The sequence below is a fragment of the Schistocerca piceifrons genome, chromosome 7 (assembly GCF_021461385.2).
Source record: "Schistocerca piceifrons isolate TAMUIC-IGC-003096 chromosome 7, iqSchPice1.1, whole genome shotgun sequence".
Taxonomy (NCBI): Eukaryota; Metazoa; Arthropoda; class Insecta; order Orthoptera; family Acrididae; genus Schistocerca; species Schistocerca piceifrons.
In genome coordinates, this window is record NC_060144.1 from 19,332,992 (window position 1) to 19,405,080 (window position 72,089).

A 72,089-nucleotide genomic window follows, 5' to 3' on the forward strand; every position below is an offset into this window, starting at 1 on the left:
GTGTATCAGACATCCGACAGTTTGTTGGTTTTGTGGAGTGATGTGGCACTAGATGTCTACGCATAGGTCATATAAATCGCGTAAATAACGGGTCACTGATTTGCGTACGCAGTGATGGTGGCCTAAAGCGACCCAGATGGGTTCTGTAAAATTTACATCATTAGGCTAATTTGATCGCCGAGACATCAACGTGAGTTCACTATAACGCTCTTCAAACCACAGCAAGGTTCTGGCTCCGAGACACGGACAATTATACCTGCTGAAAGATGACACGTGTAAGCGTGTCTTCGGTTACTACCACAGATCCCCTGCAATCGTAGGAGACTGTCTTCCACAGCATAATACTGCTGCCACCAGCCCGTGGTGTGCTGCACGCATCGATCCCCCGTTCACTTCGATGACGGCGTTTGTGGAGTGGACCAGCAACCTAGTGTAGCAAAAATGTGATTTTACTCAAAGAGGTGAATCCCGATGGCTCCGCGCCCACTGCAGTTGTAATTGACGAAGACGTTGGGTCAACATTTCAACACTTAAGGATAATCTGCTGCGGAGCTCCATGTTCAACAATGAAGGATGAAGGGTGCGCTCCGAAACATTTGTGAGTGCACCAGCCATGTGCTTTTTCGACAGAGATGCCACAGATCACCACCTATCCTACTTTACAGAGCAGACAAGCCTCCGAATCCCACGTTCTATGAAGAGTACAAGACGTCCAACAATTTAGCGCCCCTACTTCTACGTCTTTCCGTAGATGCTCACAACAGCAGAACATGAATATTCGACCAGCCTCGCCGTTTTAGATCGAGCGAAGTAGCGCAGTGGTTAGCACACTGGACTCCTGATTTAGGTTTTACGTGATTTTCCTAAATTGCGTCAGGCAAATGCCGGGATGGTTCCTTTGAAAAAGGGCATGGCCGCTTTCCTTCCCCATCCTTTCCTAATCCGAGCTTGTGCTCCGTCTCTAATGAAACACCAATCTCCTCGTCCTCGCCGTTTTCGGGACACTCCGTCACAGGCTCGGTGTAATGATAATCTACCCTTTGTCAAAGTCACTCCCCATTTGCAGCTCATATCTTCGGTGATTCCCCGTCCGTATCTGCTCTGTTTACACACTTTTGTTACCGCAACGCCACCCGGCCTCATCCTACGTCTTGGTCGGTAGCGGTCATAATGTTTTGGTTTATCAATGTATATTCCATGTACATGTACTTTAGCTATTATCCTTTGCACTATCAGGCCAATTTTATAGTACTGCAACTACTTTTAACATAAACTTTTTATTGTTTACATGTGATTAATTCACCCTCTTTTATGTTTAGAAGTAAACCATTGCACTGCATTTTTATGTGCGTTTAAAAATGATTATTATATTTAACTTAAAACACATGAACCTCAGTTTCCACTACGCTTCAGGATACTTAGATACTAAATATAGTAAATACTTGCTTTCCAAGATTCACCACAGTCTCTTCCTCCACTGTCAAGATTTTTAACTGTTATGCACAATTTCAGTATGAGGCACATTCTTAGTTGACATCTTGGGTTGTCGGGCGTTCTGCCGGATATCAGCGTCGTACTTGCACGATATTTCGGTCATGTAGCTCGTAACCTTCATCAGGTGCGACCTGAGACTGCTCCTCGAGTGGACCTGGTCCAGTATTTATGCCTATGGCCTTCCCCCTCCACCAACGGCTGCAGGCGCGGACCGCAGAGGGAACACCTAGAACCGCAGCGGACGGAAAACGGAGCAGCAACGCTCCAGCAGGTCGCAGGGAATGGGCGCGGACCACAGAGGAAGCGGCTGCAGCCGTTGGGGGAGGGGGAAGGCGATAGGCATAAATACTGGACCACGTCCACTCGAGGAGCAGTCTCAGGTCGCACCTGATGAAGGTTACGAGCTACGTGACCGAAATATCGTGCAAGTACGACGCTGATATCCGGCAGAACACCCGACAACCCAAGATGTCATTAGATCGCTGGGGAAGCCTGAAGAGTTACATCACATTCTTAGTTGATTCAGACAAACACTATGTGTCTCCTATGTCGCTGCCTTATAAACAGGGACCGAAAAATTTCGCGTAAGTGATAAAGCGAAAAGTAAAGCGAAATCAGAGATTTTTAGTAACATAACGCGAAATCGCGGTTTTCACTATTCGTGGCAAAAATTTGGAAGTTTTTCGTCTCCGAGTAAATAATACTGTAAATCTGAGGGCAGGGAACTAATAATTACTCAATGTTGAAATTCGATTTTGACTTTTTTCTCAACTTTGAGAAATATCGATAATCTCAAAATACTTATTGATACCTGGCATGAAGAAATAAAGCACTCGACATCCCGTCAAACGAAGGGGTTTGCAGCAACAGTTTCAGAAGATGACGTGAATTTTCCCGACAATTTTGGACTACCTGTTGTACAAAAAAGAAAGTCACATATTTTTGAGAAATCTTTAACGCGATGCGTCAATAAAACTATATATTTTCGTAATACACAAGTGTATGATACGGTGCTTGTGTTTTGCAAACAATCTAGTCTCGCCGCAAGCTTCATTCACAAAATACTGAAAATAATATTGAAAAAGTATTCTCAATGTTATTTTTTACCGTTTGCGTGACGTCACGTGCCCCTTGCTGTTATTGACTGATGGAGGGAAACCGAGTGGATGCGATGTTGATTTGCGTATCTGTGACTTGCAACTTGATGGTAAGTTTTTGTAGGACCAAACTGTTGAGGTCATCGGTCCCTATGCTTACACTCTACTTAATCTGACTTAAACTAACTTACGCCAAGGACAAACACACACACACACACCCATGCCCGAGGGAGAACTTGAACCTCCGACGGGGGGAGCCACGCGAACCGAGCCAAGTCGCGTTCAGACCGCGCGGCTACCCCCCGCTGCTGCGTGTCTGTGCAGCTGAATTGTCGCATTTGGTGATTTTCGTGTTTATATTTGATCACTGCAAAATATACAATTCAACCGATGCATCATGTCGAATAGGTCTCCAAACCGCGTCGTTTTTAGTACGATTTCTTACGCAAAATATCGGAAAATCCGATTTGCCGGATAAAACGTTACCTGAATTCGAAGTTAAAAGTGAATATTTCTTCATTACAAGATTTTTTGTGATCGGACTAGTAATGGCAAAAGAAAACTTACTGAAAACTTGAAACAGTACGTGGCTGCAAAGCTATTTTTTCTTTAGTTGATTGGATCTAATGGGTTGTATTAACAACTTATCTACAGTGGTACCTACTATCGATATTTCGGTTTTGTAAAATCGATGTGGTGAGATTCTTAGGATGTGGTTATTTTGTGCTTAACCGTTTGTTTCATTATAGCTGTGTGATATATATATTTTCAAATCATAATTTTCAAATCGTAATTTTGGCTTAAATAATTTGTCTACTTTAAGCTATAAATGGTTGCAGATGACAAACTGTGAAGCAAAACAGTCACTGTAGAAACATAATACATCAGGAACACCACACGACGTGTTAAAAATGTATGAATACATAATGTTATGTGTTTCTTTTTAATATCTGTAATTACGATTTAAAAACTAATATTTGCATGTATACAGACAGTATAGAACATTCTTTATCTTTAACAGCAATAAAATAAAAGCCCACTGAAGATGCTGCAACTGCAGTGAAACATGTTTGGGTTAAAAAAAAAATTGTGTTTTGCTAAAGGCGGACTCTATCCTAAAACATATGTATTGTTGAAGCAAACACGGGAAAAAAGAACTTCAACCCCAAGATAATTATCCTTGACAAATCTTTCTGCTAATTTCCTCTATAGAAGACACTCACACAATGCACCAAGCAGGCGCTCCGTGGCGCAATGGATAGCGCATGAATGTGGACAAAGAAGTCACATCTTCGAATCCTGAAAGAGTTGTATATTTTTAAAAGTTTTCACGAAGTATGAAAACAGAGTTAGCAAAAACTAATTGTAGCAGTTGTTTCGATGGTGGAATGTATTATACTGGGTGGCCCAAAAAGGATGGTCGGATCTGAACTGCGTAGTACCATTGAAAGGTGAGGAGGGGGGACCACTGCCGGCCGTCTGCAAGTCGGCCATTACACCCAGTTTGCCACGAGATGGCGCAGTGGACGGTCGAGCATCGTGTTTTTGCTGTGGAACAGTTTTTCAGAAATGATGAATCGTTTATTACTGTGCAACGATTGTTTCGGCAACGTTTTGGTGTAGTGCGTGATGGACCCATTCCAGATCGCAGATCCATATCACGTTGGGTGACTGCATTCCGGACAACAGGGTCTGTCAAAAGTGCCCGCATCTCGTGGTCGTGCGGTTGCGTTCTCGCTTCCCACGCCCGGGTTCCCGGGTTCGATTCCCGGCGGGGTCAGGGATTTTCTCTGCCTCGTGATGGCTGGGTGTTGTGTGCTGTCCTTAGGTTAGTTAGGTTTAAGTAGTTCTAAGTTCTAGGGGACTTATGACCACAGCAGTTGAGTCCCATAGTGCTCAGAGCCATTTGAACCATTTATTTTGTCAAAAGTGGTAAATCTACAGGGCGTACACGTACGGCAGTTACTCCACAGAACATTGATGATGATAGAGCGTCAGTGCTGCAAAGCCCGCATCGTTCCACTAGGCGTCGTGCTAAAACTTTAGGCCTCAGCCGTAGTTCGTTGCAGCGTATTTTAAGCCGTGAGTTACAGTTTCACCCATACAAAATTATGATCACGCAAAAGCTGTATGATTGTGATTTTGAGCAGCGAAGACGATTTTGTGAATCAATGCTTGACATTTTGTACTCTAATAATGATGTTGTGCTTCTTATGTCAGATGAAGCCCATTTCCATTTAGACGGCTATGTCAATAAACAAAACTGCAGGTATTGGGCAGCAGATAATCCCAGAGAATTGCACCAAAAGCCTCTTCATAGTGCTAAGGTAACAGTCTGGTGTGGAATTTTAAGATTGGGGATTGTTGGTCCTTATTTTTTTGAGGAGAACAACGCTACAGTCACAGTGAACTCGAAACGTTACGTTAACATGCTACGTAGCTTTTTGGTGCCGAAACTGCGAGAGTTACATGTAAATCGAGATCGAATTTGGTTTCAACAGGACGGGGCCACGGCCCACACAGCCAATGACTCCATGTGTGTCTTAAGGCGGATGTTCCCCCACCACATCATCTCGCGTTTTGGAGGTGTCCACTGGCCCGCGAGATCACCTGACCTCTCAGCCTGTGATTTTTTTCTTTGGGGATACCTCAAGTCAAAAGTCTACGTAAAGAAGCCCCGAAACTTAATTGATCTGAAGGAGGCAATCAGTGCGGAAATTATGGCAATTCAAGAAGAAACAGTAGTGAAAGTGATGGAAAATTTCGAGGAAAGACTTGTGGAATGCATCACCGAGGAAGGACACCATCTTCCGGAAGTCATTTTCCGTACATGATTTTTTGTGGTTAGTTCTTGTAATTGGGTGCCTGGGAGCATTTAGTTACGTAATTGAATAAAATTAATTTGTAAAACTGATGGAGTTATAGTTATTTAAAATGTGACCATCCTTTTTGGGCCACCCTGTATATAGCTTCACATTACTCTTAGTCTGAGAAATGAACAACAGAGGATAAATGCACTTACTTTTCGAAGAAAACAGTTCAGTTTTCTGGAAAGAATTGCTAGTTGTGAAGATATCACCATACGCCCACAGTACAACTAGTTGTAGGACGATGAGGTTTCCTGCACAGAGGGATATAAAGCATGTACAACATGCAGGTAACACAAACAAAAGGCTTGTGATATTTGTGAGTGTAAACTAACGTCAGTGTCTGAAACAGACTTACTTCGTCTTTATGTAAGATGATGAATCTTCAAATAAGAGTCACTAAGAATCGCTTTGCAAAAAAATTGTGTTTAATAAAGTAAAGAGTGTGTGGTCACGTAAGCTAGAAAACATCTTCTTGAATGTGACGTGTGTGAAGGGCGATTGCAAATGTAAGCGCATGTAAACAGCAAGGAAAACACAATAATACTCTTTCTGATCGGTGTCCCGAAGTTTTGTAATTATGATTTGGTTTTCATATGAAACGACTGTCGAGTCGTTTTACAATTGCGTTAAAATATTATTTCATTGTAAATTCGAATCAGCAACCTATGGCCATCATCTTTTAAAATTCGACAGTCTACCGCACTAACAACTGAGCTGCCAAATAAATAAAGATGGGTAATACGACAATTTTCACTGAGAGTTTAATTTCGCCGAATGACGCTATCCTCCCTTGAAACAGAGGGAAAGCATATTGGAGACGTAAATTAATGTCAACTTCACAGTGCGAAACATTTTTAACTACGTTGTGCGTCGACGTGGTGGCAAGTTGCCGGTGCAATGTAACTACATTTTACGCATCTTCACAATCTTTGAAACACTCGAAAAGAACTTTCAGGAGTTTTTAGTACAGTGTGAGACTACACACGATTTGTAACCCATTTTTCGAAACGTAAATTTCAAAACAAGATGTCACAAGATGTACTAGCAGCGAGCTAGCCTGTGACGTCTCAGACATCACATAACGCGAATGGAACGATTTAGCGGGCTTTCAAATTATTTGAATTTCATTTCCGATTTTATGAAAGAATACTGAAATTCAAGGGGAAAAACATGTTAGGAGCATAATTAATCATTTAAGACAGCTTCCTGCAGTGATCCACAGCCTTACTTCAAATGTGAAGAGCTTGATACAGGTGACGTACAAGTCACGAACCCATCACTAAAAAGAAGACAGCAAGTAATAAGGAAATTGAAGAATCACAAGACTTATGGTGAAGACCTGAAATACGCCGAATTATTAAAAATGTGGGACCATAATTGGAATTAGAACTACAGTCGTTAAAAGAAGCAACTTAGAATGGAAAAACCATACTTGCAATTATATGCCCCGTATCTAAGCAGAATGGTCACCTTGTGTCAGATAAATACAGAGGAACTGCTTTATTGCATGTTACTTATATAATCCCATCGATTTGTTTATTAAACAGGCTGATTACGATAACTGAAAAACTGATTGGGGATTAACAATGTCGTTTACGTCGAAACAGATACACATTAGAGTATTGATTCACTGTGAGATCAATAACTGAGAGGGAATGGGGATTCAGTGTGAATGTCCACATATTATTTCTAGATTTCAAAAAATTGCCATTATAACATACACCGACAGACACTCCTAAATATAATGAGAAAATCTGAGATGCTCTCAGAATCAGTCAGATTATTTAAAACATGTGTAGACTGAACTTTATGTCGTATGAAGACAACTCCTGTAGGAGAAGTTTAAATTTAAAGTTATCTTAGATGAGATAGATAAAGAACTTACTAAAATTAATCCACAAGGGATACAACTGCAGTGTTACACATTACTACACTGGATTACGTAGATCAGGGCTTCCCAACGTGTGGTCCGCGGACCCCTTAGGGGTCCGCCAGCTCTTTCTAGGGGGTCCGCGGCCACCTTTCACCAAATCGTGTAAAATAATGAGTAAAATTATTTAATAAAAATGTGAAAATCAAATTCATCACAATTTTGTGCGTGTGTGTGTGAAAAACGTGTACTTTTAGTTCAGGTCGTATTCCCAAGCAGCCTTTGCGGTTCCTAAGTGAGAACGTATACACAGTTTAGTGCCGGAGAATGCGGCTTCTCTGATCGACTCTTTCGCAACAATACGGGGTCGTTTGCGCGCCGGCTCACGGCGCTAGATGCGCTGAAACCTTTTACGCATGCGCGGAGCGAGCTTTGTCGACCAATCACAGCGCTCGCTGGCACGTATGCGGTCCCAGGCATCATTAAAAGTTAAACTTGCTTTGTCAGTGCACTACCTGTTTCATAAGTCGATTTTTGACCAGTTTATTACTTCTAACATGGATCGGTGGCTGAAGTCAGGATCATCGAAGAAGGGTGCAGTTTCTCCATCACCTTCACAACAAGGGAAGTTTCCAGTGAAATGAATGAGGAGGGAGGACGACCAAAGGAAGACTTTACATACATTTGAACATTTTTCTTCGGATTTCACGAAAAACCACACACATACACGCACACACACACACACACACAGACACACACACACACACACACACACACACACACACACACACACACACACACGACTGTTACGAAATATGCATGCTCTTTGCACAGCAGTAGCCAAACAGTGGAAGTGAACAGAACATAAGCGGCAGCTTGTCAATAGCGAACAGTGTGGACGTGACGTTAATTGATCTTGGAGGAAGACGGCTCCACCGTGTGAAATTTCAATTACCAAGTAATTTTAATCAGGCTATAGTACGTTGAACAAAGGGAGTAAATCCACTAGCAAGTGTCTGGATACAGTGGGAATTCAAATTGGATCGTTAATTTCAAGTTGTTTTCATTCTTCTCTAAACCGAAGACTATTGATACTTCGGGGGGGGGGGGGGGCATTGGGAACATGGCACTTGCATTAAGAAGCTTTCAGTTCCCATTGGTTTCGCTCTGAAATTTAAAGTTACTGTGCTCTTGACTGACTAGGGGTCCGCCATGGATTTTCGACTGAAGAAGGGGTCCGCTAGCTGAAAAGGTTGGGAAGGCCTGACGTAGATGATGTGGAATTAATAAGTGATTCCAAAACCAAATTAATCATAGATACCAAATTATTACAAAATCGTTGAGAGAATGCCTTTATTTGTTAATGAAGAAGAAAAAGGGTGTCTAGTCATAAGTAATAAAATCCGAAGTAATATAATTTTAGCTCTAGATGATTCCATTCAAGACAGCTGGTCATTTAAAGTACTTAGGAAGTCTTTTTAATAACAATAGAACGGATTTAGGAATAGATGCCCGTCTAGGAACAGCGAACAAAACACTTTTAATTTTAGCAATATCTTAAGCAAAATATCACTTAGTACTAACTTCTAAATTCGTTTGTATCGATCGACTGTTATGCCAATCACATTAAACGGATGTGAAACATTAATATTTAGTAATAAAGGTGAAGAAAGTCTTTAACATTCGAAAGAAAAATTCTAAGGTAAATTTTCGTACCTGTATGTGATGAAAATAACATGGACTGGAGAATAAGAAGTAATGAAGAATTACGAGAGCTGTACACACACGGTAACATCGTCGAAATGTTGGTGAGGAGAAAGTTAAGCTGGGCTGGTCATATAGTAAGAATGACGGAGAATAGGCTATCGATAGAAGCATTCTGGAAGGTAACAGAAGAGGAAGATCCAGAAATATATGGCAAGATAACTTCCAGGAGAACACAGGTACGATGAACATCAACAACAAACGGACAAACCGCGCACTCGACGGAAAGAAATGGAAGAGACTCGCACAGCAGGCGTATGGTTGGTGAGGCCCTTGCCCCGTGCAAAGAAAAGTAAAGTCGTCTTATGTAAACTGTAGCCTAGGATACAAAATTCTTCGGTGCAAGGATTGCACTACAATTACATCAAGACTTGTTCGAGGAGGTACACAATGTGGCGTGCTCTATCTATCTATGTAACATGAGATGTTTAATTCCATGTATAGCACCTTTTACCCTGAAACTTCCTGGCAGATTAAAACTGTGTGCCCGACCGAGACTCGAACTCGGGACCTTTGCCTTTCGCGGGCAAGTGCTCTACCATCTGAGCTACCAAAGCACGACTCACGCCCGGTAGAGCACTTGCCCACGAAAGGCAAAGGTCCCGAGTTCGAGTCTCGGTCGGGCACACAGTTTTAATCTGCCAAGAAGTTTCATATCAGCGCACACTCCGCTGCAGAGTGAAAAGTCTCATTCTGGAGACCTTTTATCCGTTCTCCGTTGTCTTAGGGCTTGTGAGATAGAGTGATTCTGTGGTCAACGTCAATGATGTGAGCGCGAGCGCTTGACTACCATTTTATCGGTTTCCTCCTCACTGTATGATAACATTTTCGTAATCTTATCCACGTGCGTTTCTTTTAATCTGTGTATGGGGGCACTGGTAACCTCGGCGTTGAGCGCCCGTAAGCTCCAAACACACAAACATTCACACACGCACACGCGCATCGCCACGCGCACGCGCGCGCACGCACGCACGCGCACACACACACACACACACACACACAACACGAGACGTGAAGACACTGCACAATACCCGCAACTACGCTGCGGCTTAAAGGCAGTCTTTTGACTTTCAGTTTTATAACTGGAATCGAGAAACAGTCATGTTAGGGAAGAGTGTGATGTGTGTTTGGTGATAATGCAGGATTGGTATATTATAGTAACTTGCGTTACCACCTTCCACAAGTACCTTACGTCCATTTGTGTAAATCCTTTTAAGATGCAGTTTAATAGGAAAAGAGGCACCTCTGTTAGAATAAAGTTTTGTTTAGAAATTTAAAAAAAAGTAGTGAAGTACAGCTGTGAAAAGCGACACTGCAATCTTCTTTGATTAATTCGACTTACTTAGTTTTTCAAACCAAAAGTAAATTTAACAGAACAAAACGTGTAACTTCATTTGTATTTGAAAAGATTCGTTAATTTGATTTCTAGACTGACTGAAGTTAAATGCCATGCAAATTTCGTTCTGATGGTAAAAGCGAAACTTCATTCTTTCAAGGCAAATTTCACTAACGATTACAAGTTTTCTCAGAGTTATTCCCTTCAGGAATGGAGGCTAATTTCAATAGACAGTATTATTTACTTTCAGAAGGAAAACATTCAATGTGAGTTTCATTGGTTCCTTAGTCAGTTGTAAATATTGAGACACTGTGTTTTAGTGAAAATACAGAATTATCTGTTTCTGCATAGAAAGACACTCTAAACTCCACTGAGTGCTTCAGAATAATAACGTTAGCGTTATTAATAGTCAAACAGGTTTTGTTTCTCTTCAATCGATCTTTTACATTGTTCACAAATTGCAATACCTTTTAAGCTTTTCACACTATTACAGTCATAGAAGCACGGTCTTCTTCAGAAGTACTTCCAACAACGTTAATCATGCCTTTTGCGCTCTTGTGGTGATGTTTCCATAGAAACTTTCATCCGCTAACACATATTTCTTTATATCTAACCGAGAAGTGAAATACCAGTTTTCACAGATTTACCTTTTTAATTTTTTTAATACAACGAAATGTTTTCTTTTTATATTTCACCCACTATTACTCCACCTAAGGGTTGAATTTCCAAGAACAGTGAGATACGTTTTTTTAAATTTCAAACAAGGAAACCAAGAGCAAATTTTTATAGATTTAGCTTTGAAAATATTTTCATAATGAAATAATTTCATAAAACTTTTCATCCCCTATTTCACTCCATTGGGGACCTGAACATCCAAAAAGACTGAAACAAGTATTTTCTTATTTCTAACCGAGAAGTCAAATATCAGTTTTCATAGATTTAGCTTTAAAATGCATTAATAACGAATTATTTCCAAATATCTTTCACTCACTATTTTATCCCCTGAACGGTTGGATATCCAAAAATGTTGAGACATGATTTTTTAATTTCTGACTGAGTTGCCAAATACCAATTCTCGTAGTTCTATCTTCAATTGCCTTTATAGTGACACATAATCAGGAAGCTTTTCATCCCCTATTTCAACCCCATTTACGAGGGGAATTTCGAAAAATACCTTCTTAAGCGATACCTATAGTATGAGATCCACATCCTCTCCAAATTTCAAGTTTCTATCCTTAGCGGTGTCGGCTGGGCAATGATGTATGATTGGATCAGTCTGGCCCTATTTCACCCAGTTTGTGGTTGAATTTCCAATTCTTGTCAAACGCGTATATCTTTACTTTCTAACTGAGAAGTCATATACCAATTTTCATAGATTTAGCTTTAAATATGGTTTCACAATGAAATATTTTCATAAAACATTTCACCTCCTATTAACAGTAACATGTTTAATTTTTATTTTCTGGCAAAGAAGCCAAATACAAATTTTCACAGATATCTCTTCAAAAAACGTTACGCAACGAAATATTTCCACAAAGAATTTCAACCTCTGTTTCACCCCCATAGGGGCTGAATTCCCAAAAACAAGGACCCATGTATTTTTGTTTCTAACTGAGAAGCCAATTGGAAATTTTCATAGATTTAGCTTTGAAAATACGTTCGTAATGAAATATTTTATAAGATATTTTACCCCCTTAGCGGTTGAATTTCCGAAAATATTGAAACATGGATTTTTTTGTTTGTAACTGATAATTGAGATACCAATTTCATAGCTTTAAAAATACTTTACTAGTTCTTTAAGATTGGTTTCTTTGTAAAAGAAATTTCACACACTATTCCTCCCAAATAGGTTTAAAAATTCGAAAAATGCTGAAACACATATTTCTTTATTGCTGACGGAGAGACCAAACATCAATTTTCATAGGTGTGATTTTGAAATTGCGTTAATAGCGATATATTTTCGAAAAAAACTGTCCCCTGGTTCAGAGCCTGATGGGTGACATTTCGAAAAATACTTTTTTAAACGACGCCTGTACTATAGGATCAACACACACTGCCAATTTCAAGTTTCTGTCCTTAGTGGTTTGGGCTGGATGATGATGACTCAGTGGGTGCGTCAGTCAGTTGAGACTTTTCCTTCTACAAATAATGATTACAGGTTTCACTATGGCCTAAAATGAAACTATCAGAAGAAAAGGAAAATGCATGTTTTCACTGGACTTAACTATTCTGTGTGACATATGAACGAGTGAATTTACCAAATGGCCTAACGGTGAACTGAAACTCGCCATATGTACGAAAACAAGCTTCCTGACAGCTAGCAGAGCCTTTGCCAGCTTTCAACTGCGATGCACAAACAGCTACAGGACAAAACAGCAATCATGAGTGGAGCTGTGACAACACTGAGGCGTTGCCGTAGAGAGATATACAAAATCACCTTACATTGACAGTTATACGCCCAAAGCAGCTGTACCAAGCTCTTTGCAAGAATAAGGTATCTTCTTTCGCCGACTCTGCTGCAGGCAGATTAGTGTGTAATGGCGCATGGGCTCCTCATAGTAGGGAATGCTAAGGTAGGATGCGGGATATTGGACCTGAAGAAAATCCAGTGCACGGTGACATTGGCCGGGGACGAGACCATATGGTCTGTAGCATTACTCGCCTGTGGAGAAGCACACAAGAACGGTTCATTTGGACTGAGTCGGCTCAGTTTGCACTAAAAGGAGTCTGACGCCCCACACCATGCTGTTCGGGATCGCCATTTGGCAGTGGTCTGCGACTGTCAAATAAAGACCACTTTCAACAAACGGCCACAAAGCTATGAACGAGGAGGAATTCCTGGAACTGCCGTTTGTATTTACATAAATAAGCGACGTATTCGAAAGGACAGCTTCCAGCTACAAGACAGCTGACTCATGTAAAGTCAAGTCATGACCTCTCACTCGAGCATGGGTGATTAGCGAATTCATTTACGAATATTACACTGCAGGAAATACTCCAACCAGCTACAAGCCTTTCTTAAAAATGATTTTATTGTACCATTACTAATTTCGGACCTGAGTCCATCGTCAGGTGGAATTCTGTGCAAGTTTTACGTTTGTGATCTAAAATATACCAAAGTTTTTGTGGTGCATAGTTTACAAAATGTTTTACATTAGCGGCCTAAAATATAAGAAAGCTTTTATGATTATGTAGTTTACGTTTATATATGCTCTGTACAATGTACTTGCTTCCTGAAGAGCCCTCCTTTACATATTATAAGACAAATGTTTTTCATTTTTTTACAATGCATACTGATAAATGAACTGAACTAAAAAAACAAGGTGGCTGAATATTTGTTTACATCGGCTGCTGATCTGATGTACCAAAGAACTCGGTATGTGTATCGCTATGGCACACTTATGGAGTTACTGCAAAGATACGTCTACTTAGTAGAGATAATTTGTACAATTAGAGATTTAATTATTTAGGTTTGAAAGATGCTGGTAATGCCCGAAGAATATCCTCTCTGTCAATTAATTATTAATTCTATCATTTCAAATTAAAGGAATTGGATGAAATTTCGGAGATACATTTGGCTTTTTAATTCTAGTTGATGATTCAGTATGGAGTGAGGTTTATTGTGAATATGGCTGTATATTTCTAATTCCTCTAACAAATTCATCTGTATTTCTTTTTCCGCAAAATGTAATATCTCTACGTCTTATTCGATGCTTATCTCTGTGTGCCGGTGTTGGGACGGGCTGACATATTTAGGTTGTTAAGCTTGAGAGTGTCCACATGTGCACGGTATCGTACATTGAAACTCCTATCAGTTTCGCCAATGTAAAATGTGAGGGACACGGATCAATTTAATTTATAAGTGCCAGACCTGCAGTGTACTTCAGTTTTTAAATTTTACCTATAACAGTTCTGTGTTTTATTTTATTATTTGTGGAAAAACTGATTTTGATGTTTTTGGCACAGAGTAAGTTTGCAATCTGATATCACACTTTAACAGTGAATGGTATGCAGACGTATATCACAGCCTTCAGGAGCTATTTGTGCTAAACTGCTGTTTGCTTTGGACTTAGAGCTATATTTTTTACGTATTTGTTTTCAAATCTATTGTGAAGTTTAGTGATGATGTCACAGCTGTAATCATTACTGTGGGCTATTGGTTTGAGTTTATCTTCAGCGTGCGAAGGGATCTTTTCTATTCAATTGAGCATTCTCCTATAATATACCATTTTCTGTTGCTTGAGGTGACATGATGAACTGTTGATTGTGACATCTGTTGTAGTGGGTTTGCTGTACGTTTTAAATATATGTTTACCATCGTATTTAGTAATTTGTAGATCCAAGAAATTTATACCATTATCAGTTTCATGTTAAACAGTAATTTTATGATTGGGTCGCATTTGTTAAGCTCTTTCGGAAACTGATCAATTTCTTCTATTATTTCATCAAATCAGATTAGTGTATCATCCACATAGCTTTTGTAATATATTATTTTTTGTTTATTGTCATATTGACAATGAGAAAGGATGTTTCTAAATGATTTATGTAAATGTTGACTAACAGGCTGGCTTGGCAACTGCCCGCTGCAAAGTCATCTTTCTGTTCATAAAATTTTTTTTAAGGCTGAAGTAGTTATGTGATAGCACTAAGCTTAGAAGTTGAACAAGCTCAAAAATTTCGGATGGACTGATCTTTTTATATTTAAGCAAGTTATTCTTAGTACCGAAATTGTTTCTTTTACTGGTGTAACTTATTTGTATACAAGACTACATCAAAGGACGAGAATCTGGCTGTGTTTGGTATGAGAATGTCTTTGATGTTTTTTGAAAGCTGAAATAGGAAAATAATCTTCAACTGTAAAGGCCTGATTTTGTAGAAAGTGCTCTTTTGCGAGTTCGCAGTCAGACGTATTTCTACAGCGTAATTTACGAAAACAGCTGCAGTGTTCCCCGATCAAAATGGATTAAGTAATTTATTTATGAATGAAAGAGACTGTGTGGAATAAATTGGTACAATCGCTCATCTGTGTGATCAGGAGACAACTAATGTGACAACCATCACCCTGCGCAATAGACTGATTTCGGTATTTTACAAATGTGTGTCCACTTGATGAACTGAAATTTCCTGTAGTTATATCCTCTTAGGTTCGCGGCAGTTAATTCCTGACATCTGTGAAGCGAATCTGCGTTGTGTCGAAGACTACGTGAAGTAAGGAAGAGACAAAAATAATACTTGCAGTAACGATTCTTCCTATTGGTCATTATTATTCATTTATCGAAAGAAACTGTAAAGTGCTGTCATGTGGCCGGGAGACTTGGTGACTGGCAAGGTGGCGGAAACGCCAGTTTTAGGGGCGTTTAATGAGAACAGGTCAGAAATTCTATAATACAGCACCCTTACAGAAACTATTGAGAACAGAGGGACAAAATGAAAAATAATTTTGAGTTAATATATTTAGAAATAAAATTATGTAAAATGAATGAAACTGGAGCTTCAAGATCATGTATTACGTGAATACTGGAAGCAACAGTGAGTAAATGGACTTCCAGCTCAGTTACTGTTCAAGCATATTTTTTACAAAACAAGTCCTTCATAACAGAAATACTGGCTAATTAAAACAGAAAATGAACTGTCCATCAATTTTTCTGAGGAAAATCTTTGTAACAGTTGGAATTATTGTGAGTCACTTAACTGTGCCAGTTCGACGAAATGTCTGCTACTGGATGATGGTGACGGCGGTGTAGTAAGCCGAAAAATATTAAAATAAAATCGTAATATTTCTCGTAAGGTTCATATAATGTGTTTGACAACTGTAATATGTCTATGTCTGCTTCTGTTGGATAGATCTTGGTTGGAAACAACCATTACCGCCGTCTGTTTACCACTGCACTAGCAAAAAATGTTCAAATTTGTGTGAATTCCTATGGGACCAAACTGCTGAGGTCATCAGTCCCTAGACTTACACACTACTTAAACTAACTTATGCTAGGAACAAGACACGCACCCATGCCCGAGGGAGGACTCGAACCTCCGGCGGGAGGGGCCGCGCAATCACCCGCAGACTAGCCGTCACCGCCTTGCTTTACGTATATGTTACAAAATTATTGTTAAGTGTTGTAAGGATTTACATAACAAGAAAGTATTGCACACAAGAGAACAAACTTGTTAATAACAACGAATACGGTGCGTAGTCGGCGTGTCCACGGTCACACACGGGGTACACAGCCGTGACTGCAGAGGGCGCCACACGCTACGCAGCGTCCAGTGCGGTACCACATAGTTAAGGCCCACGTAAACGATCAAACATTTTGTCAAACGTAACTATGCTTGTCAAATGTCTGACCGGGTACGGTGCTGTTTCACGTGTTTGTCAAGCATAGATCGTGTTTGACGTGTTTACGAGAAATTTTGGTTGAGGGAAAGTTTGGCAAGATGGCGGACGTTGTTTGTGTCAATGTGTCGCCACATATATAAGTGAAAAAGTTTATCGTGAGTTTACACAACTATGAAAAGTGCAGTCAAGTATAAAAACAGCAAAATAGCACTGAAATCTCTAAAATGGTAGAGATATCACATCATTCCCAGGCATATATTACGCATGAAGAGGTTATCAACAAAATCAATATTTTATGCATACAGTAACATACAAGCGGAGTGGAATGAAACAAAAGAAATGGAAGTTCTCCGGTTCTTCCGCGGATGATGTGGGCTGTACGTTCCCATGTTGTGGTATTTCAATGAACTGTAATTAGAGCACCCAGTATACGAGAGTAAATTTCGGCGTACTTTTGTCTTATTTTTCAATGTAAGGGCGAAGTAACGCTAAAGAAGTTATTAAACGTTTCACTGTCCCTCCGTACAAAGTTGACGTAAACATCAGAATCGGAGTGCAACGTATCCATTAATGGGTTTTGCTCATTTTAAACCATTCCCTGAACCAGCATCTTATTTTCTTCTCCTTTAAACACAGTGCCAGAGTCAGTATTAGGAATGCTTTATCTCCATTTGTAGTCATTCCCACAGCATACACTAAAAGCGTCTGCTTCAAAAGTAAGGTTAAACTGAAAAGCTTTCTTTGTGCGTGTGTCATGTTTGACACATCCGTAACTACGTGAGAGCGAACTTGACAGGCAAGTTTTTTTTCTTTTAGGGTGGCCTTAACAATTTTTAAAAAGTTTCATTGTCCATTCACAGGAAGTTGTTATAATCTTCGAGTTCTGAGAGTAATATTTCCTTTAGCACACTTTGATGGGTAAATCTCTCATTGTTAGCCATTCCCTAGACTTAGAACGCTCATAAGCGAATGAATTAGAGCCACCTACTTGTTTTATTCCAATTAATTTGTTCCCCTACAGAATTCACCCCCTACAGCTACATTTAGTTCAAAAATGGTTCACATGGCTCTAAGCACAATGTGACTTAACATCTGAGGTCGTCAGTGCCCTAGACTTAGAACTACTTAAACCTAACTAACCTAAGGACATTACACACAGTCATGCCCAAGGCAGAATTCGAACCTGCGGTCGGCCGGGGTGGCCGAGCGGTTCTAGGCGCTACAGTCTGGGACCGCGCGACCGCTACGGTCGCAGGTTCGAACCCTACTTCGGGCATGGTTGTGTGTGATGTCCTTAGGTTAGTTAGGTTTAAGTAGTTCTAAGTTCTAGGGGACTGATGATCTTAGAAGTTAAGTCCCATAGTGCTCAGAGCCATTTGAACCATTTTTTTTCGAACCTCCTATATTACGAAATATGACTGGCTGGCTGTATCCGTAGGTAAGAGCTGAACTACATATCCGCAGATATGGAGCTCAATGTCCGCGTGGCCTTATGATTTTTTCTGTCACTTGGCGACTGTTCCATGTCTGGCATACATTTGTGTCAAAAATACGAAATATCGCAAGCTACAGCGTAGTTCAGAGTGCACGTTAAACTGTAGGGCCCTCTGTAACGGTGTGTGTCGCTTCACAGGTTGGAGGAAGACAAAAAGAGTATCACCTTCAGCAGAATCGTGCCTTGTAGCACTTCTACGTTCAAACCAAACTTCGAAATGAGGACAACTTTACTTTAGATATGAAAGATTATATTGCAGTGACATGAAGAGAAAAATCTCCTTTGTTTAAAATAGCACGAGTACAAATGGCTTGCTTTTTACTTTTTGTCCACATAGAAATTACATTGCTTGTTATAAACGGGGAAGAATAAGTTCCTGCACCGTGTCACACTCGGAACACTATTCTACATTTCCGAAACTGTTGAGATCCACTTAGGCACCAACTTGTTCTACGCCATACGCAAACAGCTTCTACGCACCTGGTGACTAATATGTTTTCCAATATTCCTACCATCCTGTGTAAACAGATTAGTCAGCGACAAATTTGCCACAAGAGTAAGACAGAATGTGAGTGGCGAAAGCGGTTTCCGCTTTGCTGACGAGTCCGTCAGCTCGGCTCTACTTCTCGGGCTCGTTTTATTTTTCTCCAGCGGCAGGCTCTGGGCAGCCGCGTTGCACCAGGTCGCCCCCCGTCACCAGAGAACGCGTCACGGTGCGGGGGCGGGGCGGCGCGCGCAGGTGTCCAGCTGGAAGCGCCGGCCGTTTCTGAATAATTCGGTTATTTTCGGGAGGAAAATCCGAGCGGCTCGGCCCGTGGTGGGGCGAGCGGCAGGGGTGCTATATAAAGGCGCGCTGGCGGCGGCCCGCGCAGTGTGTGAACCCCAGACCCGTCGCCAACCCAAACCGCATCCACCGCACAAACGACATGTCGCTGCAACGCCAGGTCCAGGCCAAGGTAAGGCCCCCTGCCGCCGTCCGCTGCAAGACGCTTGCTCGCGACACCACGTCTCTGCCGAAATCGTGATGAAGTTGTAACAGTTCTAGCTGTCAGTGTGCGCGTCCACCTCAGCTAGGCCAAACAGTTCTACAATAACTGGGCGATACTCTTGCCGTGTTTCTATGTACTCTGTCCTCTCGCAATTAGCACTGTCTCTGTTTGCTCATCCGACTTCTGAAATGATTACCACACTTTAACCTGCTTCAAATTTTCGATCACGAGAGGACAGTGTGATCGCTATTTATTCGTAGCCTTTCTGTATTACGTCGAGGTGACGTCGCATGTAGTGGGACTGTTCTTAGGCCACATTTATCGTTATACATGTAACACAAAATCAGTATGCTATAACTGTCTCAAAGTTTCCGTAACTAATAAAAAAGTATAAAATTTTAGTATACTTGATACATTAATGACGAGATGGATCTGTATTAAAACCAGAACGAATACATATCATTTAATATTTATTACTAACAACGAATACAGCTTTCAAAAATTTAAGTAAATAAATAAATATAGAAAACAATTTCCACATTTTCACAAAATATTACCCCGTATTCTTTCTGTTCCCATTTCACATTTTGTCAGTAATTTTTCTACAATATTTACATATCAAAAGTCTAATTCTGTTATAGAATAAAACAACAATATTTCCTTTATAAAAATTCTTTCAGTCGTTGTTGTTCCAAGGAAAATTTAAAATTCCGCTTACAAGAGTGTCTCTGGTTCTGCTGCTCCTCTCTGCTAACAACTTTTACTAGCTCCTCGCCTGCATTGTTTTATAACTTTGTCCAGAGAACGCGACCCCATCGACTAATCAAAGCATCTTTCGGCAAACTATGCCCACGATAGTTACGTATCAAAGAAAAAAATGGTTTCATAATCATGTTTATAATATTTTGGAATAATCGTTTGAACTCATTCCCTTTATGTTACAAAATACTGTGGAGGAAAGAAAAGCGGAAGAATAAATTACGTTAGGTCCAGTTATGTGAAGAGAAAATACACCCTGACAGCGAGAATCCATCCTGACTGGCTTTAGGGAGTACCAGAGTGTGATAAGGTGCGGCGAAACATCTCAGCAATAAAATATCATTTTTCAGTAAATGTCAGGTGAATGGCCCCACGAGACGCAAGATAAAAGTTATCCTACCGGGACGGGGGAATTCAACCACGGAATTTCTGAGACGTGAAATCCCCATATCTTCATTCAACTACAGAAAACTGGAGTCAAATGTGGTTTTTGGGAAAATGAATGAAAGCTCGTTAAATTTTACTCTTCCTCAAAATTAGATAGAGCATTCTTCTCCTTCTTCTTCTCTTCTTCTTCTTCACTTCACGTATTAGGCAAACTGCCTGTGATAGTGCTCGTAGAGCAATGCTAGTGGAGTATTGTTGAAAAGCAAAATTAAATGCACTCTAGAGGTAATTGTATGGGAGATTACCTATCATATACTAAAGAAAAATGTGTTGGACCATATTAAAATTAATTTGATGTGGGCTTCTGCGATTTTTGGGTAGCGTTGCTATGCCGGACAGTTAACATTGCACATTTATTTCCTGCCTGTGCCTCTGGTTTATACGTGGCATTACCATCTGTGTGTGGTGAGAACATAGAGAACACAGATGGAAAATAATGTGTGTAGCGAGATTATGAAAGTATGGTTGTGATTTCAGTAAGTCGGTTAGTTGATACGTGACCGAGTAGCCAGTTCTCACCTTTAACACTAGATTAATAATTACATTTCACTAAATATGGACTAAACGTAAACAAGTGTAACTGTTAAAAATTTCATTTGTATGTGAGACACTACGATTGAAAACGTTCGGGAAGGTTGCAAGAAACTATGCACCATATTGTGGATATCTAGTTCGCAGATACGCGCGAGAAAATGTGCAACTGTGCAGAAATGTAAAATCGAGTTCGAAGGGATCTGGTAATGCAACTACTCCGATTTTCTGATATGTCTACTCAAAATCTCAGTAGAAACAAGGAAGTACGACCATAAGCGGACTCAACTTGCGCGACATGCGTGGTCTTCGGAAAGCGTTGGTGCCTTCTAAAGCGAGCTTTAGTCCATTCGTGGGCGTGATACGTTGTTGCAAATGTGCCAGTACTAGGCGTATGCTTGAGAATGAGAGATACAATCACGCTGATTAGTCCATAGGTTAATTGTGTGTGGCTACTATGTCGAAAGTCGGTGAGAATGGGTGGCAGCTGAGCGATGTGGCCGTAACACAGTTAACGCTACCATAAATGTACTTGCCTTCGCATGTGGAAGGTAGCCAAAATGCGACAGCCCACACATTTATATCTCCTTGACTAGCCAGTCTGTGTCCGTGTTTGGGGCGCAAGCAGGGGTTTGCCAGACGCGTGCTCCTCCTGCAGGCGGGCGACGCCCCAGCCTGGTCCCGCGCCGGCCGTGTTTGCTGTCAGCGCGACAGAGACGGCGTCTATTTCTGCTCGCGGGGCCCGTTGTCGCCACAGGCAAACGTGGCGCCACAGCAAACCTCACCAGCCGATACCACTTACTGAGACCCCATCGTAATCTACATCTGCACACATACTCCGCAAGTCGCAGGAACGGTACGTGGCGGAGGGCACCTTGTACCACAACTACTCGTTTTCTTTCCTGTGCCACTTGCAAACAGAGCCAGGGAAAAACAACTGTCTATATGCCTCCGTACGAGCCCTAATTTCAGTTATCTGTGCGATCATTGTGCGTAATGTACGTTGGCGGCACTAGAATAGTTTTGCAGTCAGCTTCAAATTCCAGTTATCTAAATTTACTCAATAGTGTTCCCCGAAAAGGACGTCGGCTTCCATCCCCGGCTTCCCGTTTGGTCCCCAATGCATCTCCGCGGTACTATCATGTTAATCGGATCTACTGGTAACAAATCTATCTGCCCGCCTCTCAACTGCTTCGATGTATTCCTTTAATGCTAACTGGAAGGGGCCAAAAGACCCCAACAGTACTCAAGAATGGGTCACAGTAGTGTTCTACCCGCGGCCTCCTGTACAAATAGCTCGTATTTCGTAAAATTCCCCCAGTAGACCGAAGTCGACAATTCGCCTCCCTTCTACAGTTCATGCTCGCTAAATTTCATATCGCTTTGTAACGGTACACCCACGCATACTGGTGGTTCATAGTATTTGATATAAAACAGGAAAAACTGTATTCTAAAACGCTATATTCGGACAATTAACGCTGCTTAAGGACTTTCTGAACAATATAAGACAAAAAGGGAACTGCGAAGTTTCATTACGCGCCACGGATGCCTACAAACATCTGTTAGCAATGGGTGGTTTGGGAAGTAAACACTGGTCATTCTCATGAAAAAATGTGAAAGGAGCCTTTTGCATCAACAGCGCTAATTTATCTGACATTTACTAGACTCAGACCTGATAGTGGCGGTATGTCTTTCGCTTCTTCTGGACCGAGAACCGGATCATGCAACTAGGAATAGCGGATCTACAGTTCATTTTAGAAACGCAGTGCGACTTCTAGAGTCTTCACGTATAGAAACCGTTACGACGGCAAAACCTATTTCCTCCCGAAATCAGCAAATCAGATGGAGTAAGTCTATGTACAGTTTTTGTGGCGTGTAATAACATTAGAACCAAAAGGTCCTACACTATTAAATGGAAGCGGCATTTGCTATCTCAGCCAGGTCCGTTCTTGAATGGAACACAGCCTCGAGAACACCTACTGTGCATTAATCTCCAGTTTTTTTTTAAGGACATCTGTCAAATAACAAAAGGAACGAAGAATTCATTCGAATGTTGCACATGCTAGCCTAAACGGAACAGCTTGTACAAATACTTTCACTTACTTTTGAAGTAATTTCAGTGGCTGCCAGTATACTTTCATTACTTTGTGACAGCGGTTTATAACTGAAATCATCACCAATTTAGAAGTTATTTCCTTTTAAATTGAACTCACAACTTCGTTTGTCGAATTTATATTTTCAGTTTTAATTACCTGTAAGGACAAAAAAATTACTCTCTTCATCTTTGCGAACATTTTACTGTATCGTAAATGAGTCTCCATAGATCAGCATCGAGAGCGTGACCCCGTCAGTCGATCCAATACGTCACCTGTGCTCAAGAAAATATACTAATGCCTATCTGACTCCTGCATTCAGTGAACAAATGGCAACTAAATATCTAAAATATCCGTGGGAATAGTTCTGTGTACCGTAATGTCACTGCAGGAAAATGTCAATTAACATCAGAATGGTTATAATTTTGTACCATCAGTTGACATTTACTTTTAAGCTTATATAAACCACGACCTGCACGTGGACTCAGTTTAAATCTAACTAAGAAATAAAGCAGCAACTTCGACGTCACTGCACTAATTACGCGCAGAAGATTGCGTGAAATTTCGTAACGACGCCTAGTCTTGTATCCTCTCCTGTGCGACATGGCCATGAAATTTAATTGGAGTTCAGGAAGTAGATATTTCAAAAAAGTGCAGCTAGTGTGGAGATACAGCTGCCGCACTTTACTTGGTACGAGACAGACGAGATTTGAAGCGTCGAAGGATGACGAGTTTTGCCTCGTCAGTGGCATTTGGGAAAATTGGGAAGTCAGTTTTAGGTAGAGGGTTTTTTGTTTTTTTTCAGCCTATTGCTTCCATCAATTGCAGACCACTGGCGTGTAGTCCTCTCTCATTACATTCTGTATGAAAATAGGAAAGGGCGCATATTTAGGTCGTTATAAGTTATTCTCTGCCACGATGTAGACAGTGAGTAGTGGAAAAGGAAATATGAAATGCCGATTGAGTAAGCTGCTACTGCTGGACAACATATTTGAAGTTTACTTACAGCATTCACAGTTCGCCTACTGAAGTGTAAACGAATTGTATGTAACGATATTCGTTCGTTTTCTGCTTTGTTCTACTCAGTTAGGAATGTGGGGACTGTTACTCGAACAATACCGCTGTCGATGAGGAGCTGAAGTTGGAGGAGAAAAGCAGGTCGCGGAGTGCTTGAGGCAATCTGACCAGATTCCGCGCCGGCAGCGGCGAGTCAAACCCAGCCAACTCGGTACAGGTGGAAGCTGCCAGAAGCACTTCACCCCGTTTCTCGGAATGTCGTCATCTGCCCTCCCGTTTATTTTTGATACTTTTCACCACTACCCAATCCGACTATCGTCTGGAACCCACTGTGGACGAACAGTTTCGTCAATGAAAGGGCGCTCCGCTGTGGATGGCAGGTGCGAAGGTTGACGCTGTGGAGACGGTTGAGGTGTCGCAATGCGGGTGGGTGTGAGGTTGTGCGCAGCAGTTGCTCCAAAAACAGCCAGCGGCGTTGGCAGGCGCGCCTGCCCCGTCCTTGTCAGGAATTCACGCCAGCCGCCAAAACACAATGGACTGCGCCGGCTAGCCCCACCTCACGGGCACGACCACTGCCCTGCCGACCCCTTCCTCTGAAGCTGCTCCATGTGCTCTTACCCAAGACAGAAACGTACACTGTCTTTCCGACGATTCATGGTGTTACCCAAATTGGTAACGTCGTTGTTGTGCGTGGTGGGCAAAGATAAAACTGGCCCGTAAAATATTTCGTGCACTTTGAGATAGTCAACCCAACTTACATCATCTGCTTGTGGGGTAACTGATGTAGGATGGGTTACCACTCTTTAAAGTGCTTGAAATATTTTTCGGTACAGTTTTGTTTCGACCACCCTATATTTAGTTCGTCGGGCCTGGTGGTCTAATGTAAAGTGTGTGGCTGGAAACCGTGAGGTTGCAGGACCGAGTCCCAATAGGAAATTTTCAGCCTGCGTTTAATCTACCCTTCATCTCTCAACGTTGTGAGGAGTCACCACAAACGACACGTGATTTGCATTCCACCTTAAACTGTAGGCCCTTTTTCCCCAATTATACATTAGGGGCATGCAAACCACCGAAGTGGCATCCAATTGAAATGAGGCGCTGAGAATCATAAGGGCCCAAAACACAGAAACAAACTTTTGAGAAAAATAGTTGTTTGTGAAAATAAATTTTGTAGGCAAACTGCCAGTCTTTTAGGTTTGACTCGTTTTTAAACGAGTCTCAACATGCTTTGTTTCCTATGAAAACTCATGTAACAAATTCATATTATGAAATTTCAGTTAATATTTAGAATTATTATTAATATTAATCCACAAAATGTTCATACACTGGCTAGTTGCGATAATGTCCTTTGTCTGCTCTGTGGTTTGTAATTAATGTGAAGATAGAATCAGAACATAAAGAATAGATACTAAATGCAGAACTCACACAATTACGATGTATACCAACATTTCATGACCCTCGTTACCACCACTTTCATGAAGCACATTCTCTGATTTGAGGTTATGATAAAGCTCTTCACTTTAGGCTTGAAATCTATTAGTTCTGTGGAGTTTGATCTAGTCATATTGTCAAGTATTTGTGTTTCGAGCTTGGTATTTGCCTTCCACCCAAGTATTTGGGGCATTAGGTTTTCCAAGGCATCTACAAAGTGTAAGGAAAACTGTCACTTGAAGAAAATGGTGACCTCCCACGACTACAGTGAAGACTATGCTACATTAAACAACAGTTCATCGCAACCAGTTGAAAACTTCATCTTTGTAAAATTTCTGAAATCTGTACTCGTATTATTATCGTGAACATCAACTTTTGGGTTGAAGGTGACGACGGTAACACTCCTGAAGGTTCTGAAACCATGGAAACTGAGGCTACGATGGGGTATCCCTTCAACAGCTTCCGGCTTTTGTGAATAAATGGGAATCGGGGTAGACTGCGAGCGTTTCTACAACAATGGAAATTTGTGCTTTGGGATCTTATGGATGTGAATGTCAGAGAAATCTGTGAAACAGCTTTTCGCAAATTTTCGTGTGTAGAATGTAAGAGTACAGCATTCATAAAGCTGGTTCACTTTAAGGTCAACAGATGTCAGGAGCGTGCATACATGCAAAATCGACGACAGTGTGCTTTAGGTCCTTATGGTTTTCAGCGCCTCAAGTACTTGCACAGGCCACAGGCCCACACGCAATTAATGCGATATCTGACTTTAGCTGACATAAGCAGAGTGGGAAAATCAGTCACTCCCCTGTCGTTAGGGACGCCACACTGATACCGTGTGAGACCGATTCCAGCCTTGGCAGTGGCTTCATTTCAGCGAAGAAGAGAACCCACAAGATTTTTCAGATGTGCCACACCCAGCTATAGCTTCACAGTGATGACTGCATCCCACAGAGCTAACAAATTGCGGGGAATACTTCCCGCTCGGTGATTCGTATGGTCCCAGATATTTGCTGTCGTATTGAGAGCAGATGATATAGCGGACCGGTGGAGGTTCGTTGCTGTGCCTCAGTGTTCGTCAGTTAGGAGAAGTACGCACACACCCTCTGAACGCGAGTCTTACCATCTTCCTGGAAGAAGGCAGGACTACATCATGGAGATGCAGAAGAAAGGGGAACACTCGGTCAGCAAGAATGTTGAAATATACATCTTGGTTAATGTTCGTGGTAACATGAATGAGCGCGCTCAAGTCGTGGTACCAAACACACTCTGAAAAATCTTTGAACCACCTCCAGCCTAAACTACGCCTCTGCTACACATTGCGGCTTAAGCCCGTCATCCGCCCTTTGACGCCTAGCGCCATTTGAAAACAAGCAAAACTGGGACACGTCGGACCACGCTAAATGCCTCCAGGCAGCGACTGGCCAATTCCGGTGTTGTTTGGGCCAATTAAGGCTCGAAACTCCATTGCATGCAGTTTCCTTCGCAATGTTCACTCTGAAACTGCTTGAAGCGGACGTCCACTCACAGAAAGCAGCAATACCTGTCAGTTTTCAAACCAACTGTCACTCACAAGGCTTGACATTTATCAACGGTCCCTGTAGGTTAGAATGGTTTCACGAGTGCTGTTCTCACGCCGTGTTACTCGGCTGCGAGTGGTACACCATCGTCTGTCGCCACATTGGGTAGTGCCCAGTCACGTCTCTATGTCGACTCACGTTACTTCGCTGACTCCGTTCAACTGACTGGCACAGTCGCGCAACTTCACTGACACGACTTAACGTCGGTGATGGAGGCACAGATGCCCGCCTGGTACTAATTCTACACTATATAAAAGCGACCAGTGTGCTCTTTTAATAAGGTGCCTAATATGTTGTCTGTTGAGCTTATCACATCAAGCATCGTCACATTTTTCACACCTTGTCCTAGGAATCAGGTGAGCAACCGAGACTCGCTGGGTTTCGAAAGATATCACCCATTTGCTTTCGCCATTAAAAAAGTATTTTTAATGTCGTCGGTTATCAAGAACGCCAGTATGTTGTTTAAGATGCGTTCACGTTCGTCCTATCCAATTCGTATTCACTTTCTGGCCGTTCAAGATACGTATTATTCCTACAACTGACCGTGTTTAGAGGAACTGTGTTCTCAGGTTTTCAATTTTGTGTCCGACAATTTCCTCGCCGTAGAGCGTGTGATGCTGAATCGAAGAGTCAGTGTTTTACAGTTTCTCTAACAGTGTGGGCGACGGGACCCTTACGTGATGAGTTCCGCAATGACATTTCTTTCAGAGACTACAGAAACTTTCTTTTTAATGAATGATACATTTTTAACTTAAATCTATATCACCTAGAAAATATTGTTAACTATTGTGAAGAGATGTCACACTCAGGCTGGGATGAGAATTAAGAATGTTCGTTTTGGTTTGAATTGGGTTTTCTAAAGTCATCTTGAGGTTCTTCTTCGAAAAGATTTGCAACTACTATGTCTTCAAACAGTTACTATTTATCTTTTAACCGTTTTCAATAAGGTCGAATAACGCAGAGTTCTGGAAAAAATTATTCTAGGGTCTACATATATAACGCATCTAAATACTCCTGTTACTCTCAAGAATACACAGTACTTAAATTGTTTGTTTGTCTTGAATATAGATATAGCAGACGAAGACAATTGTCACTATAAAAGAAAATTGAAGACAAAGATGCAAGTACAAAACAGGTTTTACTACGTTTTTACGTAGATGTAAAGTTAAATTGTAACATCAAGTTTTGAAATGTTTAATGATTCGCGCTAACTGTGCAGGTGCATATAAACGATATAAATTTGTGTTATTCAAGCTCTTGTGTGCATTATCCGCACTTTTCTAGTCCCCTCGGGATAATAACAATCCTCAGGCCCAGAAGTAAACAGCTATCCAGCGTCACCAACAACCAATGTTAGCAGTCTAACAGCGGGCCCACAAGCTGACGAGGTTGTTTCAACTATGCTGCAGAAGTTTCGCTGGGGAGCCCTTACACATCCACCATACTGTCCTGATCCCTCCCTATGCGATTTCCACATTTTTGGAGCCCTGAAGGACATTCGTGGCTGTCGATTTGCTTCGGGCGAAGAGGTGCACGCCTTAGGACAATGATGGATCCGCAGGCAGCCACAGACATTTTTAAAAAAATGACTCTGAGCACTATGGGACTTGACATCTGTGGTCATCAGTCCCCTAGAACTTAGAACTACTTAACCTAACTAACCTAAGGACATCACACACATCCATGCCCGAGGCAGGATTCGAACCTGCGACCGTAGCAGTCGCGCGGTTCCGGACTGAGCGCCTAGAACCGCTAGACTACCGCGGCGGGCACAGACATTTTTCCGTGAAGGTACTGACCATCTCGTCTCTCAGTGGGATAAGTGGTTAAAAGTTATCGAGAGTATTTTTGAAATAGTAAACAGTTTACTTATTTTCTTCCATCTGCCTCCTTTTTATTTGACTCCTCCTTATACGCTAGGGGCACATGGCTTACTCATTGTGCATTGTACCTCTCCCAACACCAGGCAATGTACGGGATGAAACCCTCTATTCCCTGTATCCCACTCCAATTCCGATCTACATGACTGCGCAGACAGTACTTTCCAAAAGTCAATATCCACCTTTTTAAAAGCAAACATGTCACGAATTGCTGTGAGGTATGTCGTGTTGCGAGGTCGGCAGCCCGGCTAACGGCGCTCGTATCTGTTGACAGCTCGCTGGGAAGAGAGACCCCCAGCAGGAGAAGGAGGCTCAGGCATGGATTGAAGCCGTACTGGGGAAGAAGTTCCCGCCAGGAGAGGCCTACGAGGACGTCATCCGGGACGGCGTCGTCCTCTGTGAGGTCATGAACAAGCTGAAGCCCGGGGCCATCCCCAAGATCAACACCTCTGGCGGGCAGTTCAAGATGATGGAGAACATCAACAAGTAAGTTTACTGCAAAAACTCTTTACCCTGTCTCCTTCCTATATAGTTGTCTGCAGGATTTCATTAACATATATATTGGGCGAACAAAATAAAACTGGCGCAGGAAATATTTCCTGTAGTTTAAGATAGACATCCCTGCTTACATCATCCACTCTTGGGGCAGATATGTAAGTTAGTTTGCCTATTTAAGGTGGGTGATATATTTTTCAGGTCAGTATTTGTATCTTGCCACAGATCATTACTCTAGTCTATTTTCAGGAAAGGAAATATTTATAGTATAAAGGAGCTGTACCACATTGTCAACTACCGACCGAGGTGGCGCAGTGGCTAGACACTGGACTCGCATTCGGGAGGACGACGGTTCAATCCCGCGTCCGGCCATCCTGACTTAGGTTTTCCGTGATTTCCCTCAATCACTCCAGGCAAATGCCGGGATGCTTCTGTACTGTCCGAAAGAAAATCATGCAACGAATAACTAATTAAATACCTTGATTGAAACAGGGGTGGCCCAATTAAACATAAAATATGAGTACCAAAACTCACACAGATGTAACGATAAAAGCGTCCATCAAGCTACTAAATGAAATTAAGAAATGGGTACAAGGCTGCATAAGTATGTACAGAAGACTTGGGTACAGGTTGGTGGATTTGAGATAGAAATGATACAAACACTGTGGCCACAAAAAACGCCGGTGATTGCCGAATAAGTTCACAGCCTAAAGAAAAAATCCATAAAAATACGTACAGTTCTCTTGCCTAAGCTCATCTTGAGTGCAGCTTGCTGGCTGTATGAGATAATTCATAAAAACGAAATTTTGATGTGAAACAAATAATTCGTGGTCCCCCTCATCACGACGTACACAAATGCAGCCCATGTTTATCACTCTCCTGATACTCAGGTACAGAGGATGGGTGCGATAGTGACTGAGAATTTTAAGTTCAGCCCCAACATCTGTGATCAGCTCTAAAGTGAAGACATCTTCCTCTGCAACACTACAGTGCAGTCATCGCCTCTTTAAGATCTAGGATGAAGAGGCGTACTGTCGCATGCCCTGAGATTATCTTTCTCCTCTCATCCACAAAACCTAGCTGGTTCTGCCAGAGTTGGATTGTCGGTAGCCACTAGCAGAATACTTTCCATTTTCTCACCAGTGGAAAGTTTATTACAATTGCAACATACTTCCCATCTGCTAACGAAACAGCCGTGGTTAACCAATACTGCTCAGTTCTGTCTTAGTGTGGGGCAGCACACAGAAATTCTCTTCCACTATATCTGTGTTTTAGCGTTACATCCGATAGAACTGGTTTCATTTCCGCGCTCACGAGTCTGCAAAACCACAGCAACACTGTTGTCAGCCAACCGTGTGCCTCCTTACAAAATTCAAACATTTGCACCTGTGTCCTTCTCCAGCCCCCAACTGCTAAGTCCCATGCTAAATGCATTGCGTTTTTCTCTTAACTTCAAAGATGTCAGGGTATTGCCTCTGTCGACAAACAGCACTCGGTTCCCATCATGTATCTTTCTGAATCCTGGCCTCCTGCAGAAACATTTTTTTTTGGTCTGTGTGCTATGATCTGCGCAGCGCTCTTGTGCTTTGTCACAGTCAGCCAGTCATCTCAAGTTATGGAACAGCACTGCAAGGACCTGTGCCACACAGAAATAAAGGAAACAGTACCGCATAGATTTGCAATCGTTGTTGTTATATTTAATTGTGTGCGTACTTTGATGTAGCATTAATAATTTAAATGGATTGGCTATCCTCATCTGAACACTTGTTTATCAGTAAGGATACAGAACGGTATTAGCTAAACTGTCCTGTAAAACAAGGTACGATCATACAGTATAGGTTCGGATATCTATGATTTGCTCAATGATATTACATTAATAGAGCCTAGTACGTTATACTAGATGAAGAGTGTTCGACAGAAACAAAAATTACACGGGGAGTGCACTAAGGAACCACAACATAACTTCTAATGTACTCAATATAAGTAAAGAATTTATCAGAGAGAATAATCTAATTCACATATAGTGCTGATGTCTACAGGAGAACGTCGTCGTTGGCCGATCGTAAGGAAATACAGAAAGGCTTGGATAACATTTTTACTTCGTGAAATGAATGGCTGCTCTCCTGAAATGTTGACTAACGCAAGATAACGAATACAAAAAAGAAAGAACTCGCTAGGGTCCCATTACATCAGGTCTCAATGTACATTGTGGTAATACTAAGACCACATGAAATGGGACGATCGCATGTGCCCCACTTAGGTCTCAGTGACTGACGCACGGATGTGTGATGCAAGAGGGAAAGATGTACGCATTTTGTACCCAGATCCGGCCAACCTACGTGAGCTGTGGACAGTGGAATCCTGGTCCAATGTTATAGACAGCCTGGAGACCATAATGTGTAATTTTAGTCACTTGACGCGGCCATTGTCTTCAGGGCGAAAACGTATCCTATACATTACTAGGCAGGTGTGTCAAATTGAATGTCTATGATTATACACGGTCTGCTAAATAGTCACTGGAGACCTACATCAGTTCGCTCCTAAGGCGCCATCGTTGGAAAGAATGGCATCTGTCTCGAGCAATTGACCGTGGAACAAGGATCCTCTACTAAGTACCGCTACAACGAAGTACTGTGGGAAGTTGTGAGTTTCTGGCAAATTGATCTGGCACACACTCTGCTGCATTTGAAAAGTGTTCAGTGGGAATAAGATTGGGACATTGAATAGAGCAATCTGATAAATACACCTGATTTTTTCCGAACCATGATACAATGGACCTTCCTTTGTCCACACGATCACTGTCATGTTGCTACAGGGAAGACGCGATTGCAAATAAAATATTGTATTACGGGACTGCTTTATTCACAAAGAAGTTGTCTGTATTGGATGTAGCACCTTTTTATTATAATTATACCTTAATATAAAATGAGATGCGAAACAAAGAAAAGTGGTCTTTTATTTTGATGGTTTATATCATGACTAAATTTTCAGGTAACTCAAATAAAATTGATAGGGAAATCATGAAAACTTCGGCGTGTTGTTCATTATAAAAGGGTCCTGAGTCTATCATCTGATAGACTGCTTATTACCTACTACTCAACTTTTTTTGTCTGCGACTCGCCACGTGGTTGTCCTGATAAGTTCATTGTGTTACAATCAGGTTCGCCCAAGTAGCGAGCGTTAACTATACGTCCTCCACACATTATCTGATTGTCCCTCGTAAAACGTTCCACTTGTGAGGACACCAAGTGACTCCGATCAAAACGTGTTAGGGTGTGTCCCATTTGAGTGGCGAACTAATGGTGACAATAACACCAATTCGAACCCCAGTCTATACACCACAGTTAATGGTGGTCATCACCTCTTGTCGACGCCAAGCTACTTCTCCGACCTTAACTGTAATACAAAGGCACCTTCCCAGGAAAAGAAAGAGTCAAGTAGAAAGTAACAAGCAATGAATCAGATTCAGGACTCCTTGATTATAAATAGCCCACCGACGCAACCATAACTTCGCTATCAGTTTTATTCGAGTTTCCTGAAGATTACTCGTGATTTAAACTGTCAAAGAAATTTCCTACTGGAAAGAAACTTCAGATATTGCTTGCTAACAGACTGAGGTATCAAAATCTGGAAACCATCATTTTGGGAGGAGCTGATAATTTCCTCAGAATGGCGTCGCCCGTCAGAAACTAGTCAAATTTTATACAGTCGTTCCTCTTCCTCTCAGAGGCGTAGAGATACATTGAGAACTACATTTCCGACTGTTTGAACTGAGGCAGAACAGGGAACCTCTGTCGCCAAAAAGGCGTGGTCAACTCCCATGTCTTAGCAGGGAAGCCCTCCTACATACTTGACAACGGCCTTTTTTTTAAGTCGGAAATTTACAGCAGTTTGTGCGTCAGCTAAACTATAAAAGGTCTGGCCGTCGCAACGTCCAGCCCATTTTCAGTTTGAGCTTCGAAACTGAGAAGCAGCTGCAGCTTTGTCACCACCCCGGCCGCGTTCTGCTACAGGCATTTACGACCTTACAGTTAGTAGCAGTTTGGCTGTTTATCACGTTGAACAGAGCAGAGCAATGTCGCTCACGAATGCATGTCATTTTCGGCGAACACGAGTGCCCCGCGCTACGATCACTAACCAAGCCATGTGGTAAGATTCACCAGAACCTGCTCTTTTGTCAGCCTGATCTGCTCTCTTGGTTCAGTGCTCTCTCTTCTGCTTGATCATAGTTCTACGTACCTAGCTGTGGCTTCAGCACATGTGCTCTCCGTCGTCTACCATTGCGTAACGTCAGTGAATGCTATCCTCTGCTAAATATTGTTTTCCTTAGATCTAATTTCACGATACATCAATATTCTTTTATTCTTTACTTCTTTCTGACAAGAACAGTGATATCCTCCTACCTTTCTCCGTATCTAAAAAATCAGAGAGCCGCTGCAAGTAGGAACGTTGCCGACGGTCTAATACTAAGTAGGTAATCTGAAATTCCAGCGATCTGTTAACATTTACCGCGCCCACAAAATGGAGCAAGCTCTTACGTTTTCGTCGTTTGGCATTGCAAGAGCTGTGCAGGACAGCGAAGTGAGGTAGCCACGTGATAGCAGGATGTGAACGCCTAACCGCACAAATCGTTGTGAGAGAGTGAGGTACGCCTTGTACGCAGACAGCCCAGACCGCAGTATAGCTGAGCAGGCGGCCCACGTGCAGGCGAAACATCTTAAGATAACGTTTGGCTTTCGAAGAGCAGCGGAGGAGAGTCTATTCAGACGAAACACAAAGAGAAAAAAAAAACATTAAAAACACTACGGCTCTCTGTGGCACCAGCGTGTTTACAAAACAAGAGACGCCTTACAGCATCACTGCAGAAATAACAACTTGATTTTCAGCTTTTTTTCATATACGCCTATCCAAAATTGGCCTGTTTTCCAGTTTTAGAATTACTACCTTTACCAACAAAGACACATATATGTTTGTAAGTTATTGAAGTGCAGCCCATTTTTTTCTGTTTCGCAGATCTACATCTACATCTACATTGATACTCCGCAAGCCACCCAACGGTGTGTGGCGGAGGGCACCTTACGTGCCACTGTCATTACCTCCCTTTCCTGTTCCAGTCGCGTATGGTTCGCGGGAAGAACGACTGTCTGAAAGCCTCCGTGCGCGCTCTAATCTCTCTAATTTTACATTCGTGATCTCCTCGGGAAGTATAAGTAGGGGGAAGCAATATATTCGATACCTCATCCAGAAACGCACCCTCTCGAAACCTGGCGAGCAAGCTACACCGCAATGCAGAGCGCCTCTCTTGCAGAGTCTGCCACTTGAGTTTATTAAACATCTCCGTAACGCTATCACGGTTACCAAATAACCCTGTGACGAAACGCGCCGCTCTTCTTTGGATCTTCTCTATCTCCTCCGTCAACCCGACCTGGTACGGATCCCACACTGATGAGCAATACTCAAGTATAGGTCGAACGAGTGTTTTGTAAGCCACCTCCTTTGTTGATGGACTACATTTTCTAAGCACTCTCCCAATGAATCTCAACCTGGTACCCGCCTTACCAACAATTAGTTTTATATGATCATTCCATTTCAAATCGTTCCGTACGCATACTCCCAGATATTTTACAGAAGTAACTGCTACCAGTGTTTGTTCCGCTATCATATAATCATACAATAAAGGATCCTTCTTTCTATGTATTCGCAATACATTACATTTGTCTATGTTAAGGGTCAGTTGCCACTCCCTGCACCAAGTGCCTATCCGCTGCAGATCTTCCTGTATTTCGCTACAATTTTCTAATGCAGCAACTTCTCTGTATACTACAGCATCATCCGCGAAAAGCCGCATGGAACTTCCGACACTATCTACTAAGTCATTTATATATATTGTGAAAAGCAATGGTCCCATAACACTCCCCTGTGGCACGCCAGAGGTTACTTTAACGTCTGTAGACGTCTCTCCATTGATAACAACATGCTGTGTTCTGTTTGCTAAAAACTCTTCAATCCAGCCACACAGCTGGTCTGATATTCCGTAGGCTCTTACTTTGTTTATCAGGCGACAGTGCGGAACTGTATCGAACGCCTTCCGGAAGTCAAGAAAAATAGCATCTACCTGGGAGCCTGTATCTAATATTTTCTGGGTCTCATGAACAAATAAGGCGAGTTGGGTCTCACACGATCGCTGTTTCCGGAATCCATGTTGATTCCTACATAGTAGATTCTGGGTTTCCAGAAATGACATGATACGAGAGCAAAAAACATGTTCTAAAATTCTACAAGAGATCGACGTAAGAGATATAGGTCTATAGTTTTGCGCATCTGCTCGACGACCCTTCTTGAAGACTGGGACTATCTGTGCTCTTTTCCAATCATTTGGAACCCTCCGTTCCTCTAGAGACTTGCGGTACACGGCTGTTAGAAGGGGGGCAAGTTCTTTCGCGTACTCTGTGTAGAATCGAATTGGTATCCCGTCAGGTCCAGTGGACTTTCCTCTATTGAGTGATTCCAGTTGCTTTTCTATTCCTTGGACACTTATTTCGATGTCAGCCATTTTTTCGTTTGTGCGAGGATTTAGAGAAGGAACTGCAGTGCGGTCTTCCTCTGTGAAACAGCTTTGGAAAAAGGTGTTTAGTATTTCAGCTTTACGCGTGTCATCCTCTGTTTCAATGCCATCATCATCCCGTAGTGTCTGGATATGCTGTTTCGAGCCGCTTACTGATTTAACGTAAGACCAGAACTTCCTAGGATTTTCTGTCAAGTCGGTACATAGAATTTTACTTTCGAATTCAATGAACGCTTCACGCATAGCCCTCCTTACGCTAACTTTGACATCGTTTAGCTTCTGTTTGTCTGAGAGGTTTTGGCTGCGTTTAAACTTGGAGTGGAGCTCTCTTTGCTTTCGCAGTAGTTTCCTAACTTTGTTGTTGTACCACGGTGGGTTTTTCCCGTCCCTCACAGTTTTACTCGGCACGTACCTGTCTAAAACGCATTTTACGATTGCCTTGAACTTTTTCCATAAACACTCAACATTGTCAGTGTCGGAACAGAAATTTTCGTTTTGATCTGTTAGGTAGTCTGAAATCTGCCTTCTATTAATCTTGCTAAACAGATAAACCTTCCTCCCTTTTTTTATATTCCTATTAACTTCCATATTCAGGGATGCTGCTACGGCCTTATGATCACTGATTCCCTGTTCTGTACATACAGATTCGAAAAGTTCGGGTCTGTTTGTTATCAGTAGGTCCAATATGTTATCTCCACGAGTCGGTTCTCTGTTTAATTGCTCGAGGTAATTTTCGGATAGTGCACTCAGTATAATGTCACTCGATGCTCTGTCCCTACCACCCGTCCTAAACATCTGAGTGTCCCAGTCTATATCTGGTAAATTGAAATCTCCACCTAAGACTATAACATGCTGAGAAAATTTATGTGAAATGTATTCCAAATTTTCTCTCAGTTGTTCTGCCACTAATGCTGCTGAGTCGGGAGGTCGGTAAAAGGAGCCAATTACTAACTTAGTTCGGTTGTTTAGTGTAACCTCCACCCATAATAATTCACAGGAACTATCCACTTCTACTTCACTACAGGATAAACTACTACTAACAGCGATGAACACTCCACCACCGGTTGCATGCAATCTATCCTTTCTAAACACCGTGTGTACCTTTGTAAAAATTTCGGCAGAATTTATCTCTGGCTTAAGCCAGCTTTCTGTACCTATAACGATTTCAGCTTCGGTGCTTTCTATCAGCGCTTGAAGTTCCGGTACTTTACCAACGCAGCTTCGACAGTTGACAGTTACAATACCGATTGCTGCTTGGTCCCCGCATGTCCTGACTTTGCCCCGCACCCGTTGAGGCTGTTGCCCTTTCTGTACTTGCCCAAGGCCATCTAGCCTAAAAAACCGCCCAGCCCACGCCACACAACCCCTGCTACCCGTGTAGCCGCTTGTTGCGTGTAGTGGACTCCTGACCTATCCAGCGGAACCCGAAACCCCACCACCCTATGGCGCAAGTCGAGGAATCTGCAGCCCACACGGTCGCAGAACCGTCTCAGCCTCTGATTCAGACCCTCCACTCGGCTCTGTACCAAAGGTCCGCAGTCAGTCCTGTCGACGATGCTGCAGATGGTGAGCTCTGCTTTCATCCCGCTAGCGAGACTGGCAGTCTTCACCAAATCAGATAGCCGCCGGAAGCCAGAGAGGATTTCCTCCGATCCATAGCGACACACATCATTGGTGCCGACATGAGCGACCACCTGCAGATGGGTGCACCCTGTACCCTTCATGGCATCCGGAAGGACCCTTTCCACATCTGGAATGACTCCCCCCGGTATGCACACGGAGTGCACATTGGTTTTCTTCCCCTCTCTTGCTGCCATTTCCCTAAGGGGCCCCATAACGCGCCTGACGTTGGAGCTCCCAACTACCAGTAAGCCCACCCTCTGCGACTGCCCGGATCTTGCAGACTGAGGGGCAACCTCTGGAACAGGACAAGCAGCCATGTCAGGCCGAAGATCAGTATCAGCCTGAGACAGAGCCTGAAACCGGTTCGTCAGACAAACTGGAGAGGCTTTCCGTTCAGCCCTCCGGAATGTCTTTCGCCCCCTGCCACACCTTGAAACGACCTCCCACTCTACCACAGGTGAGGGATCAGCCTCAATGCGGGCAGTATCCCGGGCAACCACAGTCGTAGTCCGATCAGGGGATGCGTGGGACGAGCTGGCCGTCCCCGACAAACCCCCATCCCGACCCCCACAGTGATGCCCATTGGCAACAGCCTCAAGCTGTGTGACCGAAGCCAACACTGCCTGAAGCTGGGAGCGAAGGGATGCCAACTCAGCCTGCATCCGAACACAGCAGTTGCAGTCCCTATCCATGCTAAAAACTGTTTTGCTAAGAACGTCTGAACTAATCTACAGAGAGCGCAAACAAATCGACAAAATTTAAACGGTTATTAAAATACAAGATTGCCTAGTAAATCCAGTAATGCTGCTACTTGCGCACTGCTGACACTGCTCGGCGGCGGAAGGAGACTAAGCGAAATTACACTATTCAGGTACTAAAACACGATGCTACACTCTCAAATACTATAATACGCCCGAAATTTATGAATTAAACAATGCAAGAACCAAAAACACGCAAAGAAATTAAGAATTAAACTATGTAACAAATGAGTGAGCTAGGAGTATACGACTTGCTGCTGCAGCTGCTTATCCAACGGCGGCAGGGGGCATTTTATGCTAAGGCGTTATTACGCCAAAATGGTGCTACGTCTTAATGATGATAACTTTTTGTGAATTAAACAGTATAGATCTCTTAATACCTTACTTTATTTGCAATCGCACCTTCCCTGTACCGACATGGCAGCGATCCTTTAGACAATGCAAGGCCCATTATATCGTGGTTCGGAAAAAGTAGGTGAATTTGTCGGACTCCTCTATTCCCACTGTACACATCTGAAATGCACCAGAATGTGTGCCAGATCAGTTTGCCAGAAACTCACAACTTCTCGCAGTACTTTGTTGTGGCGTTACTTAATAAAAGAACCATGTCCCAAGGGTCAATTGCTCCAAGGGTGAATTGCTCGTGAGTTAGACGCCATTATTTCCAACGATGGCGTCTTAAGAATGGTTCAAATGGCTCTGAGCACTATGGGACTTAACATCTATGGTCATCAGTCCCCTAGAACTTAGAACTACTTAAACCTAACTAACCTAAGGACATCACACAACACCCAGCCATCACGAGGCAGAGAAAATCCCTGACCCCGCCGGGCGTCTTAAGAGTAAACTGATGTAGTTGTCCAGTGACTCTTCGGCACACCGTGTATAATCATGGGCATTCAACAAGTGGAAGATTTTACGAGGGGACAATCAGATACGTGTGTGGAGGACGTATAGTTACCCTGATTGTAACACAATGAACTTATCAGGACAACCACGTGGCGAGTCGTGCGTGTGGGTGGCCATACAAGGCCTCAAACAAAAAAGTCGAGTAGAAAATAATAAGCAGTCTATCAGATGACAGATTTAGGACCATTTTATAATGAACAACACGCCGAAGTATTCATAATTTCCCTACAATTTTATTTGAGTTCCCGGAAATTTAGTCATGATTTAAACCATCAAAGTAAAAGACCATTTTTCTCTGTTTCGCATATGTAATTACAATAAAAAGGTGCTACATCCAATGCAGATAACTTCTTTGTGAAAATAGCAGTCGCTTAGTATATTATTTTATTTGCAATCGCATCTTCCCTCTAGCAACATGACAGCGATCCTGTGGACAAAGCAAGGTCCATTATACCGTGGTTCGGAGAACATCAGGCGAATTTGTCAGACTGCTCTATTCAGTGTCCCAATCTTATTCTCACTGAACACTTTTCAATTGCAGCAGAGTGCGTGCCAGATCAATTTGCCAGAAACTCACAACTTCCCACAGTACTTCGTTGTAGCGGTACTTAGTAGAGGATCCTTGTTACACGGTCAATTTCTCGTAACTTAGGCGCCTCTATTTCCAACGATGGCGTCTTAGGAGCGAACTGATGTAGGTCTCCAGTGACTCTTTAGCACACCGTGTATAATAATAGACATTGAATTCGACACACCTGCCTAGTAGTGCATAGGATACATTTTCGCCATGAAGACAATGGTCGCATCAAGTGAGGAAAATTACACATTATGGTGTTCAGGCTGTCTATAACATTGGACCAAGATGCCAATGTCCACAGATCACGTAGGTTGGCCGGATCTGGGCACAAGATGCGTACATCTTCCTCTCTTGCATCATACATAAGTCCATCAGGAACTGTGACCTAAGATAGCGGGGACAGAAGTACAAACAAACACCTTAATGTCTGTAGACAGTCACTCCAACTGTTTTCACAGTGAATGAAATTTTCACTCTCCAGCAGAGTGTGCGCAGATATGAAAATTCCTGGCGGATTAAAACTTTGTTCCGCATCGATAGCGTCTGTTAGGAGGGATACCATCTCATCGAAAGTCCCATCCAGTTTTTCTTGATTTCTCTTATAATCTGCAGCAGTCTTCTCTAACCAATATTTTCCGACACTCTTTCGTAACTTAGTCTTTCCATCCAGCTTATCCTTTACATTCTCCTCCACATCTAAAATGATTCTAGCCCTTTCTAATGCTCTCGTCGCATTTTCCATGTTTTGCCCCGTAGCATGCCAAACCACAGAAAAACACTTGCCAAGTCTTTTCCTCAGACTCTCATCTAGTGTGCCACATTAAAATCTCCTCTTTCTATTCAATGCCTCCTTTACTATAGAAATGTGAGTTTTTATCTCCTAATGGGATCTTAAGTCTGCAGTAATCGTACTTACAAGATATTTAAATGCTGTTACTTGGCTAATAACAACTTGTCCTTTCTTAAGATGTGCCAGTCTCCTTCCTTTGCCGATCACCATACTCTCTCATTTTGCTGTATTGATTCTCATCCCATATTCCATATGAGCGTTATTCAAATATTTTAACAATTTATTTACAGTTCGTTCACTTTCTGCCGCTAGTACCATGTCATCGGCAAATCGTTTACATTCTGTTCTCTTTCCACCAATATCCACTCCACTTTTTCCACCTAAGCCGTTCCTTGAAAAATCGCTTTACAATACTATACAACCCGGTTATGAATACTGGTGCTCGGGTCTAAAATAAATTTCTGTTTTGCAGAAAAGTAGCACTTACGAATCTGTGTTCTTAGCAAACAACATTTGCTCCAGTGATCCTCGAAATGAACCCAAATTATTAGAAAAATTTCATCTAGATGATCCTCAATTAATCAGTATTTCTAGAGCAGAGGAGCCTAACGTTCCTGATGCTGTATGCAAGATTTTTGTGTGGGCATTGTGTACGATGCTATCAATTGTACTGCAACAGTACATCTATAAAAAAAAATAAAAAAAATAATTAAAAAAACCTTCAAATTGACGGGAATTTGTCTTATAGAGCGAATATACCGATTATTGCTGTTACACAGAACAAAGTGTATAGAGTGGAAAACTGACTACAGCAACACTTAATCATCAGTAAGAAAGAAAGATGACGATGGATTTACTGCATACAGTAGCCACAATCAGGATACGTTGACTACATTTCTGATCGATGTCTGTGATGTTAGATGTTTAATTAAAATCATACTAGTGACTATGCACAATAGATTAATCGTGAATTTTTATCACGGCCAGTATTATAGCAAGTGTCTCAGTAAAAGTGCTACAGGGGTTGGACGAAAATATGGAAACATGAAAAATAGAACACATTACTAGGCCTATTATCGTGTGGGGAGCGGAATGACATTCGAATCAGCTTCCAGACGTCTAGGAAAGGATAAATATAGATTCCCCATGGTCTTCGAATGATTCTTATACCATTCTTGATGCAAAACAGTGACAAGCTACGGTAACGATGATGGAGTTGGATAGCTATCATACACCCTTCTCCAAATGTAGTCCACAAAGGCTCAATAATATAGACATTTGGTAACTGTAGTCACCATGGGAGATGTGAAAATTCATCCTCGTGCTCGAAACACCAGCCCTGGCCGATACGAGCAGTGTGGACAGGAGTCCTGTCGTCTTGGAACACAGCATCATCATCAGGAAACAAAATTTATAGCATGGAATGGACCTGATCGGCTAGAAGGATCGCATAATCCTTTGCAGTAATTCGATCTTGCAGGGTACCCATGGGGCACATGGAATACTACGACATGGCTGCCCAAATCAAGGTCTAACTCCCGCCGTTTCTCACTTGTGGGACGTAAACTCGGTCAGGAGATTGAATCAGTGCGAAACAACCCAACCGATCAAATAACGCCGGCCGGAGTGGGTGAGCGGTTCTAGGCGCTCCAGCCCGGGAACCGCGCGACCGCTACGGTCGCAGGTTCGAATCCTGCCTCGGGCATGGATGTGTGTGAAGTTCTTAGATTAGTTAGGTTTAAGTAGTTCTAAGTTCTAGGGGACTGATGAAATGAAATGAAATGAGCGTTTGGCGTCATTGGCCGGGAGGCCCCTCGCGGGGCAGGTCCGGCCGCCATATCGCAGGTCTTATTACATTCGGCGCCACATTGGGCGACCTGCACGCCGGATGGGGATGAAATGATGATGAACACAACACAACACCCAGTCCCTGAGCGGAGAAAATCTCCGACCCAGCCGGGAATCGAACCCGGGCCCAGAGGACGGCAATCCGTCACGCTGACCACTCAGCTACTGGGGCGGACAGGGGACTGATGACCTTAACAGTTAAGTCCCATAGTGCTCAGAGCCATTTGAACCATTTTTTTGATCAAATAACGCACTTCCATCGTTCATTAGTCAAGGTTTTCTGGATTCGTTATCACATTTTTCTCTTACGGGTATCACTGATGAGTGGTTTTGAAATTCCAGGTCGCCCACAATTTAGAGCTGATGGAACTGCCTTTGTGTTGATTTGGTGTTGACAGGGATCGCGAGTGCGACATTGAGTTCTGATATGACATTTGCAGCTGTGGTCCTCTTATATTTCGCCACAGTCCTCTTCTCTGACCGTCTGTCACGATCACTCAATACAATTTCGCCCGCGTAGTGAGTTAGCGGACGATGTTTTGCCTACGTTGGTATAATGCAGTCACAACCATACAGGACACTGTTCTTACAGGACTCCAACATACTGAGAACAGTGCGCAAGCGCCGTTCGTAGCGAAATACGAGAGCGCAATCTGCAGGCTTGGCTACCATCTGCATTCACATAAAGGAAGTACGTTTAGAGTTTAACTCCCTGTCGACAGCGAGATAAATAGAGACTGATGGGCATTTATGTTCAAGCACCCATTTCTCTGGGTGTTCCCATATTTTCGTCCAACCCCCGTAAATCAGTCGCAGTTGTGTTGTCACACAGTTTTTCCCCCATACTTATCTGTGGGGAATGTTAAAGGCCAAAGTCCTCAATAAAAATGTGTAAACAACTGATGAACAGATTACTCGCTTTTTAAACGTTACTGCGTATTTCAAGGAGTCACACAACATCCGTCTGTAGGTTATATAATCTCTGGGAGCATATGGATTTTTCATGAGTTCGTGACGTCTCCAAGAAGTAAATAGACCAACTAAAGTACGTAGCGGTCTATTGAAATATCTCTTGGCGATAACAATAACAGATCAGAAGTGGCAAAAATTTAGTGAAGCATTTCTTCAAGAATGTTGCCACGAAAACTACGTGCTAATAATTGTTTATTACGAACTAGTTTCCGCCTTATTAGGGATTACTCTGACGATGGCCTAATAATCAGAAATTCGTTTCGTAGCAAACAAATATTAATTGATTAATCTTAAATATAAAATTCTACTACAAGTAAATGATGGGAGAATCCATTAAAATGATAGCCTCTTTAGTTTACTATCGTTTGCACTATTACCATACCTGTCAGTTTTAAACAGATGTAGCTCGTGAACTATTGGGAAACGAGCTAACACATGATGTGTTAGTCTCATAACGGTCTATATGGTTTTCTCTTAACGGCCTATATTGTTTTCTCTTTATATATTATTGTGTGTCATTGAGAAATCACACTGTACATCTCTGGCAACAAAACCTTGTGGCTCGCTGCTATTTTGGTTTGGAGTTGGCGGATAAATATTTACCCACTGTTGGAGATGCCAATGGCAGTCTGCTGTTACATTCTGCATATTAATACGCAAAGTCAGACAGCAGGTCCTCGGAATATCGGTCTTCCAGTTATTTACTTAAAGCCGCAATGACTGACTGTTTCTCTTGTCAATTCCAGGTTCCAGCAAGCACTGAAGGACTACGGAGTACCTGACGTCGACGTGTTCCAGACTGTCGACCTGTGGGAGAAGAAAGACATCGCGCAGGTCACCACCACCCTCTTCGCTCTGGGCAGGACGGTAAGCTCTACAACCCAACATTCCGAAACAAACTCTGACTTTGGACCCACCTTCAGGAAATGAAGCACACCTATGCTAAGGATTTCGTAAGACCATAAAATGTAGTTAGGCGCCTCAGAGAACTTTGGGAAAGAGCTGCTATCTGGAATCATAAGTGCCCTCTACCTTCTGCCGGTACTGGACGGCCTACAGCGTAAAACGCTGCTGACGCAACACCATGCCACTAAATTACTTGGGCTGAGAGAAGATACAAATGGAAAGAGGGTCAGATGAAAGGTGACATTTCTCTGTTACCATTCCGGCCAAATTCTAACGAAGAAACCTGCGTTGGTTAAACTTATCGAAATCTTAAAATACTCTTTAAGCGTCCTGCATTGGCTATAGAAAAGTTTCTGAACAGATGTAGCTGTCTAACATAGTTCGCCATTTTCATTCATTTTAAGTAAAAATACGAAGCAAATCGAGTTGTTGTAGAATTGTAGTTACAGTAGTAACATATATATCCCACATTTACATGTTGAATATTTTTTAACTATAGATGTAATGCGTTGTTACAGCCTGATATCTAAATTTTTAACTGAGGCAGAAGAATAATACTTTGGTGGTGATTATTCCAATTGGTATAATTTCACTTCATTCTTTGTTCTTTAGTTTCGGTTGATTTTGTTATTACTACACAATCAACAAGTTTTACTTACATAGGTGGTATATCTTAAATGTAAAACACAGGTGCATGCAACTCTTAGATACGGTCTGTTAGATGGCGGATGTAACAGAGAGTAACGTGTAATAAGTACAATGCCATTTCAGCCTCGAATCGTTGGACAAGAATCACATACTCTGTGCATTAAACTGTCCCTGGATATACGGTATCCGATGAGAAGGAGCCTGACACACATTAGTGGACATTAATATTCATTAGTTTTTACTAAGACTTGAAATATCATGGGAGTAGTTTAATTAAGTGTCTGAATCTCTATGAAGAAATGGTAGCTCATTACTCCTCAAGTGCCGAAACCACAAAAGGTGGTGATGTCACAAGGAATGGATGCTGGAGCGAAATTCACTTTCTAACGCTGCCCAGAGGTGTTTCATTGCGATGTGGACTGTGGGCAGCCGTTGCCTCACGGCTGCTTTATGACAGGTTGCATTGTTGTGCTGATATAAACAGTGACCATCTCCGAACTGTTCCTGTATTCTACGCAGTACTAAATGCTGTAAAACGTATTGGAATCCTATCGAAATAGTTCATTGTGTCAATATCCTCCTCCATCTAGCGTTTTCTTAAGCGCTATGAGGAGACAACGAAAAACATCCAGAAACTGTAACACAGCTTCCTCTGTACTTCACCGTTGCGACTACAGACGATGGCATGTAATGTTCTGCAGGTATTCGCCAAACCCAAACTTTTCTATCGAATTACCATAGATTACAGTTTGATTCATCAGTCCAGGTCACTCTTCCAGAAATGCGTGGCATATGAAGAGCTGCTCGACCACTGTAACCTGTTCTTCTTAATTTCCTATGCGCCAGTTATGATGTACTGCTGGTAGCACTTTAGAACTCACGAGTGTTTCTTTCCCCTGATTTCAAGTGAGTGTCTACAACCAGCCTCCGTAATTCTCGATGTTGCCCACTCGTCAGTACATGAGCTCTACCTGCTCTTCCTTTAGCTGCTTCGCGTTTCCGCTTCACAATCATATTAGCGGCAATCGATTTTGAGCAGATTTAGAAGAGCTGAAATGTCTGTGATGGAACCCTACGAAAAGCGTCCAGCGTCATATGTGCAAGGTATGGAATAATGCTACGGAAAACTGCAAATCACTGTTATTAAGTGCACTACCTCCATGCATTTCACGCTTACGCACAAACTGAGACACCTAAATTCTTCCTGTCGTACACCATTTTGCTTACTTCGTAAGAGCCAGTGCGCTCGCCATGGAAAATAATCACCTCTGAATATCAAAGTTTTGCATCGTGGTTGCAAAGAGTATACGGTGGTTTTATATAGTGTTGTATAATGTTTTAGCGCCATAGAACAATAACGCAGCGTTCATAAGGTATGCTCGTTATCTTGTGTTCCATCTAGCGTAAATGCTTGTCCACAGGTACAAGTGAATGCCAGTGAACACAGGCAAATTGTCTGAGGAAGTTCGTCGGCTTGTGCTCGCTTCCAGTCACTGCAGTGGAAATCAGGCTCGACACAGACTGTAAGGTGCATTTTAGAACACTTGTCTCCACATATATATCATTAAATGACCGTGGCAATAAAATTATGAAACTATAAGATGATAGGGAGACATACAATCATCAGTACCAATAACTGACTACAAACGGAAGAGTGGAAAAGGACGTAGGGAAATTATCCTACGCCACACACCACACTGTGGCGCCGAGCCAGGTGACGCAGTGGCTGAGGCACAGAATTTGCGTTCAACAGGAGCGGATTCATTTCCTCATTTCCACGTAATAATGCAAACGCCAGAATGGTTCCTTCCTCCACTCTCGACCTGCCAGTGCTTGTGCTCGCTCCATAATGAGGTGATCGCAGGCGTGCTTTACATGTTAATCTTCTTTTCTTACGGCAGCTTGTCGGATACTGACATCCACTTGTTTATTCCCCCCGCCTCTGTCGCAGAGAACGTTCACTAGTGAGCCAGAACATTACGACTACTGCCCACCGCGACACATAATTCCGCCTACTGCTGTTGTGGAAAGGAAAGGATATAAGCGGGGAATCTTTCTGGCAACTAAACAAGCCGCAAAAGCGGAAATCCAGTGGCACAGGCGGTTTTGACAGAGGCCAGATTGTTATGGCCTGGCGCCTGGGAACGAACATATCGGAAACGGTGGAGATGGCCAGCAGTTCGCGTGCTGCTGTCGTCAGGACATATGGAAAGCGGTTGAAGTGCGCTACAATCACGAGTAGGCGACACGGTTCTGGACTTAGGCGACTCGTCGAAGAACGTGGAGGTCGGGAGCGAGCAGGGCACGCGGCGATCTGTGGCAGATCTGATGACAGAGGACAGTGCTGGTACAGCACACGTGTTTCGGGGATACACCATTCGGCGCACGTTTTTTAACACTGGGCTTCGCAACAAACGCAAACGTCTCCTATGTGTTCGGGTGTTGACCCAATTATATCGTCACTTAAGACTGCAGCGGGACAGGATCATCGAAATTGGACCCCGGATCAATGGAAGTGTGACCCTGGTCAGATAAATAAGGTTTCTTCTTACAGCATGACAGCGATCGTGTCCAGACACACCGTCATCCAGGCGAACGGCTAGTCTCGAGACACGCACAGCGCCACGGACCAGGTCGGTGGCGCCAGTATGGGGTCTGTCACCTCGGCTCCGTGGAGCCTGCCGTAGTAATCCGAGGCCCTATCTGTCGACTGCATGAACTTCACTGCGGAACACCTGCAGCTGTTAATGCTTGAAGTCTTCCCCGACGGCGATGGCAACTTCCAGAGGTTTAACTGCCAGTCTCACAAGGCCATAATCGTGCTTTAGTGGTTTGAGGATCGTGATAGTAAACCAACATTAACGTCCTGGCCGCAAAATCGTCGTATTTGAACCTGATGGAATACGTGTGGGACGCTTTGGCGCCAGCTCCACACGCTCAACGTGTCTTCTGATGCCATATACCGACGGAAACTTACCGAGGACCTGTTCAATGCGTGCCACGCAGAATCTCTGCCGTATCCCGTTACAATGGTGGACCAATGCTCTGTTAACTAGTGATCATAATGTTTTAGCTCATCAGTGCAAAATCAACATGATACCGTACTTCTCGTTATTGCACTGTATTGTTTTAGGTAGAAACTTTACGCTTCGCGGCAACTGTGTAAGTAAAGTAAAATAGCATTGTTGAGCTACCGGTAGAGCTCGAACACAGCTACAGCTTGCGAGTAAAGTCTTCTTACCGACCCAGAAACTGCGCAGCTCAGTATTCGTGGACGTGCTTTTAGGAGAGTTCCGTCAGTTTGTTGCTGTATTTAACGCCGTGTCGTTGCGACCGTTTATTTCTGTCAGCCGGCAGCTCGCGTTAGAAAGGGGCAACAAGAGTCAGTCTCAGATAAACAGATCCTGGGAAAGAAAGCTGCGCCCGTGCCAGGGTTAGACAAACAACTTTGCAGAAGGCTGACGCCTATTCTTGGAGCGAGCGATCTGCACCACTGCTTCGGTACTTTCTGTCACACCCACAACTTCTTCCGAGAGTAACGACTACTCATTTTTAACGTTATAATTATAGGCAGACGTGTTTGCAACTAGTTCACGGGCACTCAGCAGTACTGACAGCTCTAGCGTAATTCCGACCCAATGATATACGTGAATTTAATATATATGTTTGAAAGCAGCAGCAATTGTATTCCGTTATTTACTGAGACCAAGGTAAATGTTGTATCACTCTTCCCACCATCTGTCGTAGTGATTACGTGCAGTACTCCACTGATATATTGCTGAGATAGCCTGGGTTCAGGAAGAACTATAAAGCACAACAATATGATAAACCACTGTTGCAGAAAAAGCTGCCAACAGTTGGTACGAAAGACACCAGGATCTCAATTTGATTCCGACTGCGGTTTTCAAATTTACGTAGCGCTCTCAATTCCATGTTAAATTACGCTTTTATAACGTTGTAAACCATACAACGAGCATTCTACCTGCTGTACTTGTTACGAATATTATAGCAGATTTTTAACTGGAGAGCTGCCACGTAACTGAATTTAAATCTACTGTCATACGCCAAAGTCTCTGTGAAATGATTGTCGGAGGGTACACGGTGGATCAGAATAACTCACATCGTCCCCCCCCCCCCCCCCCCCTCTTTTTCCGTCTCTGTTCAAATGTGAAAGGCGATATCGGTACCCTCTGTTTAAGCCTATTTTTTCTTTGATATTGCACCCGTGAGTATTACGTAAGATGTATGCTGTACGGAGTAACATTTTACTTGGCTGCTACTGTTTTCGAAAGGTTGTGAGTATGGCTCTCCACGGACAACAGCGCCATTCTAAACGAAGCAGAGACGATTCGCGCGGCCCGTCTTTGAATCTCCCCTACATATTTCGTTAGTTCAGCTTGATAAGCATTCCAGATTAGCTTGATAAGCATTCCAGATTAACGAACAACAACGAGGGATTTGAAAGCAACCACACTGGCAGGTCAATGAACCTAGGTGTGACATGAGCTTTTCGCTACCGCTACGTACAGGTGAAGGTAAAACGGTAAAGTTCCACATTGTGTTCCTAGACGGGCCAACACGGATTCGAACGTGGGACCTCCGCATGGTGGTCATCACGGCTGAACACTTTTTTTAAAATATCGAATAAAAAATCACGACGAAGAATCGAACACGGACCAGCAGTTTGGTGGTCTTGACCGCTTTTTACTTTTTTCTAAATATAGCAGAACACAACAGTTGAAATAGCTTTCCAAAGAGAGAAACGAGATATGATAAGGATCATATACGTGGACAGGGCGTCACGACATCCGTATCGGGTAAAGGCCACACCCGCTGTCCACATGAACCAACATCCTGTCTACTAAACGTGGGATTTAGCTTGTAAGCAATATTGTTCCGATATCGGGACAACTGCTAGTCGTCCTAATATGCAGTAAGCATCTCCTGCTGAAATGTCAAAAAATAATCCTCTCCCCTCCCACACATACATTAGCAACAACAAAATCTTTAAAATGAGCAATTAATGACATGACGGAATTAGTCTTCGACTTCGGAAAGCAGGAGGAATCCGGCCGCAGGGTACTATCGGTGGTGTAAGCAGTGACAGAAGGAAGGCAAGCTGATTGCGTAGCCTGAGCCAGTTCGCCAGGTGATCACTGCAGGTTAATCTAAGCGGAAGCGTGTCCAAGGAACCACAGCGACAACATGTAGCCGTGTCCCTAAGTCCAATTCGGTGTAGACGTTCATTAGTAGGTAATAAGTTATTAATGACTTTGTACCAAGAGCAAGCCACTTCCATCGTGTACATCGGGAGACTGATGCCGCTCCATACAACCTTCCAACGAACACGCAGTGATAACAGTTCAGCGGGGTTGGGCAGACCACCCCGCCGCCCCCGTGAGCAAGCAGGATTTGAGTCGTCACCACTTGCCGCCTCAAAATGTCATCCTCCAGATAGCTCACCACAACATAAAATTCTTGAAATTGGTCCAGTTTCAAATGAAAGCGACCTACATCAACAGGCGAATCAAAACTCACTGGATGTAGGAGAGTGAAGAGGCTAGACGTGACAGTATGCAATTCACGGGTAATGCGTCCGATGTAGAATGCAGACGCCTTGAGTGTGTTAGCTAAGATCTAACCTCCTTCCGTGCGCGGCTTCATCAGAATCTCGTAACGTAGTTTAAACATATGGCTTTTCCTTATAAATCGGCAAGACAGTTGCAGCAATTTCATCGCTACCATTTTGGGAAGGGGGAAGATCTGCGCGATATAATATGTCTTACACAAAACATTTTTCTACTCAGTGATAAGCGAGCGTCGTCCATCTTTCACTGCAGCACCCTGAATACTACCAGTTTCATATTTCCAATTCAAAGCCGGCATCTTCAATGGGGAACGATTAATGACAACCTCCAAAGATGTATGCCGAACCAAAGTACGTGCTCAAGAAAGAACGGCCTCCTCGAAGCCGCGTAGCTCGAGGAATTCTCATTTGTCTTCATTTAAGCGCCCACCTAAAGTAGCACAAAATCATCGAGTATCACTTTTAACAAGGAGACTTCCTCCCTTCGACGAAGGAGGACCACACGTCATCGGCACACTCCCTAGTTTTGAGTTTCCCCCACAAGAGTATTAAATGTGACAGCCGATCAGCAACTTGCGGCAACAACGATTCAAGAGACGGGGTAAACAAGGCACAGAGAGAGGGGACGGTCCAAAGGCATTCACCAACAGAACAACCGGTAGTGTCAGGCTTTTACTGAGCACCACTGACGCTGGAATGTCCTCGTACACGCTAGGAAGGACGACACGTGCAGGAACGGTGAAGCTGTCTCCAACAGGCGAGCGACATACGCGTGACTAACGAGATAAAATGCCTTAGAAACACCGAAGAAGCCAGATGCACAATAAGTAGATGTAGAAGGCCGACACCGAAAACACGCCCCTATATTCTGCGCCGGAGTTAAAATTGTACGGCCAAGGAGGCAACACTGATGTTTAACAACTACACAACCAAGCAATAAGAATAGTCTGCTGCTCATAGCCCATGCAACAGGTTTGTAGCCAAACGGAGTAGCATGGGGAGACGAAAATCAGCCGCTGTAAAAGGCCATGGTGCTGTGGAATGAGAATAATTTTCCCCATCTTGAATCTCGCAGGCACTGCTCTCCCCCGCCAAACCTCGTTTAAAATGGAAGTAAAAGTAGAATCCAAGAGATGCCAAAAACGTAAATAAAATTCTTTCGGAAAGCCGTCCAGATCAGGGAATTTATGGGAGAAAGAATTAGCAATAAAATCAAACACTTCACCTTCCTGGAAAATGCGCTAAAAACATTCGACTCAGACGCAATCATCTCAGAGAGGATCCCAAAACTAGCATCTGTAGGGGGGTCGACAACGTCGGCCTCCGCATACATCTGTGCGCAGTGCTGACGTAAAGCTTGAGGCACCTCGTCTCGAGCAATCAATTGACGGTCATCGTGCGTAGTGATGGAGGTAATAAGAGAGCGACGACGACGAATGTGGTGCCGAAGCAGGCGATACAAGGATGTCAGTTTCTTATTAATGAGAGCACGTGGGTTAGATTTCACCGTCAGACCCTTCCGCCTGTTGATCCTCAGCAACTTAACCTTGATTCGCTGAAAGTCAGCTATCCTCAGAGGGGCATTACTTGCTCTTGCGTATAATTCACGAAGAACGGTATAATAAAACTCATACGTGTTCCGTTATGGACATGTTAAACATACTACTGTATTCAGTAAGAGCGATCAGTTGTGGTATTTTAAGAACACAATGACAGAATATCATTCTCAAAACAAAATAGAACAGATGCCTAAATCGACCTTCCTGCCTATAGAAACATTTAGCGACTCGATAGATCATGTTTCCCGAAACTCTTTTCTTAAAACTAGAATAATGAAAACTACCGTATTCTCATTAATACTCAAAAAACTGCATCAGACCTTGTAGTGGTCGAACTTTTAAGTCTGCACTTCCCTGTGGCATTAGCATATTCAATATAAAAGATGAGGAGAACCAGCAGGAAGAATTTAAGGATATTAGCCATAAATATTTATTTGTAGAAGCAAAATACCTTTGGAGCACGGTTATTCGAATAAATTTACAAATTGCTCATTACCAACTACAGAATTTTTAGGGTCGTCTTCCAGAGCGATGTGCCTTGGCATGGCCACGCATCCAATAGGGTGGCTGATATTCTTCTTCTGGCCAACCACATCATTGTTAAACATTTTTGTGCCACCCACAATTTTCGCATCTCGCAGAGGCTTTCGAATAGGATTTTCAAAACTTGAACATTGACTGTTCTGTGAATTCACCTACTCCCATAACTGCAGCAATGCATCATAAAAAAAGAGCACTAGAGGATCAATCTCTCCATCATGCTATGACTGCAATAGCCAGTTGCTAAACCGTCGCTGAGGAAGAGTATGTAAGATGGTCGGGCTCTGCGCTGCCATCGCTCTGCGGTTTCAGTCTGGGCTAGTGCACAGCTCTGCGAACACAGCAACTAACTACCTGGGACTTCTTTCGAAGGCCGCTCGTAATGTGTCTAGTTTCTTTCCTCGGTTAAAAGCGATAGGCCACCTTCCACGCTTTATAAAGCGATCCAGGACTAGCTGCAGGGGTGGTGGTTCCCGCACAGTGCCAGAGACAGTATCGTTCGTGAAACGCCGTGTATAATGTGTGGTCATAATGTGTACTGTTCGGGTTAATGAATCGAAGAAGCCGGCCGCGGTGGTCTAGCGGTTCTAGGCGCGCAGTCCGGAACCGCGCGACTGCTACGGTCGCAGGTTCGAATCCTGCCTCGGGCATGGATGTGTGTGATGTCCTTAGGTTAGTTAGGTTTAAGTAGTTCTAAGTTCTAGGGGACTGATGACCACAGCAGTTGAGTCCCATAGTGCTCAGAGCCATTTGAACCATTTTTTGAATCAAAGAAGAGAAAGAAAGAAACTGACAAAAATGGTCAAATGTTTCGTGGACTCATTTGCCAAAAAGCAAGAAACGAAATATAGTAGAGAGACAGCTCGATACCATGTACAGCAAATGCAGGGTGTCAAATATTTTCTAATCCATTTAATTTTTTACTTTTAAACAAATCATTTCACAAAAGATTTGACCGTTTTTTCAATATTTTATTTTCAAACTTTCTTCAGGAAAATATGAAATATGATATACTTACATATCGATCGGTATTCCGTTATTATCAACAGCATACAGGGTGATTGAGCTGTCCCTACAGAAATCGTTTTATGGAACCCACAATGTTATGTTTGGCCTTCACTGTACAAAAATTGCCGACTACGCTATTTCCGATATTCGACGTTCTTTAGCCTCTACTGATTGGGCTGTTACGCAACCAGCGCATTCGACCATTAATATAAACGTGCCCGTGAGGGTAACGAAAGAAAAACGACTTTAGTAAACGTTACGCTAAAAGTAATTGCGTCGACGTTTCGATCGAAATTTAACCCTTACAAGGAGAGTAGTTTTTTAGTCTGAAGGCCTGACGAATAAAACCCTGTAACTGCTTACTTTATACTGTTAAAATTCACAACATTGTTAGGTTCAATTTACACAAACGCCAATTTCACAGTTTGTAAGTGTTCGTCTAAGCCGGTGGCGCAATAAGGTCAGTGAATGGAGACCAACAAAGATCGAATGTGGGAAATAATTCTTGTAGTTGCTAGTGATAGGAGGGATTTCCATGAACAATGTACTAGAAATCCTGACCGGTGAGGGCTGAGTGTGAGCGACGGGCTACGTTTAGAGGTCACTTTTGTACGTTTCTCTCGAATAATTCGAAAAGTACGGCTTCTAGCGAAAACGTATCCCAGTATAAAATTTAACTACCTTCAATTTCCTATAAAAAACGTCCTTTTTTTTTTTTTTACTGTAGGACTAATATTTTGCGCGTAGCGAGCGAGAGAATACGAGAATCTCGCTCGTGCTTTTTCAAGGCCAGATACAACATTGCGGGTTGCATAAAACGACGTCGGTAGGGGCAGCCGACTCACCCTGTATACATCAAAAGAAAGTAGACAAGTTTCAATTTATGATATAATTTGAAACCTGTTCTACTTTTTGAGCACGAAGGAAACAATTCCACAGTTTCTACACCAATGTAACTTTTTATGCACAAAATAACTATGCCTGACGAGATAAAAATTAGGACACTATATTTCAGTATTTTCTCAAATCATTAAGTAAACTTTGCTTAATTACTCTGATTACTTCCAAGCAGTTTCTTTTTCAATAGTAGACCTCGCGCTGGTCAGTTTGATACCTCATTTATCTGTTCCCCACTCTCATTTCGCTATTAAAAAAGCCACAGTTTAATTTTGTGGGAGTCTCGTTTTCGCTCTGCTCAGACTCCCGATGGCCCAGTGTCATTGTGCCGTGTTTGCCCGCAGACCTACCGCCACCCAGAGTGGAAGGGACCCTACCTGGGGCCAAAGCCGGCCGAGGAGCACAAGCGCGAGTTCACGGAGGAGCAGCTGCGCGCCGGCGAAGCCATCATCGGCCTGCAGGCGGGCACGAACAAGGGCGCGTCGCAGGCGGGGCAGAACATCGGCGCCCCGCGCAAGATCCTGCTCGGCAAGTGAGCGCCGACGCCGACGCGGACAACGCCACCGTCACCGTCACCGTCATCGTCATCCCTCCACCGCCACCACTAGCGCGCGCGCCCGCGCCCGCGCCCGCCGCCTCACGCACATCGCCTCCTCACAGCATGCACACGCACCACACTCACCCGCTCACACACGCACGTTCGCACGCACGCCGCTCGACCCCCTGCGCCGCCTAGCCGGCTGCCGGCGACGACACCCGCACCCGGAGACAGCCGGGGCTCCCGCACAGTCGGTACCAGCCCCACTCCTCGGCAGCCGCCGACCGCAGGGGATGATGAATACACTGATAATGATTGCTCCCTTGGAAAAGAAACGTACGATAAATGCCCTGAAAAATCGCAACATCGTCTCTGAAACAGGAAAATAAAGAAAGATCGTAGATTGCATAACATTCGTACAGACCAAACTTCGGTGTATTAATTTGTAGAAATTATCACCTTTAGGTTATGTAATTATTTTAAATGTGTGGTACCATTACTATCACTCCTTTTATTCTTTCTTTTGTAAGATCGTAATTAGATTAAATAATCATTAATATTAATGTTTTTCTCGTTTGCCTTAAACATAACAGTAACAATAAGTAATAACGTAATTATTAAACCTAGATGTTACTTCTTCTTTTGTTTTCAAAGTTATATCGTTGAATTAATATTATCAATTTTATTTTTGCACTTAGACTTAATGGCGCGATTATTTAAAATGCACGTAATCGTGATATCTGACAATTTGACATGAAAACTATACAGAGTTGTGAGTTCGTCACCGAAACAAATCAGATACCGTGCCGATAGGGATATCAATAGGGAAGTAAGCAAAATTAAGCAGAGTGTATGTGTGTGCATGAATTGTGTTTGAAACATTGTTGAGACCTGTGTCTATCCATTATGGAAGCATTCTTTGTATTGTATCTATTTCGATTCAATTAAAACTTTTCTTGCATCACTCATAGTCAACTGTGTAAATATTTCTTTTAGTAATAATTTCCGCACTAACAGTATCCACATCCAGATCTAAACATCTGAAGACGATAACATAACAGCCATTAGTCACATACACAGGTCTACATTTTCTACGATTGCAATTTCTCCGAAAAAATATTAAAACTCAGCCACTGAACTATAATTCAGAATGTTCCAGCACATCGTGTACAGGTAAGTGATTCCTGTATAAGGCTGCAACAAACGACAAATTATTTCTGTATATGAAAGACGACGACGCTATACCTCTAAATAAGATTCAGTTCTCATATCTGACTGTTTTAAATGTTTACGGCGCTCTTTTTAAGCGTAAATACAGAATGTAGAAAATCCGCCAATGATTAACCAACGGCCTCTTGTAATGTTGATCTAAATGGGTAACAAAAGTTCTTCTAATATTAGCCTCATACTTACATTAACTCCTTCGACTAAAAAGGGCTGCCAGCGTCTGGTAATAATACCATGCTAAGGTATGATACAAATGACACATGCAGTATTCCAACGAAGGGACCCTACTGGAAGACCGTTGCGATTACCTTTCATGTTCAGCATGCTAATAGGAAACACTTGTCCCTTAAGACACATGTGTCGCTTTCATCACATGGACGCGTAGAAAAGTTGCGCCCGACACTAGTATATACGCCTTTCCTTCTACTTACTTTTCAGTGAATTTTAAGCCATATGATCCGTTCCAACTACCACCATTTCCATCTTTTTCTACTTCTTTCAGTTCTCCTTCGACCCACATGCTGTTTCCGGTATTCTGCTATCTCCCGTCCTCTTTAAATGTCCCTTTCATTCTTTCTGCTATAATTTATTATTGTTTCTTAAAACGTTAAGATTCTTGTCTGACTACATCCTTTTGATATCTTATCCATTGCAGTACGAGGGCTATTCGGAAAGTAAGGAACCTTTGGTTATGAAATGTAAATCACAGTGAAAATCCGATGAAGGTTTGCGCAGATGTAAGGTTTGCGCAGATGTGTTGGGCAGTGTCTCTAGTATGTCCGTAGACAGCGTCTCGTTCCTCTTCTCAATTCTGAGTGCACAGCGAGCGCGTAAAGATGCCTACAAAATAATGACTCCCACCAAGTATGGGTGCCTGCTGGGAGATTTCTCCTGATTTCGTGCAACCCCACATTTTCGATGGGAAGTGTTTTATTACCCACCATAGAGCCTGGACTTGGCTCCCTCTCATATTCACCTCTGCTCAAATGAACCGCTGGCTATGAAGACAACATTTTTTAAGACAACATTTTGGCATCGACGACGAGCTGCAGGTCAGCGTAGATAATTAGCGGAAATCAAAAACGGCTGCCTTCCATGACGTAGGTAGTGGAAAGTTGGTACAACGCTACGACAAGTGTCTAAGTCGGGGCGGAGGCTAAGTAGAGAAGTTGCTGGGAAATAAAACTGTCACAAATAAGTTTTCATTCTCGCTGTGGTTCCATTTTGCGAACGATCATTCCTTACATTCCGGACAGCCCTTGTATATCCTTTGACTGATCTAAGGCATTTAATGTGTACTGCCTCTATACGGCATTCGTCATTTTTAGTCATTACCATGCCTCGCTTGCATAAAAAAGTGCTGGTACAATCGTTACTTTATAGAAATTGAGGTGTTTCTCTTCCCGCCTTTCGTTTCAGATTGTCTTTGACTGTTTCGCTCGTAGCTTGGAATCTGGTTTTACCTATATCCGTCAAGTTTAAAATAAGGCTTTTCATTAGATAAAGAATCTTTTACGACCACCAGCGACCGATACAATCGCCATCGACCGATACGTGTAAATTATATTTTTGTTCATATCAAATTATATTTATGTTCATATCGCGCTGCAGTAGTCACGATACGTTTTTTTCATCACTGATGCTACATGCACAGTGTTCCCTCTGTCGGATTCCGCACTTCAGGGTTTAGGCGGCTGCGAGTAGGAGTTTAATTGCACTGAATCGTAATTTATATATTGATGTGGCATTTATACCATCCACTAAATAAGAGTTACACTGATGTCTCCATCTTTAACAATAATCTTGAGTTTAAATCTGTTGTATTATTCAAAATGCCTAGTATTTCAACATATTGTCTACCCTAGGAGCTGCGAGAAAACAAATACAGACACATCTGTAAATAAATAGAAACTGCGGCAGTACCTCAAGCTTCGTTTAACAGTAGACCGTTGGCACTATGAGTAAAGCAACGGTACAAACTTGCTCGCCAGGCGGTATCGTCAAGCACCGCTCAGGATTTGAAGTAAAGTCGAATAGCCCACTTGTCTTTATAATAATAACAGCGTCACTAAAGTCTCCACCGTGTTCTTCAGCATTGTGGTATTATTCGCTGAAAAATTGCTCCATAACATTTTTTGGAATAAGATTTCCACATGTGGAAAATGAGCGTACGCCAGCGTTTTGAAAATTAGTCCATCTTTAACACGAAAATGAACAAAGGAGCAGATTCAACTTGGCCCGATTATACGACATGGATCTCGCGACCTGACTACGCGGACGTCAAACGGGAAGTTGGCTTAGCGGTTCAGTGGCTCGTTCCCATCACACACTACCTTGGAAGCCAACGTGTAGTACGTTCTGGGCATTGATTTAGTTAATCTGTGCAGCTGGTGTGTAAAATATCAAATGATGCATGCTTATATACAGCTATTTTCGCGCATATCAGTAAGCGAGCAATCTTAGGTGTCTTGTCACGGTCCGCGCGGCTCCCCCCCTCGGAGGTTCGAGTCCTCCCTCGGGCATGAGGTGTGTGTGTTGTCCTTAGCGTAAGTTGAAGTTAGATTAAGTAGTGTGTAAGCTTAGGGACCGATGACCTCAGCAGTTTGGTCCCCCCCCCCCCCCCCCAAAAAAAAAGGAAAGTTGGTAGATACAAGCATCTCTGCCGCTCACAAACTGGTCACATCTTTCTCGCTTCCGCCACTAACGTCCAAGCGACAAGTATGACTTACTTGTTGCCGAAGACCGTAAGTGTGCATCGGGTGGGGATCTCATCTCATTAGGAATACACATTTTCCTGCATTCCTTGCCGGGAATCAGATTAGCTAATGATTGAGACAGTTTAAACAAAAAAAGTTAGTAATGTAGACGTCGTTAGAAACGGAGAGGTCCACTTTGAGTGTCTACCCGTACAAACTGTGCGTTATTATGAGCATCACGATAGATACTGGGTAGTATGGTCTACCTAGTGAAACCAGACGCTAAACTATTTTTTCAAACAATCATGCTGCAAAGCATGCTACGATCAGAATGTCCTCTTCAGAACTTCTACTCATTTTATTTATTTCTGTGAAGGACTTCTACACATTTTATTTATTTCATTGAATCGACTAATCCTTATTTCGCTTTTTCTTTTTGTCAGCAACTTTCCACTTACTACTCTGAGTTAGTTGCTGCTTTCACAGATCTGTATGCAAAATGCATTTGCACGTTATTCATTTTCTACGTGTGTATCTGGGTTTAGATTCTCTACCGCCACGACCATTCAACAATACCCATTTGCGAAATCACGCCTATGTGAACTGCGTAGTGTGTGCGTTCTAAGCAATTACGTATTTTAACTATTTAAGGATTGAACGTCCAGAGCAGAGCTGGCGAATGAGTTCTTAACTTATGTAACGGATAATTATTTTTTTTTGAGAAAAATAGCAGAACAAAATCGGAACCAGCCACGAATTCTTCGGGATTTTTTCTGTTGTTGCTTCATATCTAGTATCGAGCGAGAGTCGATCACCCTGTGCTCGGACGTGTGTTTACATAAGCACTTTATGGCTGCAACTGTATGCTGACATAAAGAAAACGAACTCGCTCGCATTACCAACGAAAGTGTTAACCCGTGACTGATTGTCAATTATGGACTGTCTCCTTTGGCAGTGACAAGTTTCGTCAAATCCATCTCGTCAGTGATATTGAAAAAGCTGTTCAGCTCAGACTTGTTCATAAACTTCACTGGAAGGCGAAACAGCCTCACAGAAATATTTTGACTATTGGAAGGAGTGAACGTGGATAGTTGTGAATTGAAATTAGTGCTACTTGGAAGGATTCCTCCATTAGCAGAACGTATTTGGTAAGTACACACACGTATCATCAGTCTAGATTTGTTATGGAAGACGTTGTATGGGACATGTCTCTGAGGTGATCGATATCGATGAGCGCCACAGCCGTGCACTAGGAAGCCAAGGCCAATAGCTCGCCAATAAGGCGAAGACTCTCGTTTCTATTATTTCATGGCAAAATGAACATCAAAGAGTTACAATACTTATATCGGTTAGTCGTAAGTACAAGGGTAACACTTAGAAAACACAGCATGCAATGTGGAAACGCATAGTTCAGTACTTCCTGAAGGGAGCCATCTGTAAACCTTTACACAAATTTAGAAATCACAAGGCGCACTGAATTAGCGTTCATTTTACACCCCCCTTATCTACACTCACATTCAGAAAAAACAGAAGACCTTGAACGACTAGAGATAGGACGTTCATATTCAGAAGACATATACATTAGTATGTTCTGCAGAAATGATTAGCATTTCGGTCACCTTGGTTGAGTATGTGCCCTATTGCCTAGCAACACAGAGTCCGCCATGGGCCCTGATAACTTGCTCCATGCGTGATGGCATCGATGTGTGTAAGGTGCGAATGGCGTCCTGTGGTACAGCCATCCATTCTGCATTCAGCTGGTTCCGAAGTTCATTTGTAGTGTTTGGCATTTGGTCACAGCGCTGCACCCATCGTTTCACCATATTCCACACATTTTCGATTGGCGAAAAGTCTGCTGATATGGCGGACAAGGGCAAAAGGCTGACATCGTGTGATACCAAGAAAGTACATGTTTGTGTAGTAACATGTGGTTGTGCATTGTCTTGCTGCAAAATGGGGTCTGGGGTGTTGTGCAAAAATGGCGTGGCCACGGGTAGCAGGATGTCATTCACATAGGTCACACCGGTCACAGTGCCCTGGACACGCATCAACCGTGATTTCTGGTTGTACCAAATAGCACCCCACACCATTAGGCCTGGAGTTGGCGCTGTATATCTTGCGCGAATGCAGTTACTGAGATGCTGCTCTCCCTGTCTGTGGCGAACCAAAATGCGACCATAATTTTCAAATAAACAGAACCTGGATTCGTCCGAAAACACAGTGCAGATGCCATTCCTGTCCCCAGTGACGTCGCTCCATACACCATCGTGGTCTAGCATGTTTCTGCACATTCATCAAAGGTAGGCAGAGAAGTGGACGACGTGCACTTCACCCATGCCGAGTAAACGGCGACGAACTGTCACCCCTGATAGTGTGCGATGTCTTACACTGTTCCAATGTTGCGCCAGAGCCGAGGAGGACGCAGATCTGACCTGCAATGACATTCGAACGAGGGGATGGTCTGGGTGGTGCGATCTCATGTTTTATGTCCTACCATGAACCACTCTGCTCACACCCGTTGGACTGCCGAAACACTTCGTCCCACACGAACATCAATTTCCCGCACAGATGTATTACATTCTCTCATGCCAATACTGAGCCCTCTTTCAAACTGACTGATTAGACGGTACGGTTCGCGCATACGTCTGCGAGACATCCTGCACGTCTGCTGAAGTCACGCTGATCATTACCTTCTGTTTGTAGCGACAACGAGACGCGCAGACATTTTATAGGCAGGCGATATTGCGCCGCGATATCAATGTGGACCTCGAACGGGCGGTCCGTCATGGTTCAAAGGGTAATAATTTCTGCAGAACATTCTAATGTACATGTCGTACGAATATGAACGTCCTATCCCTAGTCGTTCAATGTGTTCTGTTTTTTTTTTTCTGAACACGAGTGTATTATATTAGCGCAATTAATGTCACTGTTGTAGATAGTTCGTAACACATTATGTGTTAAGCTGAGGAGATAAATATTTCTCCAAGACATTCCTGGTTGCTGAGGAGTATTTCAGCAATCCTTAATTGAATAGCAGCCAATGAACTCCAAGAGATCCGTCATGGAAAAAACCGATTGCCGTTAACAGAATTTCCCCTGGGCCCTGCTTAAGTCGCGACCATAGCGCTAGGGTCGTTGGGTGTATTCGCAACGCTCGTATCCTTAATGCCCCTCTCTCTTATCACTGATCTACAGAAGCGGTACGGCGTGCCTATTTGATCGGGTGCGCAACAACGCTCTCTACCGTGAATTTTTAAGGATGTGGGTAAGATTTTTTTAGTCTAATAATGGAGGAGTGACGTTGACGGAATACGTGTTTCGTAGATCGTTCGCCATGTTTTCTCCGCCCTCGAGGTGCGGTTGGCGAACAGCAAAAAGGCAGACGGGCCCAGCCCTGCAGCATGTGGCTCCGGGTTCGCTCCCTGCGCGGGCCCCGAAGACGACGCATGCGCAGCTATTCGGGGAGGGGCAAGGACGCTCATAAAAGGTCTAATAAGGACCGGTGCCGCATCGCGTTTCACGTGGCGTTCTGAAATAGCGCGCGGGGCGCGAAAGGGAGGAGGGGGGGGGGAGAGGGGGAGGCGAAAGGGGGCAAGCGAGGAGGCGTGGGCGTCGGCAGGGCCGCTGGGCTTCTGCGTCGTAGGAAAGCCCCGCAGCGCTAGGCCGGTAACGAATAGGCACAACGGAGGAGCTTTCGTATTATCCGCAGGTCTTTCTCTTATCAAAGAGCCATCGTCTCTTTCCATGCTGGAGAGACATTAATGGAATGTCAACGGCCAGTTCTTTACCCCTCGAAACACTGTCATACATCGTTGCTGTTTGCCGTAAAGCGACTGCTTTTCACAGCATCCCAACTGCCTGATGGAGGATCAAGAGCAGCTACTAGTCAACAAAGTATATTTCAGACCTAAGCGCGGCTACTGACAGTCTGGACGGCGATTGCGTCGCGCAAGCGATAAAACCAGGATGAAATATCCACAACATTCTTCATATTTCATAAACAGTGTGAGACATCGAAATGAGATTTTGACAAATGATAGCATGCAAAGACAAGGGTATTTTGCCGCATGGTTACTACGCAAAACTTTATTTTCACCGTGTTATTTCGCTAACTATAGACTTTTTCAACGAAAGAATGTAATTTTTAAGGGCCAACGATAGCTAGTGAAACGAGAAATGGATTTTGGAACAACGTAAGTGCAGACATTACATGTTTATTTTGTACCTTGAATGTGCTTTTGTATAAAATATTGACTTTACTTTTACTTAGTTCCTCACTTAATAAACCACTGTTTCTGATTCTCTGACAACTGTGTCTGTACAACATGTTAGTGAGGTGGGACTCTGTAATCTCTGCTGTGTTTTGGGAAAAGAAGCAAACTGTAACTCAGTAACAAGAGAAATATGTAGGTTTTACTCGGAATTCGCCACTTGTGACACTTTTCTGAAAGTTGCAAATGGTTCAAAGCCAGGAGAAAATAAATCGCTGCATTTTCTGCGGAATTCTTTTTAGACACTAACGAAAGCAGAGGTGACAGGTGCTTTTAAATGGTTACCATACAAGCGTGGGCATGAAAATAAAAAATGTGAGTGTAGGGTTCAGTTCAGAATGGCGCTTCCCCTCCAGCGTCTGCCCGTAACCTCCACCACTACAGCTCGCTCCACGCGCGCTCTGCCTTCTGGGCACCTACCCACCGGTCACGGTATTCTGCGCAGACTGTACGGCAGGAGGGATACGATGCTGAGAAGAGTGCACAAAAATAAGTATCTCACTGACAATACACATAAATGTTTCACTGTGCAGCAGCTACTGCAATGTTATGAACAATGCAATGAAATATCAACTTTGCGAAAACAAATTTTACTGCGCAGCACTGCACTTCATGGCTAACAAAGAAACTCCCAGAAAAATTTGTTGTGTCTATGGGATTTGATTTTTGAAAGGTGGTAGAATAAACAAGTCGTCATGTGCAAGTCGACATTGTTTCAAAATAGGTATACTCCATTAGATTTTTACGAAATAATGAGCATCAGAGTTCAACTTGCCTACGGTTTATTAAAGCAAAATGTGTGGTCGCACACATTATATTATGAATAAATGCTGTCACGCTGATAGCGTGCGAGGAATATTTTGAAAGAAATGTGCCGATCAATGTTTAATTGTTGTGCTGTGCCGGATATTACGTCTGCAAGTGTAGTGTGCGACAGCGCTACACTGGAGTGTATGCCGTTAACTGCCTCCCCTCCCTGGAAAGACGGCGCGGCTGCCACACTAGCTAGGCGCTCAGGTCGATTTGCTGGGTAAGTACTGCGCAATCACTGAACCTGCCGCTCATGGCTTTCACACGACAGCATTAAACAGAGCTTTAACGTTGACAGCAACACCGAAGCTGTTACTGAGAAGTTCTGAAGGGTAGGGGTGGAGCTGGGAAACGATCGTCAAAGAAACTGGTTGGCTAATTACGCATATGATCCCTACTTCTCAAGAATACTTATCCGCTGTTTTAGCTGCTGCGCTACTTAGCTTTGCGCAATATGGGTGAACTATCATACGTCATGGAAACAAAATATTTGTTATGACGTTAAGCTGCAGCCGGCTTCGGTATCACTCCAGAAAAGACTGTAGTACTTGTTCTCTACTATGCAGCCTATCGTCTGCTAAACCACGGTTCAACACATTCGTACGAGAAGACATGGGACTCTGTAGAGAATGCTCCCCAACAATCGATTCTCATGTGGACCACATTCCAGCCACTGCATCTTGTCGGCTTACAAGCAGAAGTTCCCAGCGGTGGTATCGAGTTTTTGAAATCAAATATACGGGGACATACAGTAGGTTGAGATCCCAGATATCTTACCCTGCAGCCATTCACCCTGGTGGGCCCTCGTTTGCGAGTAATTAACTTTAAAAAAATTCAGAATTTCCGTGACGTTGAATAACATTAATTCAGGTGAAATACGTAAGCTGGTTGCGTGGGGTAGTGGACGCCATAGCAGCTACATGCGCAGTAAGTTGTGTGTTCGCATTTTTTCAGGTGTGGTAATTTTTTTTCTTTCTAAATCTTTATCGAAATGACTTTGGTCAGCATTTTTATGCAGTTAATTGGTTTATATGTAATTTTTTATTTCTATTCCTCCGTCACATCATTTAATCACTGTATGAACGTTTACATTTATTTCATTTTTTTCTTTATATCATTATTTTTCGAATCAGATTTTTTTAATATGAATTTAATATATTTATCTATTATTATATTCAGTTTTTTGAAAATTCTGATCTGTTAGTTAAAAAATAAAAGATGAAATAATCTATTTATACTGACTGCCCAATGGTGCGAAAAATGTATTTTTCGTTGCCAGATGTGCAATTTTTTTGCGCAGTAATCACCACAGTAACATTTAAAACGTAACCCAAATACCTACGGCACTATGGACAAAATAACGCAGATGAAGATTTAAATGAAAGAAGGGTTTACAAGTAAATCGAAATTCCAGCAATATGAGAAAGTAATAAAATAACGCAATAATGTGGACGAAAAAACAGGATGATAATACAAAATAAATTAAATCGAAATTGATACATAAAGCCGGCCTCTATGGCCGAGCGGTTCTAGGCGCTTCAGTCCGGAACCGCGCTGCTGTTACGGTCGCAGGTTCGAATCCTGCCTCGGGCATGGATGTGTGTGATGTCCTTAGGTTAGTTAGGTTTAAGTAGTTCTGAGTTCTAGGGGACTGATGACCTCAGATGTTAAGTCCCACAGTGCTTGGAGCCATTTGAAATTTGATACATAAAATTAATTAAAACCACATGAACAGAGATTTCAATTGGAAGAAGAATGACGGGAATAAAAATGAGAGCAAACGAAGAAGTTGATATAATGTTTAAGATTATGTGACAAACGAATGGAAATAAAAAAAATTACATTAAAATCAGTTACCTGAATAAAAATGACGCTGTACGGCTGGTCCCGGCGGAGGTTCGAGTCCTCCCTCGGGCATGGGTGTGTGTGTTTGTCCTTAGGATAATTTAGGTTAAGTAGTGTGTAAGCTTAGGGACTGATGACCTTAGCAGTTAAGTCCCATAAGATTTCCCACACATTTGAACATTTTTGAAAAATGACGATCAAAGTCATTTCGGCAAAGATTTAAAGATGAAAAGAAAGTTACTGCATCCAACAACATTCGAACCTACAGCACGTGAAGCTATTAGGCCTATTCTATACATAACACCACGCAACGAGATCACATAATCAAATTTTTATTAACCCTATGGAGTGCCATACAAAATCTCACAATTTTTTCGTCAATTACCCGAAAACGAGGGCCCATCAGGATGAATGGCTGCAGTATGTCTTAACCCACAAAACCGTACACATGGTTTCAAGAAGATGATCCCACGGCTGGGGATCTCTCCTCGTTAGATGCAGTGCCATCCTTTAGGTTCAAATTTCATAAGGGCTAAAGTTCGCAAGAGTCGTCGTAGCCACGCATCTGGTAGCTCTACAGCTCGTATTGTTGTTATTCGCTATCAGTCACCACGCACCATTGCTACCAGTGTCACCTGTTACTCAAAGACACATGCTACATCGTAGTTCGGCGCCATTTCTCGAGGTATGGTGATCTGTCTACTCGCAACAAACATACATATTGAGAACAGTTAGCTTTATGGGCTGCTTCAGAAATACTGTCTTGATCCACAAGGGGAAAACTATTCCTTTCTCCACTTACATTAATCTCATTTTTTCTCCGTAATATCAGAGAATAGTTAATACAAGAGTTAATCAAAAAGTGTGCGGGAGCTTTGCACGTTTCATAAAATCTAGGATCTGACCATGGTAATCTTTTCCGCTGATTAAGATATGATTTAAATTCAGCCATGCAGGGCACATACGATGCACATAGGACACATATGTGACTCCACACGTCTTATGTGTAGGTTTAATTTAAATATAACTTTTAGCCAATTAAGAGATTTTCCTCGACAATGTATACCGATGTGAAAATTGCAACTTGTATACATGAAGCACACACTGGCGAACGAAAGTCAAAATTACAGAGACAGTGTTTTCAAATGTAAAGTCAAAACAAAATACCAAAGTGGTTATCAAATCACAAATAAAGAGAAACAGAAACGTCACAGAATGTCAGTGGTTTTACGCGTCAGAAAATCTCAGGAACATTTCGTTAGCAAAATACACCGGAAAAGTCTATTGTCATTAAAAATTAACAGATTGCTTAATCTCCTCTACACAGAACGGACTGCCGAAATAATAAAACCTTACCGAGCCTTTGAGTCCACTACATGAACAAGTTACATAATGTCATAATTCTTAGCCTCTGAACTTCGCAATCTCTTTGAGTCTTTCTTTTTCCGCCGGTGGTCATTGTGAGAGGTAACAATGTCTCGAACCTTAGAGGCTATAGTGTAAAAAGTAACCAGAAACTGCGCTACAAAAAATTACTGATGGCTGAGCAAATATTTATTATTACGGCAAATGTCGGTACCTCAGACCTCCTGCTGGTTACACACTATGCCTTCACCAGTTAAGGTGACACTAGACACCTAAGTTGCTATCCTGCTGATGAGAAATCAGACTTGCTTACTGCCAAAATGACAACAGCAAAACGGGACAAAATTCAGTAGCTTCATCAAGAACCATGATCTGTTTTTCAGCTCCGAATATGATCCTATAGAGATCTTGGTTACCAATTCGAAATTTTTGTTCACATACGGTAAAACAAACGTTTGAACATTTACTTTAATAAAACGGGATGTTTCATGGATCAAAAAGTCTTAATTACAAAAACGAAATTAAAGATGGAATACTAAGAAAAAAAGTCGTCCCTTGACCCAGTAACGAAAGCTATAAATTTCACTGAAAGACATGCAACGAAATGCACAACATGATATGCAACTAGTGTTTCTAGCAGCGTCAGATGTTCCTGAGTACAGGAAAGCGTTTAAAGGAAAATGTGGAATATCCACACGGCTGTTAATCATAGATAAAAAATTCAAAATAGCAGATTACATAAACAAATCCTTGATGTTCCAAAACTTCTCAGGAAATGCAGACGTAGAAAAATACGGGTAGAAGCAACTACTAAACGAATTTGATATTGTACTTTTGAGAGGGTGAAGTTAATATCCCTAATCATACGATAAAATACTGCATCATATAAAAGGGTCAAATTTACTTAAAACATTGTTAGAATTTAGCCTTGTTGAAATGTCTACGATTATAGACTTTCTTAAACTTAACCTACAAAACCGACCGAAATGAATGAATTGTTAGGCTGAAACTTGAAGCTGACAAGAACTACACGGATCAGAAGATCAATGAAAGGGTACAGCATGTGTTTCTTCAAAGGAAAGCTTTCTGTGTGCCTTACGGAATTTCCGCCTCTGGTAGTTGCTAACTGCATTCTAGCGGAACGCACAACCTTCGATGTGAACAGCAATGTACAAAATAACAAGGATCTTAGAAAAGTTTCACAGGAAAAAGGCTCGATACATCCACGGAAACCTGTTCGCTTTCTTCACAGAGACTGCGAATTGGAATATCTTACACAGACTTATGTAACATATTTACGCATTTGTAAACGTTCTATTGAATTATAAGTATTAAATCACCTAAATCCATGCTTGCGTGAATGAATAAGTAACTAAACAAACTGTAATTTACTACCTGAAAAGCAAATACAGATGTGACTATAGTTACTTACCGAAAATACAGTGTAGTGTCCGGGATAGTCGATAATCACTGAACCCGATAAACGTGGGCGTAAATGAGTTACATTTTCAGCTGTCGTTCATGCTTCAGTTATCAGCTCAAAAATAGTCATTGTGAGCTACAGATCACATCACAAAACGTTGAAGACGCCCAAAGTGGAAACAATAATAACAGAATTTGCGAATGTTCGTCAGTTAAACTCGCATCAAATCTAGCTTTGGAACTATATTAATAATCGTTCGTAAGGACAATACCGCTTACAATAACTTTCATGTTACCTGTACATGAGAACACAGCCTTGTTAATAATCTCTAACGAAGCACTAATTCTGCGTTGTTTTGCAACACATTTTCTAATACAAATCATAATAAGCTAACAATTGACACTCAACCAACGATATTGTATGCAGTGTCAATACGTTTTCAGTGAAGAACTGTGACGTATAAATAGCGCCTTGCATCAGGTTACTTGCTTTTTGCAGTTTCCCCTTTCACTTAAAAACAAATAAACTCTATAAATTAATCACAATAAATGGGAACAGTAAAAGACAACGGTAGTGTAGTTTTCTAAGGTAAGACAGGCGTAAATACAAGAATAACTTCAGTGATAGGCCTATGCATTATTTGTGACCATCACCAGATGAATCAATGTGTATAAAAAGAGAAAATCCACATGGTTAAAAGGAAATCTGACGATCATTAGATTCTGTTGCCCCGACAGAAAAGAACATGACGGAAACGATGAGGCTCAATAAATACTCACGTATTCTACAATTAGTTTTTATCAATACTGAACGAATGTTGATGAAACTGCTGAGGAATGACAAGAGGTTGAATGTCAATGGCTCACCTGAGACTTGTAAATTGGAGCACACCCTTTACCACATGTGCAAATGGGACCCACATCTGCGGATTTCTACTTGTGCCTCTGTTGGCAGCACTGAATTCGTTGCTTGCGCTATGGACTGAGAAAGGGGGCACTGTCGTCACGGGGGTGAAAGCTATATGGGCGAAGAGGCAACAAGCCACGTAGTTCCATTCCAGACCACTAGAGGCGCTAGGGGTCAAACGAAGCTGGAATTGACCAATGAGAACTGTCTAAACTCCAGTGGTAGTTGTTTTGAAATATTCTATCGTCTTGCTCTGCACTGAAGTCTGTGGTCCTCGGTTACAGTCGTCTTTGTATTTGTTTCATATTTACATACTACTCATCTTCATTATAAACTCTGTCGTACCATTACGTAATGAGTCTGAAACCTTCCACTGTTTCCAGGTCTCTTCCACGTGTACAACCTTCTTACACGATTCTTAAACCAAGTGTTAGCGATGATTAAACTACTCTCAGTGCAAAATTCTATCAGACTGTTCTCTCTTTCATTCCTTTGTCCCGGTCTCAGTTGTCTTTTGGTTTTTTCTTTCTCTTACTTTTCCTACTATTGAATTCCAGTGCCCCACACAATTAAATTTGCGTCTCCTTTAACTAGAGATACTCCTGAAATACCGATATTTGATTTTGTATTCATAACGCTGTATTCATCTTACCGGAAGTCCTTTTCTTCCTGCCACCACGGTTCACTTATTCCCACTATATACAACGTAAACTAATCCATTTGTCTTTTTAAATTTTGCACCCTACCTACCCCATTAAAGGATCTAACGTTCCCCACTCCGACTCATATGTCATCAGTTTTGTTTCTCCTGGCGGCAATAACCTCCTGAGTAGTTCCCGCCAGGATATCGGAATAGTCTTCTATTTTACCTCCGAAATGTTTTATCCAGGAAAATGCCGTCATCAGTAAGGCATTCGGTAGTGATGCATGTCATCGGGAAAAATAACGGCCCTAGACAGCAATATCAGTACCGCAGGGTCATCTTGACTAATGTAGGCCAGATCAGTCAATTATCCATACTGTTGTTCCTGGAGTTATAGAAAAAACTGTCCGGGCGCTGTGGCCGAGTGGTATTACGCGCTTCCGTCCGGAACTGCGCTGCTTCTGCAGACACAGGTTCGAATCCTGCTTCGGGCATGGATGTGTGTGATGCCCTTAGGTTAGTTAGGTTTAAGTAGTTCTAAGTTCTAGGGTACTGATGACCTCCGATGTTAAGTCCCATAGTGCTCAGAGCCATTTGAACCATTTTTGAGATACCCTTCCGCTGCTGTTGCACCTACGATACGGTTGTCCATGTCGCTGTGGCGCACAGTTCATCTCGTTTGGGCGAGATCCGTGATTCGTGGGGGGAATCGGTAGCAGGGAAGAGAAATGGTAGACTTCGGCAGAATATTCTGCCAGAATATCACTACGCAATACTGTATAAGGCTTTCTGTATTCCAGACTTTTTCTTATCATAAAATGTATTCGCAGATGCGAATATGGACTACCATCAGCTGTACAGTGGAATGACGACAGTGAAAATTTGTACCGAACCGGGACTCGAACCCGTATTATCGCGAGCGGTGCCCTACCGTTAGGCTACCCGAACACGACTCATGGCCAGACCCAAATTTCCATATGTCGCCATCCACGCGTCTACAACCTGTGCTCGTCCACCCATTATGTATATTCCCGCACGGGTGTGACATTTTACTTAAAAGTCGTTTGCATGATATCGGCTGATAAATACGATATTGCAGTGCCTGTGTTATTCCGAATTACGATTCAACGGTCCTTTGAACATGCATTCATGTCCAAAGGAACACCCCATAGTAATTCGGAATAACATAGGCGCTGCAATATCGGATCATACTTTTATTATCATGTCCAGAGATACCCTAACAACATAGGCCATTACGATATTGTATGCTTACCACTTAAGTAAAATATGTTGTGCCCCTGAAACGAGGCAGTCGTCAGAAAATGTCGAAAATGGAGTCACGTTCATGTAGAAACCAATGACCTTCATTTGAGTAAAGAAAGAAAGATATGTCGTGGTCGCATATTATCTCCAAGTTTGATAATTCCGTTGCGTGAAAGTATACATATTGCGGTTTAGCAGATGTAATTTGGGTAAAGGAAATTATGAGACTTATAAGGCAAACACCAACTTATAAGGCAACCACCAACTTACGACACGATACCAAGACACAACAGTGTTCCTCCCGGACATTGGTATAAGTAAAATCAGCTTCCACTGTTAAAAGAATCGTCTTGCAAATTCTTCTTTATTGACTGAAATCCTGAAGCTTGGAAAGTGAAGTGTCGCTTTTTGTAATTGTATAGTCCCCTTCAGT

General features: G+C 42.6%; 1 protein-coding gene across 1 annotated transcript; it reads left to right on the forward strand.

Moving 5' to 3' along the window:
• Positions 1 to 19,058: 19,058 nt before the first annotated feature.
• Positions 19,059 to 56,177, forward strand: LOC124804695 (muscle-specific protein 20). The gene is made up of 4 exons (XM_047264947.1): positions 19,059 to 19,216; positions 29,262 to 29,473; positions 44,271 to 44,391; positions 55,014 to 56,177. The coding sequence occupies exons 1-4, from the start codon at positions 19,187 to 19,189 to the stop codon at positions 55,203 to 55,205; spliced, it is 555 nt and encodes a 184-aa protein (XP_047120903.1). The 5' UTR covers positions 19,059 to 19,186; the 3' UTR covers positions 55,206 to 56,177.
• The last annotated feature ends 15,912 nt before the right edge of the window (positions 56,178 to 72,089 follow it).

Bases quoted from the DNA above. Each gene is read 5' to 3' on its own strand.
- LOC124804695 (XM_047264947.1), top strand. From the start codon at position 19,187: ATGTCGCTGCAACGCCAGGTCCAGGCCAAG. The intron at 19,217-29,261 runs GTAAGGCCCCCT...ATCTGTTGACAG, and splicing joins AACGCCAGGTCCAGGCCAAG to CTCGCTGGGAAGAGAGACCC. The intron at 29,474-44,270 runs GTAAGTTTACTG...TGTCAATTCCAG, and splicing joins ATGATGGAGAACATCAACAA to GTTCCAGCAAGCACTGAAGG.